Genomic DNA, 72,089 nt, shown 5'->3' on the forward strand with positions numbered 1-72,089 from the left:
CCATTAAAATCAATGGTGTATGTCCGGATTTGAAAGTAGCTATTTGGCTCTATTTTAAGCTACAGATATTACAATAGTCTGAACAGAGCCTAAGATGTAACTTCATATGAAACTACTGTGATACATTATAAATTACAAAATAGTTTTGAAGCTTTGTGTAGAAATATATCAGACAAAGAATATAAAACTACTAGACACTCTAAAAGGATAGTTAAACATAACCCCTGGACACGCTGAAAAATTATGCTGGCACTGGACAATTCAATTACCCATATTTATATAGAAAAGGTAAGAATCATAACTGAAGAAGACGCCGATAATACACGAACAAAAGTAGCATCAGGAAAATAAAATACTGTAACAATTATCACTGAACTACACTCACTGGCCACTTTATTAGGTACACCTGTCCAACTTCTTGTTAACACTTAATTTCTAATCAGCCAATCACATGGCGGCAACTCAGTGCATTTAGGCATGTAGACATGGTCAAGACAATCTCCTGCAGTTCAAACCGAGCATCAGTATGGGGAAGAAAGGTGATTTGAGTGCCTTTGAACGTGGCATGGTTGTTGGTGCCAGAAGGGCTGGTCTGAGTATTTCAGAAACTGCTGATCTACTGGGATTTTCACGCACAACCATCTCTAGGGTTTACAGAGAATGGTCCGAAAAAGAAAAAAAATCCAGTGAGCGGCAGTTCTGTGGGCGGAAATGCCTTGTTGATGCCAGAGGTCAGAGGAGAATGGGCAGACTGGTTCGAGCTGATAGAAAGGCAACAGTGACTCAAATCGCCACCCGTTACAACCAAGGTAGGCCTAAGAGCATCTCTGAACGCACAGTGCGTCGAACTTTGAGGCAGATGGGCTACAGCAGCAGAAGACCACACCGGGTACCACTCCTTTCAGCTAAGAACAGGAAACTGAGGCTACAATTTGCACAAGCTCATCGAAATTGGACAGTAGAAGATTGGAAAAACGTTGCTTGGTCTGATGAGTCTCGATTTCTGCTGCGACATTCGGATGGTAGGGTCAGAATTTGGCGTAAACAACATGAAAGCATGGATCCATCCTGCCTTGTATCAACGGTTCAGGCTGGTGGTGGTGATGTGCAGCCGACAAATCTGCGGCAACTGTGTGATGCCATCATGTCAATATGGACCAAAATCTCTGAGGAATGCTTCCAGCACCTTGTTGAATCTATGCCACGAAGAATTGAGGCAGTTCTGAAGGCAAAAGGGGGTCCAACCCGTTACTAGCATGGTGTACCTAATAAAGTGGCCAGTGAGTGTATATGCGATTTTAATTAATTATCTGCTGGTCAAATAAATATTATTGGGGCTATAGGTTTATGAAAATGTCAATAAAATTCTTCCACAATCTAATAAAATTAATACAAATGTACTTTTTCTAATATGCCAACAAACTCGCACAGATCAAGCTAAATCTTTCTGTGGTACGTGTGAAAAACTGATAAATGACTGACCAACACCTGACATTATCGCTGAACTATATGATTTAAATCAGATCAAACTAAAATCTTTCTGTGATACGTATGAAAAACTGATAAATGACTGCCCAACACCTGACATTATCGCTGAACTATATGATTTTAAATCAGATCAAACTAAAATCTTTCTGTAATACGTATGAAAAACTGATAAATGACTGACCAACACCTGACATTATCGCTGAACTATATGATTTAAATCAGATCAAACTAAAATCTTTCTGTAATACGTATGAAAAACTGATAAATGACTGTCCAACACCTGACATTATCGCTGAACTATATGATTTTAAATCAGATCAAGCTAAAATCTTTCTGTGGTACGTATGAAAAACTGATAAATGCCTGCCCAATTAACTAATAATTATACATAATACGTCCGTAAATCAGTCTGCTGTGTTATAAAGCTCATAAAATGAGAATCACAGTATGAAATAATGATGCATAAACACAGAATATACATATGTCCGCAAACTCGCACAGATCAAGCTAAAATCTTTCTGTGATACGTATGCAAAAAATTGATAAATATCTGTCCAACACCTGACATTATCGCTGAACTATATGCGATTTTAATTAATTATCTGCTGGTCAAATAAATATTATTGGGTCTATAGGTTTATGAAAATGTCAATACAATTCTTCCACAATCTAATAAAATTAATACAAATGTACTTTTTCTAATATGCCAACAAACTCGCACAGATCAAGCTAAATCTTTGTGATACGCATGAAAAACTGATAAATGATCAGCACATTAATCTAATATAAAACAATTACTGGGATAATAAACACTGTATCAAATACAGTGATAATAATATTAAACTATATCAAAAAGGGAGGGGGAGCAGCAGTTTATTATCAAATGGGCAGTCTGCAGCTTACAGCGATACTGAAGTCCGATAATTATACAGACTCTAAATCTCTGATAAAGCTTTCTGTGCTTTGATCATCTGTCTGGGTTCTCAGAAAGGGGGAGGGGGGGGACAGGCACACAGCTGCTGGCAGCAGCCATGAGATGTCATGTGCGTCTCGTATCAGTAATCAATTTAATACATTTTGATTCACTATGATTTTGGTGTGATGTCTATTTAACACACTTTATGCGATTTTAATTAATTATCTGCTGGTCAAACAAATATTATTGGGACTATAGGTTTATGAAAATGTCAATAAAAGAGAATAAATATTATTGGGACTATAAATAAAATAATACACTTTTGATATCATTATCAATTTGTTGGAAGAGTATCAGTAATCAATTTAATACATTTTGCTGACACTTTGATAACAATTTATTATCAAATGGGCAGTCTGCAGCTTACAGCGATACTGAAGTCCGATAATTATACAGACTCTAAATCTCTGATAAAGCTTTCTGTGTTTTGATCATCTGTCTGGGTTCTCAGAAAGGGGGAGGGGGGTCAGGCACACCAGGCACACAGCTGCTGACAGCAGCCATGAGATGTCGTGTGAGTCTCGTATCAGTAATCAATTTAATACATTTTGATTCACTATGATTTTGGTGTGATGTCTATTTAACACACTTTATGCGATTTTAATTAATTATCTGCTGGTCAAATAAATATTATTGGGACTATAGGTTTATGAAAATGTCAATAAAAGAGAATAAATATTACTGGGACTATAAATAAAATAATACACTTATGATATTATCAATTTGTTGGAAGCGTATCAGTAATCAATTTAATACATTTTGATTCACTGCGGTGTCCGTGCGCTGTCTATTTAACACGCTTTATGCGATTTTAATTAATTATCTGCTGGTCAAATAAATATTATTGGGACTATAGGTTTATGAAAATGTCAATAAAAGAGAATAAATATTATTGGGACTATAAATAAAATAATACACTTTTGATATCATTATCAATTTGTTGGAATCGTATCAGTAATCAATTTAATACATTTTATACTCACTACGGTATCCGTATTATGCCTATTTAACACTGCTTGTGTGGAATGTTTGTATCTCCAACACAGAAAGCCTGGCTGTCTGGTTAGTGATCAGTACAGATACATTTTAACAGCTGCTAGCTAGTGGAATGTTTGTATCTCCATCACAGAAACTCTTTTGCTGTCACTTTGATAACAATTTCGATAATCTAGCAATTGTTGTATCAGACTCATTCAACTCATAGCAGTTGCATTTAATATAAAAAATCTAATAGAATATAAAACAAACCAACACTATGATAATAATCACAACATCAAATTATTTCTGTGTGGCTTAAGGAGTGCTTGTGTGGAATGTTTGTATCTCCAACACAGAAAGTCTGGCTGTCTAGTTAGTGGTCAGTACAGATACATTTTAACAGATGCTAGCAAGTGGAATGTTTGTATCTCCATCACAGAAACTCTTAGCATCTGTTAGCAATTATAGTACTAGAATCATTCAAGCTCACAGCAGAATAATACTGTAGAAACACAGCCTCACTCTCCCTATCAGCGGATTATCAAATAAGACTACTCTTAATATAGCATATAATCAACTAATATAAAACAATTACTGGGATAATATTCACTGTATTAACAAATTAAACTATATCAAAAAGGGAGAGCCAGACAAGGAGGACAGCTGGCTGACAGGGAGGGGTTACACACTTTGATACACTTTGATAGGGGCGTGTCCACCTGTCAAATTGAGTTTGACGAAACCACCCGACGCTCTACTACTCACATGCTGCGGAAAAAAAGCGCGGAAACGCGGCGTTGTTTATTCTGCAGCATGTCAATTCTTTGTGCGGATTCCGCAGCGGTTTACACCTGCTCCTCAATAGGAATCCGCAGATGTAAAACCGCAGGTGGAATCCGCACAAAAACTGCGAAAAAAACGCGGTAAATCCACAGTGCGGATTTTCTGCGGATTTACCAAAATCAGTGAGGAAAAATACGCACACCTTTCCGCAACGTGTGCACGTGGCCTTAGAGCTACTGAACTCACGGATGTCGTTATGACACCAGCTATAAAGACAGGATGAGGGTGTATCCGTTTTCCCTTCATCCTGACCACGTCTAATATTCTTAGTAAGTCTCATAACAAAAGCTTAAAATGCGCATAGGGAGCAGAGTTCAGGCCGTTATATAGTGTACAGGTGGGAGAACTATATGTCCCAGCATGCACAGCCTGTGACTACAGAAGACATTACAGGGAGGTGGGCTAGGGAGTGAATTACACGTCTAAGCTGTTATTATGGGACATTAAAGTAAGGTGGTATCGGGGAGAGAACTACAAGTCCCTGCGGGTTCGGGCTCTTATTGATGGATTTCAAGTGATTACAAGGAGGGAGTAGAGGCGAAGAAACTAAGGCTCTGTGCACACGTTGCGGATTTGTGTGCGGCTTCTTCAGCGCAGATTCCTGCGGTTTTTGTGTGGATTTCGCCTGCGGTTTTACACCTGTGGATTCCTATTATGGAGCAGGCGTGAACCGCTGCGGAATCCGCACAAAGAATTGACATGCTGCGGAAAATAAACAACGCAGCGTTTCCGCACGGTATTTTCCGCACCATGGGCACAGCGGATTAGGTTTTCCCTGAATTTGCATGGTACTGTGAACCGCATGGAAAACTACTGCGATTCCGCAGGGCCAAATCCGCAACGTGTGCACATGCCCTAAAAGTCCCAGCATGTCCAGGCAAGTTATTATATGTTAATGGAAGTGGATATCCAAGAACTAAAAGTCCCAGCATATTCAGATAAGTTTTTATGAGTTAGCAAAGGACCATTAATGGAAGTAGCTATACAAGAACTAAAAGTCCCAGCATGTCCAGGTAAGTTATTAGGGGCTAACAAAGGACCATTATTGGAAGTGGATACACAAGAACTAAAAGTCCCAGCATGTCCAGGCAAGTTATATGTTAGCAAAGAACCATTATTGGAAGTGGCTATACAAGAACTAAAGGTCTCAGCATGTCTGACCAGTTATTACAGGCTATCAGAAGACATTATAGAAAGGGGAACATATGAGAACTAGAAGTAACACAGACAGGACTGACACGGAACAGCTGATATTACAGCTGCTATAAGGGAGAACTACAAGTCCCAATGAACCTAGCACTTTCATTCACAGCTGTTTCACGACCTCCTCCTTAGCTCCGCCCCCTCATATGCCTGGTCACATGGCGGTGACGTCATCACAGGTCCTATAGTCACTGGGACCGAGCAGCCCGAGTTCCTGGGCAGGGTATGTATGGAGGTGCAGCTACCTGCTGCCTTATGTGCCGAGCACAGCGCTGCCGGGCGTGTGTGCAGGGGCGGGCGGGGCCGTGTGCGGACGCCCCTCATATAACGCTGCTATACCGCCGCCTCTCTGCTCTGTGCAGGACCTGCTTGTCCTGTGGCCACAGCCAGCTCCGTCCTCTCATTAGTGCGACCTGTTGGCGGTGGCTGCTGAGGAGACTTCTCACCTGCTGTGAACTGTAGTGTGAATTGTCCATTTGTGACTATTCAGTGACTCCTGCCCGCACCCTCCGACTTGTGGAATAAGGCCGGGGTCACACTAGAGCGTAATACAGACGAATCATGTTATGCCACAAAAAGTCGCATAGCACTCGGCCCAATGTTAATCTATAGGGCAGCTCCCATCATCCGTTGTTTTCTCGGCCGCATTATACGTGCGAGAGAAATCACATCATGCTGCGATTGTCAGCGTATATCGGCCGAGGCTCACCAATGCAAGTCTATGGGTGCTAGAAAAAGTCGCACACCACACGGACCATCAGTGGGACTTGCGAGAAATACGTACCGGTGTCCTGTAGAAAAGCCGGCAATTCAGTGCAGTGTAATCAGGGCCGTATTTAGAGTTTCTGCTGCCCTAGGCACTTTTAGTGCTGCCTCCCCCTTTGGTGAGTATGACAATATCTGCAGTGACTTTGGCAAGAATCGCTGATGTGAAAGTCGCCTTTTGCAGCAGATCCGGCAGTTTTTCTGCATCTGCCGCGTAACGGATCACTTACAGCAACACTGCGTTCGGCCTCATTCATTCCCTATGGGATTTGCGGCACTTGCTGTGATCTGGCAAATGCGGTACCATACCTCCCAACTTTTGAAGGGAAAGAGGTATAATGTTTGCGGCGCGCGTAGTGCACCACGGCAAAATTTAGGCCACGCCTCTGACCACACCCATTTCACAACTAGTCACACCCATATCCACGTCCCAACCACACCCATTTAGCACTACTGATCACGCTGTTTCAAATACAATTATAAACAAAAAAAAATATGGCCACACAGTGCTCCATACTGTATAATGGCCACACATGATGCTCCATACTGTATAATGGCCACACATGATGCTCAATACTGTATAATGGCCACACAGTGCTCCATACTGTATACTGGCCACACATGATGCTCCATACTGTATAATGGCCACACATGATGCTCCATACTGTATAATGGCCACACATGATGCCTACATACTGTATAATGGCCACACAGTGCTCCATACTGTATACTGAGCTAAAGCCAAAAACAATACGGGAAGGATCCAACTCCAGATGGAAAAACCGAAGCAAGAATTATTATTAAAATATGCCTTTATTTATGGGTATGGCAGTGGCTACAGAATTTTTTTAAAAATATTTGTTTACAAATTAATACAAACATATAAAAAATATAGCGCGGCACCAGGATTATAAGGTATATCTAATATTCCTATTCCCCTTCTATATCAGGATAAATTATTATTTATTTAGTTTTTCCACGGATTTTTTGTTCACTAATGAATTTTACCACATAGATTGATTTATATGTAGCACAATTGAGATTATCCTGATATAGAAGGGGAATAGGAATATTAGATATACCTTATAATCCTGGTGCCGCGCTATATTTTTTATATGTTTGTATTAATTTGTAAACAAATATTTTTAAAAAAATTCTGTAGCCACTGCCATACCCATAAATAAAGGCATATTTTAATAATAATTCTTGCTTCGGTTTTTCCATCTGGAGTTGGATCCTTCCCGTATTGTTTTTGGTTTTAGCTCGGTCTATACTGTGGTTACCACAGAAAGTTGTCACACAGCGCACCCTGGTGGCTTATGGTGTCTGAATAATTAATATAAAAAATTTTTTCTTTATATACATATATAGATTGATATTAGAATATATTGCCACCAACAGGTGTACTGTGATATTTATATACTGTATACTGGCCACACATGATGCTCCATACTGTACAATGGCCACACATGATGCTCCATACTGTATAATGGCCACACATGATGCTCCGTACTGTATAATGGCCACACATGATGCTCAATGCTGTATAATGGCCACACAGTGCTCCATACTGTATAATGGCCACACAGTGCTCCATACTGTATACTGGCCACACATGATGCTCCATACTGTACAATGGCCACACATGATGCTCCATACTGTACAATGGCCACACATGATGCTCCGTACTGTATAATGGCCACACATGATGCTCCATACTGTATAATGGCCACACATGATGCTCCATACTGTATAATGGCCACACATAGTGCTCCATACTGTATAATGGCCACACATGATGCTCTATACTGTATAATGGCCACATGATGCTCCATACTGTATAATAGCCACACATGATGCTCTATACTGTATAATGGCCATTGGCCACACATGATGCTCCATACTGTGTAATGGCCACACATGATGCTTCATAATGTATAATGACCCCACATTATGCTCAATACTGTATAATGCCCCCCCATCCTGTATGCATGGCTCATATCCCCCCCATCCTGTATGCATGGCTCATATTCCCCCCCCCTCCTGTTTGCATGGCTCATATTCCTCCCCCCTCCTGTATGCATGGGTCATATTCCCCCCTCCTGTATGCATGGCTCATATCCCCCCTCCTGTATGCATGGCTCATAATCCCCCCCCCCCTGTATGCATGGCTCATAATTCCCCCCCCCCACCTCCTGTATGCATGGCTCATATTCCAACTCCCCTCCTGTATGCATGGCTCATATTCCAACTCCCCTCCTGTATGCATGGCTCATATCCCCCCCTCCTGTATGCATGGCTCATTTCTTGCCCCCTCCTGTATGCATGGCTCATATCCCCCCTCCTGTATGCATGGCTCATAATTCCCCCCTGTATGCATAGCTCATATCCCCCCCCCTTCCTGTATGCATGGCTCATATTCCCCCTCCTCCTGTATGCATGGCTCATATCCCCCCCCCCTCCTGTATGCATGGCTCATATCCCCATCCCCTTCTGTATGCATGGCTCATATCCCCCCCCCCCTCCTGTATGCATGGCTCATATCCCCCCCCTGTATGCATGGCTCATGCTCCCCCTCCTCCTGTATGCATGGCTCATAATTCCCCCCCATCTTGTATGCATGGCTCATATTCCCCCGTATGCATGGCTCATCTCTCCACCCCCCCCACTCCCGCTCCTTCTCCCATCTTGAATGGCGCGGCTTACCGTCCTCCTTCATCCCCCCATCCCCTGTCCCTCATACTCACCTGTCCCACACCGCATCAAAACTATGAATTAACACATGTGGAATTATATACTTAACAAAAAAGTGTGAAACAACTGAAATTATGTCTTATATTCTAGGTTCTTCAAAGTAGCCACCTTTTGCTTTGATGACTGCTTTGCACACTCTTGGCATTCTCTTGATGAGCTTCAAGAGGTAGTCACCGGGAATGGTTTTCACTTCACAGGTGTGCCCTGTCAGGTTTAATAAGTGGGATTTCTTGCCTTATAAATGGGGTTGTGACCATCAGTTGTGTTGTGCAGAAGTCTAGTGGATACACAGCTGACAGTACTACTGAATAGACTGTTAGACTTTGTATTATGGCAAGAAAAAAAGCAGCTAAGTAAAGAAAAACGAGTGGCCATCATTACTTTAAGGAATGAAGGTCAGTCAGTCCGAAAAATTGGGAAAACTTTGAAAGTGTCCCCAAGTGCAGTGGCAAAAGCCATCAAGCACTACAAAGAAACTGGCTCACATGAGGACCGCCCCAGGAAAGGAAGACCAAGAGTCACCTCTGCTCCTGAGGATAAGTTTATCCGAGTTACCAGCCTCAGAAATCGCAGGTTAACAGCAGCTCAGATTAGAGACCAGGTCAATGCCACACAGAGTTCTAGCAGCAGACACATCTCTACAACAACTGTTAAGAGACTTTGTGCAGCAGGCCTTCATGGTAAAATAGCTGCTAGGAAACCACTACTAAGGACAGGCAACAAGCAGAAGAGACTTGTTTGGGCTAAAGAACACAAGGAATGGACTTTAGACCAGTGGAAATTTGTGCTGTGGTCTGATGAGTCCAAATTTGAGATCTTTCGGTCCAACCACCGTGTCTTTGTGCGACGCAGAAAAGGTGAACAGGTGGACTCTACATAGGTCACATCCGTGCAAAATGTCCATTCTTTATTGTGACATCACGTCAAAATAGGGCATGACCGGGAGAAACAGTGGTTCCAAGAGACGACGGCCGTTTCGCGCTGCCACGCTTCTACGGGTCTTGATGATGAAGACCCGTAGAAGCGCGAAACAGCCATCGTCTCTTGGAACCACTGTTTCTCCCTGTCATGCCCTGCTATTTTGACGTGATGTCACAATAAAGAATGGACATTTTGCACGGATGGTGAGTGCTCTTCTTTCTTATAGACTTGACCTATGTTTGAACTTCCATTTTTTCGGAATGAGCACCCGTAATCTGTTGTGGCACATGAACGCATTTTCAACTGTGACAGGTTGGGGCAAGGTGATTTGAGCTGATTGTGCGAACCACTTTTTTCTTTTTTTTTTTTTCTTTTCTTCTTTTTTGGGATGGACTCTACATGCCTGGTTCCCACCGTGAAGCATGGAGGAGGAGGTGTGATGGTGTGGGGGTGCTTTGCTGGTGACACTGTTAGGGATTTATTCAAAATTGAAGGCATACTGAACCAGCATGGCTACCACAGCATCTTGCAGCGGCATGCTATTTCATCCGGTTTGCGTTTAGCTGGACCATCATTTATTTTTCAACAGGACAATGACCCCAAACACACCTCCAGGCTGTGTAAGGGCTATTTGACCAAGAAGGAGAGTGATGGGGTACTACGCCAGATGACCTGACCTCAACAGTCAACAGACCTGAACCCAATCGAGATGGTTTGAGGTGATCTGGACCGCAGAGTGATTGCAAAAGGGACAACAAGTGCTAAGCATCTCTGGGAACTCCTTCAAGATTGTTGGAAGATGATTCCCGGTGACTACCTCTTGAAGCTCATCAAGAGAATGCCAAGAGTGTGCAAAGCAGTCATCAAAGCAAAAGGTGGCTACTTTGAAGAACCTAGAATATAAGACATATTTTCAGTTGTTTCACACTCTTTTGTTAAATATATAATTCCACATGTGTTAATTCATAGTTTTGATGCCTTCAGTGTGAATGTACAATTTTCATAGTCATGAAAATACAGAAAAATCTTTAAATGAGGTGTGTCCAAACTTTTGGTCTGTACTGTGTAAGTATATATATATATATATATATATATATATGTATATGTATATATGTACATGTGTGTGTGTATTACCTTTATATTTCATGGAGAGGCAGCAGAATAGCCGATAATTCAATTGTCGGGTTCTGTAAAACCATTACCGAACCCGACAAGATATAAGACATGGTTTACATACAGTAAGCCATTTCATATCCGTTACATTTTTACATATTCCTCACTACTAATTTCAGTAGTGTGTGTGTGTAAATTTTTGAGTTGTATGTGTTAAAGGATTAATTCACAGAAAAAACTGTCGTGGGCTCCCGCGTCAGAGAGGGAAAGCCAGTGACTGAGGGCAGATATTAATAGCCCAGAGAAGGACCATGGTTATTGCCCCCCCACTAAAAACATCGGCCCCCAGCCACCCCAGAAAAGGCTATTCCGGCACTTAGCATCTCTCTTCCCACTGTCCTGTGGCATTGGCATGTGGGGTAATAAGGGGTTAATGTCACCTTGCTATTGTAAGGTGACATTAAGCCTGGTTAATAATGGAGAGGTGTCAATAAGACACCTATTCATTATTAATCCAATAGTATGAAAGGGTTAAAAAATACACACATATTAAGAATAAAGTCTTTTAATGAAATAAAGGGAACCTGTCACCCTCAAAATCGAAGATGAGCTAAGCCCACTGGCATCAGGGCTTTATCTACAGCATTCTGTAATGCTGTAGATAAGCCCCAGATGTATCCTGAAAGAAGAGAAAAAGGTTAGATTATACTCACCTGGGGGGCGGTCTGATCCGATGGGCGTCGCGGTCCGGGGCCTCCCATCTTCTTACTATGACGTCCTCTTCTTGTCTTCACGCTGCGGCTCCGGTGCAGGCTTACTTTGTCTGCCCTGTTGAGGGCAGAGCAAAGTACTGCAGTGTGCAGGTTCCGGGAAAGGTCAGAGAGGCCCTCCGCACCGCAGTACTTTGCTCTGCCCTCAACAGGGCAGACAAAGTGCGCCGGAGCCGCAGCGTGAAGGCAAGAAGAGGACATCATCCTATGAAGATAGGAGGCCCCAGACCACGACGCCCTTCGGACCGGACCGCAGCGGGAACGCCTCTGGGTGAGTATAATCTAACCTCTTTTTTCTCATCTTTCAGGATATATCGGGGGCTTATCTACAGCAATACAGAATGCTGTAGATAAGCCCCTGATGCCGGTGGGCTTGGCTCATCTTCGATTTTGGGGGTGACAGGTTCCCTTTAAACACACAGGTTTTCCATCTTTTTTACACTCTCAATCCAAGCGAAGCCCTCATTCTTCTGTAAAAAATCCAAAATAAAAAAGCAGCAATATCCCAAACCAGTCCGCCGTACAGTCAAGTCCCACGCTGCAATCCATCTCAGGGGGTTAAATAGTTTACAGCCAGGCGCGGTGCTAATGCTACCTGCCGCTCCCGGCTGTAAACCACAGACGAATGAATGAAAAGCTGCCTGCACAGCCTCCCCGCCTGACCGCATATGAACTCATTAATGGGGAAAAGTTTCTGAACATTTTCCCACGCTGTCAAGTTCACTGCGTCAGGTGGGGAGTCTGTGCATGCTCAGTGATGTCAGCAGTAATCGGCCCAGCCTGACCCGCAGTGAACTGACAGTGTGGGAAAATTATCAGAAACTTTCCCACCCTACAGAGTTCATGTCCGGTCAGGCGGGGAGGCTGCGCAGGCAGCTTTTTATTCATTCCTCCGTAGTTTACAGCCCGGCTGGTAGCATTAGCACCGCTCCGGGTTGTAAACTAAAGGGAACCTGTCACCCCCAAAATCGAAGGTGAGCTAAGCCCACCAGCATCAGGGGCTTATCTACAGCATTCTGGAATGGTGTAGATAAGCCCCCGATGTATCCTAAAAGATGAGAAAAAGAGGTTAGATTATACTCACCCAGGGGCGGTCCCGGTCCGGTCCGATGGGTGTCGCGGTCTGGACCGGCGCCTACTATCTTCATCAGATGACGTCCTCTTCTTGTCTTCACGCTGCGGCTGTTGAGGGCAGAGCAAAGTACTGCAGTGCGCAGGCGCTGGGCCTTTCTGACCTTTACCGGCGCCTGCGCACCTCAGTACTTTGTTCTGCCCTCAATAGGGCAGACAAAGTACGCCTGCATCGGAGCTGCAGCGTGAAGACAAGAAGAGGACGTCATCGTAAGAAGATGGGAGGCCCCGGACCGGACCGCGATGCCCATCGTAGCGGGACCGCCCCTGGGTGAGTATAATCTAACCTCTTTATCTCATCATTTAGGATACATCGGGGGCTTATCTACAGCATTCCAGAATGCTGTAGATAAGCCCCTGATTCTGGTGGGCTTAGCTCACCTTCGATTTTGGGGGTGACATGTTCCCTTTAACCCCCTGAGATAGATTGCAGTGTGGGACTTGACTGTACGGCGGACAGGTATGGGATACTGTTGATTATAATTTGGGATTTTTTTTCGAGAAGAACGAGAGCTTCGCTTGGATTGACAGTGTAATAAAGATGGTAAACCAGTGTGTTTCATTATTTCATTAAAAGACTTTATTCTTAATGTGTGTGTGTATTTTTTTTAACCCATTCATACTTATTGACACCTCTCCATTATTAACCTGGCTTAATGTCACCTTACAATGGCAAGTTGACATTAACCCCTTATCCCATATGCCAATGCTACAGGGCAGTGGGAAGAGAGAGGCTAAGTGCCGGAATAGGTGCATTTTAGAGATGCGCCTTTTCTGTGGTGGCTTGGGGCAGATGTTTTTAGCTGGGGGGGCAATAACCATGGTCCCTGTCAAGGCTATCAATATCTGCCCTCAGTCACTGGCTTTCCCTCTGTGGCGGAGAAAATTGCACGGGAGCCCACGCCAGTTTTTTCAGTGAATTAACCCTTTAATTTAACACCTACAGCTCAAAAATTTTACACACACACACACACACACACACACACACACACACACACACACACACACACACACACACACACACACACACACACACTACTAACATTATTAGTGAGGGACATATAAAAATCTAACTGGTATGCTAATGCCGGTGTCTTCCAGGCTTTCTTTACTGCTTGGAATCTCTCTCAGACGATCTGTTCTTGAAGCAGAGCCACCAATTCAGGGAGGATCATGTCTCTGGAAATGATTGTTAGCTCATCCAGAAATTTCAGGTCTTTGTCCCACTTCTGCACTATCTCCTGCTATAGGGGATGCATAAAACCTCTGCATTTTGCGAAGAGATATTGGTTTTGGGTTGTTTAAGAAGTCTGGCAGCACTTAGAACAACATGTGATCACTTCTTTGGTGATCAAAATAAATCCTAACATTTGTTTCTTACGGGATGGGGAAATATGGGACTTCTCTTAATTGATGACCCATCCTAGTGTATGGCTGTGACTGAAAGTTGTATGCAAGAATCTGCCATTTCTCAGTTTTAATTGCTATTTCTCTGAAACTGGCCATCTCTAGTGATGAGAGGAAGTGCTCACTGCTCGAGTTTGTATCAGGTGCTCGGGTGCACACCAAGTATCGTGAGTGCTTGAACTATATGCTTGAGTCACCGTCCCTCATGTTTCGCAGCTGTTACAGCCAAAAAAACGTGGGGCCTGGAGCATGTACCTTGAGTACCCACAATACTCGTTGCATACCAGGGCACCTGATGTAAATTTGAGTAGCAAACACTTTCGCTGATCACTAGCCACCACATCTGCAATTATCTTTGTAAAATTATGAGGGGCAGAATAAATCTCTATGAAATTTGTAATTATTCACATGGATTGGGATATGCAAATATGCTTGAGGTTGATGGTCTTAAAAAATCTTCTTCTAGGAGAAGGACAGGTTTGATTGATTCTATACAAAACCTCCTCTTCATAATGACCCAGTTCTGCTAGCAGTGCAGGGGTTAAATTTGTTCAGTTGAGGGTCTCTGAAGCTTTCCTGCTTTAACTGTTCAGTGTTGGTCACTCCCCTCTGCTATATATACTCGCTTCGGACAATCTGAATTGCGAGCGTTAGTTTTATACTGCCTGATGTGGAGTTGGATGTGATTTTTGCTGAGGTGTTTGTTCTAAAGACTGTTGCTTGGTGAATTGTTTGTGTGCATATCCTCATCCTCTCCTATTTGGTTGTTACTTTTTAATTCCGCTCTGTTGTTTGTGAATGCATAATTGTATGATTGGTATTTTCATTTATCCATGTATGTCTTCCTTTGTTACTCTGGTTTATGTATTGTATACAACTACTCTTCACTTCCCCGGTTGGGGGAAGGACAGATAAGGGATGATTCAGGAGCTCAGCAAAGTACGTGGCACTAGCATCTTCATCATTAGAAGTAATCCTGGGAGCCCTTAACTTTAGGAATAGGGATTGAGCCCCTAGCCCCAGGATATCAAACTGCAGTCACGTGACACATGCATTGGAGGATGTCTGAGAGTTGTGACCTCTTTCAACGAAGTACCGTATATTCTCGACTATAAGTCGACCTGAGTATAAGCCGAGGCACCTAATTTTGGCACGAAAAACTGGGTAAACTTATTGACTCGAGCATAAGCCAGGTATGCATGGTTCCCCCGTTCCTGTCCTTGTATGCATGGCTCCCCCGTCCCTGTCCTTGTATGCATGGCTCCCCCGTCCCTGTTTTTGTATGCATGTCTCCTTATTCCCTATCCTTGTATGCATGGTTCCTATAAAAAAAAACACATCCTACTTACCTTCTCAGCGTGCCTTTGCTGCATCTCGATGGTTCTGGCGCCAGCAGCTCTTCCGGCTGAGCGATCATGTGGCCCCGCTCATTAAGGTAATGAATATTCACTCCACGTCTATGGGAGTGGAGAGGCGTGCACCAACGAGATGCAGCAAGGGTGCGCTGGGAAGGTAAGTAGGATGTGTGCTGGAAGCCGGCGGCTGCGCTGTAACAATGCGAGCCATAATAGAAATTAATATTCACTGTCAGCTAAGTAAATATTCATTTCTCTTTAGCATTGGGCACAGTTAGAGTTACAGCCACCGGCTCCGGCCTGCTGCTCTGCTGCTCCCCCGCCATCTTTTTGGGACAATGACTCGTGTATAAGCCGATGGGGGCGTTTTCAGCATTAAAACAATGTGCTGAAAAACTCTGCTTATATACGAATATATACAGTAAAGGCCCCGTCACACATAGCGAGATCGCTAGCGAGATCGCTGCTGAGTCACAAGTTTTGTGACGCAACAGCGACCTCAGTAGCGATCTCGCTATGTGTGACACGTACCAGCGATCAGGCCCCTGCTGCGAGATCGCTGGTCGTGTCGGAATGGCCTGGACCGTTTTTTGGTCGTTGAGGTCCCGCTGACATCGCTGAATCGGTGTGTGTGACACCGATCCAGCGATGTCTTCACTGGTAACCAGGGTAAACATCGGGTTACTAAGCGCAGGGCCACGCTTAGTAACCCGATGTTTACCCTGGTTACCAGCGTAAATTTAAAAAACAACAAACAGTACATACTCACCATCTGATGTCCGTCAGGTCCCTTGCCGTCTGCTTCCCACACTGACTGAGCGCCGCAAAGTGAAAGTGAAAGTACAGTACAGCAGTGACGTCACCGCTGCGCTCTGCTCTCACTGTACGGCGGCACTCAGTCAGAGCAGGAAGCAGACGGCAAGGGACCTGACGGACATCAGATGGTGAGTATGTACTGTTTGTTTTTTTTTGGTAACCAGGGTAAACATCGGGTTACTAAGCGCGGCCCTGCGCTTAGTAACCCGATGTTTACCCTGGTTACCCGGGTGTTGCAGGGGACTTCGGCATCGTTGAAGACAGTTTCAACGATGCCGAAGTCGTTCCCCTGATCGTTGGTCGCTGGAGAGAGCTGTCTGTGTGACAGCTCCCCAGCGACCACACAGCGACTTACCAACGATCACGGCCAGGTCGTATCGCTGGTCGTGATCGTTGGTAAATCGCTATGTGTGACGGGGCCTTTACTCTCCCATCAGTCTTGCCTGTTAGATCTACAGTCTCTATTTGAGGCAAAAAAGGAAGAATCCCACCTGAGTCTTTATGGCTTTAAGGAGATTAACCCCTTCTTATCAGATACATTGTTCAACAAAGAATCAAGCTCAGACCCAAATAGTCAGACTAATGGACTCCTAGGCAGCCATCTCTCATTTCACTGAAACAGATACCACATAACATCAGATACCTAGTGCAGTCCATGCTCTGAATGGTTTGAGAGGTTTCATCAGTATGACATCCAATTACAGTTACCTATCCAAAGATAAGCAAATAATGTCATGGCTGATCAGTAAACATTACAGTCCTATAAATGATCAGATTTGTTACACAATTCTGTATGTCAGTTAGTGATTGAGTCCATCTTATCCAATCAGTTTGCCTATTTTTTATTTTGCTATTATTTTATTCAATATTACTCCAGATTGATTTACATCACATGACATGGGTTAGTTTGTTGTTTTTCTAAAGAAAAATCAAAGAAATAAGTCAAAACATAAGTTTGTATACATGCAACGTATAAGAGCATGTTCCAACTGTGGTCATTTAACAGACAAAACCTAAGATAGAAACAAAATGAACATGTACTCTACATAAATAACATAGGGTACCGGTGACTCACACATGAGTAAGCTCCACCCTACTAACTGCGGTCACTGCTTTGTTCTCCCCAGTCACAGGGTGTTTCGCTGAGCTACCTCTTGTAGCAGTTCCAATACTACATCTTGGTAAGTTTCCACATGGCTGTAGGGAAGCGCAGCTGCTTTTTGCAGGCATTTAACCCAGTCATGTCCTGCAGAGGTACTATTTTCTGGCCTATCCCCAAGCAGCAGGGGGTTTATTAGGCAGCTCCTCCCACCGCTTCTTGCATGACCTAGGTGCAAGATCATGTCTTGTCTAGTTTCCTGCAAGGTGCTTTCTCGTATTGGTTCTGTGTTCTGATTTGGCTTGCCTACTCGTTTATCCTGATCTATCCTCTCCTGACCTTGGCTGCGTATATTGATTCTGTGGTGCCTGCCCTGACCTCTGATTGACTGATCACTTCTTTGTCAGCTGCTGCAGACCCAGGGACTGCCCTGGAGTGGTACCTGGAGACTTCCAGCGGCCAAGCCTGTCCTACCATTAGATGGTCTAGTGAATCCCTGGTAGTCACATAGTTACGGCCCACCAGGGATTTCCTGGCTCGTGGGTCAACCCTCACCATAGCTACAGGTACTTAGTAAACACTGTTCTTGATCAAAAAAGCATAAAAGCCATCTCACCACTACAAGGTGTACCCCATTGTGATGGTTCTATCCTCCAGTATTAAAACCTCACTTTATGTCACAACCTCAGTGTAGATGGGCGTAGAGCAGGACTGAGTTCTGACTGTTCAGACACCTGGCCATGGAAAGCTATATAAATTAAATGCCTACCTCAAAAAAGCTGACAACACCCCTATTTGTACTAAGTACAGGAAACTACAGCAAAACCAAATAAATAAGTCAGATCATAAGTTGCACTCACATCTAAAGCCCCCCGTCACACTAAGTGAGGTCGCTAGCGAGATCGCAGCTGAGTCACAAGTTTTGTGACGCAACAGCGACCTCAGTAGCGATCTCGCTATGTTTGACACGTAGCAGCGACCAGGCCCCTGCTGTGAGATCGCTGGTCATGTCGGAATGGCCTGGACCTTTTTTTGATCGTTGAGGTCCCGCTGACATCGCTGAATCGGTGTGTGTGACACGGATTCAGCGATGTCTTCACTGGTAACCAGGGTAAACATCGGGTTACTAAGCGCAGGGCCGCACTTAGTAACCCGATGTTTACCCTGGTTACCATCGTAAATGTAAAAAAAAACAAACACTACATACTCACATTCCGGTGTCCGTCAGGTCCCTTGCCGTCTGCTTCCCGCACTGACTGACTGCCGGCCGTAAAGTGAAAGTACAGCACAGCGGTGATGTCACCGCTCTGCTGTTAGGGCCGGCGCTCAGTCAGTGCAGGAAGCGGACGCCGGGGGACGCGAAGGTGAGTATGTACTGTTTGTTTTTTTACATTTTACACTGGTAACCAGGGTAAACATTGGGTTACTAAGCATGGCCCTGCGCTTAGCAACCCGATATTTACCCTGGTTACCCGGGGACCTCGGCATCGTTGGTCGCTGGAGAGCTGTCTGTGTGACAGCTCCCCAGCGACTAAACAGCGACGCTGCAGCGATCGGCATCGTTGTCTATATCGCTGCAGCGTCGCTAAGTGTGACGGGGCCTTAACTCTCTGGCCCAGACGTCACCTCTCTGCTGTCCAGAATCCCAGAGTGTCTATCAGCTGTATCCTCCTTTTCCTCTCGCTTCCTCAAACTCAATGCAGGACAAACCTGATTAAATCTGAAATCTTTCCTCCATCTCATAGATTTTCCTTAACTGACCTATCTATCGCAATTAACGACATCATTCTTTCCCCGTACCGGAAGTCCGCTACCTCGGAGTAACCCTTGACTGTGCCCTGTCCTTCAAACCGCACATCCAGGCTCTTTCCACCTCCTGCCGCCTCCAGATCAAAAATATCTCCAGAATCCATCCTTTCCTCAACCGTCAATCTACTAAAATGCTTGTGCATGCCCTCATCATATCCTGCCTCGACTACTGCAACATCCTTTTCTGTGGCCTCTCTGCTAACACCCTTGCACCTCTCCAGTCCATCCTTAACTCTGCTGCCCGACTAATTCATCTCTTTCCTCGCTACTCCTCCGCTCCCCCCTCTGAAAATCTTTTCACTGGCTCCCACTCCCTCAGCGTATCCAGTTCAAATTACTAATACTAACCTACAAAGCCATCCATAACCTGTCTCCTCCATATATCTCTGAACTAATCTCCAGATATCTTTCCTCACGTAATCTCCTGTCCTCCCAAGACCTCCTTTTTGCCTCTACACTTATTCGCTCCTCACCCAACCGCCTCCAAGACTTCTCCCGAATATCCCCCATTCTCTGGAATTCTTTGCCTCAACATGTCCGACTATCAACCACATTCGAATCCTTCAGGCGGAAACTGAAAACCCACCTCTTCAGGAAAGCCTACAGGCTGCACTGACCCCGCTGCCTCCTCACCACGACCGGAGCTACCGTTTCACCAACACCGGAGCTCCTGCAACCCTCGACCTACTGTCTCCTTCCCCACCATCCTTTAGAATATAAGCCCGCAAGGGCATTTTTATTGCCCCTCTGTATCAGTCTGTAATTGTTAGTTTGCTTACTGTAAGTGATATCTGTAATTTGTATGTAACCCCCTTCTCATGTACAGCACCATGGAATCAATGGTGCTATATAAATAATAATAATAGGTTAATGTATATGCAGCGTATAAAGGCCCCGTCTCACACAGCGACGCTGCAGCGATACAGACAACGATGCTGATCGCTGCAGCGTCGCTGTTTTGTCGCTGTGTGGTCGCTGGGGAGCTGTCACACAGACAGCTCTCTCCAGCGACCAACGATCAGGGGAACGACTTCGGCATCGTTGAAACTGTCTTCAACGATGCCGAAGTCCCCCTGCAGCACCCGGGTAACCAGGGTAAACATCGGGTTACTAAGCGCAGGGCTGCGCTTAGTAACCCGATGTTTACCCTGGTTACCAAAAAAAACAAACACTACATACTCACCATCTGTTGCCCGTCAGGTCCCTTGCCGTCTGCTTCCCGCTCTGACTGTGTGCCGCCGTACACTGAGAGCAGAGCGCAGCGGTGACGTCACTGCTGTGCTCTCACTTTACGGCGGCAGTCAGAGCAGGAAGCAGACGCCAAGGGACCTGACGGGCAACAGATGGTGAGTATGTACTGTTTGGTTTTTTTTACATTTACGCTGGTAACCAGGGTAAACATCGGGTTACTAAGCGCGGCCCTGCGCTTAGTAACCCGATGTTTACCCTGGTTACCAGTGAAGACATCGCTGGATCGGTGTCACACACACCGATTCAGCGATGTCAGCGGGACCTCAACGACCAAAAAAAGGTCCAGGCCATTCCGACATGACCAGCGATCTCACAGCAGGGGCCTGATCGCTGGTACGTGTCACACATAGCGAGATCGCTACTGAGGTCGCTGTTGCGTCACAAAACTTGTGACTCAGCAGCGATCTCGCTAGCGATCTCGCTATGTGAGACGGGGCCTTAAGAGAATGTTCACACTGTGACCATTTTGCAGACAAAACCTAAGATAGAAACAACGTGAACGTATACCATGCTGTAAGTAAATATTAATAGTACTTTATGTACTATATTATTTATATGTACTTAGTAAACATTGTTTTTGATCAAAGCCAGAATAGCTGTCGAAACGCACTTTGGGTCATATTCCTGACCAAGTTTTATGGAGAGTCATAATTGGTCGCACACATGCTAAGTGTGACCAGCACAAGGACAGTCAGGGACACTCCTTAACTCTAGCAGCCATGGCATGCTGCAATTAAATACCAGCTCACAAACCACAGTGACAGGAGCGCACGTTAATTGTATCACCTGCAGCATGGTAAAGTTACAGTCAGCAGTGACTATTACAGAAGCGCACGTTGCTCTGATTGGCAAGCATAGGTACCGACACCAGCCAACCTCCATTCTGTTAGCTGCAGTGTACTTGTTATTCACCAGTAACACCTAGGGCAATCCTCAGATTGAGGTCAATTACGATAGGACAGTATATGGTGAGTGTATGAACTGGTTCACTACCCAGGCAATATACTAGCACATATACACTGCTCAAAAAAATAAAGGGAACACTTAAACAGAATATAACTCCAAGTAAATCAAACTGTCCACTTAGGAAGCAACACTGTTTGACAATCAATTTCACATACTGTTGTGCAAATGGAATAGACAGCAGATGGAAATTATTGGCAATTATCAAGACACACTCAATAAAGGAGTGGTTCTGCGAGTGGGGACCACAGACCACATCTCAGTACCAATGCTTTCTGGCTGATGTTTTGGTCACTTTTGAATGTTGGTTGTGCTTTCACACTCGTGGTAGCATGAGACGGACTCTACAACCCACACAAGTGGCTCAGGTAGTGCAACTCATCCAGGATGGCACATCAATGCGAGCTGTGGCAAGAAGTTTTGCTGTGTCTGTCAGCGTAGTGTCCAGAGGCTGAAGGCGCTACCAGGAGACAGGCCAGTACACCAGGAGACGTGGAGAGGGTTGTAGGAGGGCAACAACCCAGCAGCAGGACCGCTACCTCAGCCTTAGTGCAAGGAGGAACAGAGCCCTGCAAAATGACCTCCAGCATGCCACAAATGTGCATGTGTCTGCACAAACGGTTAGAAACCAACTCCATGAGGATGGTCTGAGTGCCCGACTTCCACAGATTGGGGTTGGGCTTACATTTTCCACTTTGATTTTGAGCATCATTGCAACTACAGACCTCCATGGGATATTAGTTGTGATTTACGTTGATCATTTATAGGTTTTATTGTTCTCAGCACATTCCGCTATGTAATGAATAAAGATTTACAACTGAAATATTTCATTCAGTGATATCTAGGATGTGGGATTTTAGTGTTCCCTTTATTTTTTTGAGCAGTGTGTGAGCACTTTCTATATAGTTTCAGTTCTCCTACCACATATTATATATACATTCCATATGTTGCAAAGCAGTCATAAATAGCTCTTAGTTCTAAATATTGTTGCCATACACTTGCTCTTATAAACAATGGTAATTCTTATTTCATTAATATTCATGGCTCACATTGCCCCCCCGTCATACTCACCCTCCTCGCGCCTGCATCTCCGTCCCTACATCTCCGTTGTCCGGCGGCTCTCCTCTCCTCTGCTCAGCGGTCACACTTATTAAGGTAATGAATATGCACTCTACGCCTATGGGAGTGGAAACGCATCCATATTCATTACCTTAAGAACCAAAGGTGGTTTGCACGTTAATGACCGGGCCAATTTTTACAATTCTGACCACTGTCACTTTATGAGGTTATAACTCTGGAATTTTTCAACGGATCCTGATGATTCTGACAATGTTTTCTTGTGACATATTTTACTTCATGACAGTAGTAAAATTTCTTCGATAAGATTTGCGTTTACTTGTGAACAAAATGGAAATTTGGCAAAAATTTAGAAAATTTCACAATTTTCCAACTTTGAATTTTTCTGCCCTTAAATCACAGAGATATGTCACACAAAATACTTAATAAGTAACATTTCCCACATGTCTACTTTGCATCAGCACAATTTTGGAACCAAATTTTTTTTTTTGTTGGGGAGTTATAAGGGTTAAAAGTTGACCAGCAATTTCTCATTTTTACACCACCATTTTTTTTAGGGACCACATCTCATTTAAAGTCATTTTGAGGGGGTCTACTTACCAAAATGGTGTCACTTTTGGGGGGTTTCAATGTATAGGCACATCAGTGGCTCTCCAAACGCAACATGGTGTCCCATCTCAATTCCAGTCAATTTTGCATTAAAAAGTCAAACGGCGCTCCTTCCCTTCCGAGCTCTGCCATGCGCCCAAACAGTGGTTTACCCCCACATATGGGGTATCAGCGTACTCAGAACAAATAGCACAACAACTTTTCGGGTCCAATTTCTTCCCTTACCCTTGGGAAAATAAAAAATTGGGGGCGAAAAGTTCATCAATGTGATAAAATGATTTTTTATTTTTACGGCTCTGCATTATAAACTTCTGTGAAGCACTTGGTGGGTCAAAGTGCTCACCACACATCTAGATAAGTTCCTTAGGGGGTCTACTTTGCAAAATGGTGTCACTTGTGGGGGGTTTCAATGTTTAGGCAAATCAGGGGCTCTCCAAACACAACATGGCGTCCCATCTCAATTCCAGTCAACTTTTGGGGTCCATTTTCTCCTGTTACCCTTGTAAATAAATCAAATTGGAGCTGAAATAAATTTTGTGTGAAAAAAAGTTAAATGTTCATTTTTTATTTAAACATTCCAAAAATTCCTGTGAAGCACCTGAAGGGTTAATAAACTTCTTGAATGTGGTTTTGAGCACCTTGAGGGGTGCAGTTTTTAGAATGGTGTCACACTTGGTTATTTTCTATTATATAGACCCCTGTCATGATCTCTGCAGGCAGAGATCATAGCAAGCCTATAGAGGGACAAGCTCTCGGAAGATGGAACTATACTGACCATGAACTAAGCCTGCCGCGCAACTAGAAATAGCCAGGTAGCATTTCCTATTTATCGCTAGATGCCCAGCTCTGGCCTAAGACCTAAATAGCTAGCAGAGGGAAATATAAGACCTGGCTCACCTCTAGAGAAATATTCCAAAGAAGACAGTAGCCCCCCACATATAATGACTGTGAGTTCAGATGAAACAACAAACGCAGCAGGAAAATAGTCTTAGCAAATTTGAGGTCCGCTTACTAGATAGCAGAAGACAGATAGTATACTTTCATGGCCAGCAGAAAAACACTAACAAAACACCATCCAGAGATTACCTTAAACTCTGGCATTAACTCATAACGCCAGAGTAGCAATCCCTGATCAACGAGAGCTTTCCAGACACAGTAACAAAACTTCAGCTGTGAACTGGAACAAATAGGCAAAACAAAACATGGACAAAAGTCCAACTTATCTAGTAGTTGTCTAGAAGCAGGAACAAGCACTGAGAGGCATCAGATAACATTGTTGACCGGCAAGAAACCACCAGAGAAATGAGCTTAAATAGCGACACCCACTACTGATGGAACCAGGTGAAACAGGAAAGAGGATGACAAGTCCAATTCCACAAGCGGCCACCGGGGGAGCCCAGAATCCAAATTCACAACAGACCCCTAAGGATCTTATCTAGATGTGTTGTGAGAGCTTTGAACCCCCAAGTGTTTCACTACAGTTTATAACGCAGAGCCGTGAAAATCAAAATAATTTTTTTTCCCACAAAAATTATTTTTTAGCCCTCAGTTTTGTATTTTTCCAAGGGTAACAGGAGAAATTGGACCCCAAAAGTTGCAATTTGTCCTGAGTATGCTGATACCCCATATGTGGTGGGGGGACCACCGTTTGGGCTCATGGCAGAGTTCAGAAGGGAACGAGCGCCATTTGGAATGCAGACTTAGATGGAATGGTCTGCAGGCGTCACATTGAGCTTGCAGAGCCCCTAATGTACCTAACAGTAGAAACCCCCCACAAGTGACCCCATATTTTAAACTAGACCCCCCAAGGAACTTATCTAAATGTGTTGTGAGAACTTTGAACCCCCAAGTGTTTCACTACAGTTTATAACGCAGAGCCGTGAAAATAAAAAATCATTTTTTTTCCACAAAAATTATATTTAGCCCCCAGTTTTGTATTTTCCCAAGGGTAACAGGAGAAATTGGACCCCAAAAGTTGTTGTGCAATTTGTCCTTAGTACGCTGATACCCCATATGTGGGGAGGAACCACCTTTTGGGCGCATGGCAGAGCTCAGAAGGGAAGGATCGCCATTTGGAATGCAGACTTAGATGGATTGGTCTGCAGGCGTCATGTTGCATTTGCAGAGCCCCTGATGTACCCAAACAGTAGAAACCCCCAAAAGTGACCCCATATTGGAAACTAGACCTCCCAAGGAACTTATCTAGATGTGTTGTGAGAACTTTGAATCCCCAAGTGTTTCACTACGGTTTATAATGCAGAGCCGTGAAAATAAAAAATCTTTTTTTCCCACAAAAATGGTTTTTAGCCCCCCAAATTTTTATTTTCCCAAGGGTAACAAGAGAAATTGGTGCCCAAAAGCTGTTGTCCAATTTGTGTACACTGAGTACGCTGATACCCCATATGTTGAGGTAAGCCCCTGTTTGGGTGCACGGGAGAGCTTGGAAGGGAAGGTGCACTGTTTTACTTTTCAACACAGAATTGGCTGGAATTGAGATCGGACGCCATGTAGCGTTTGGAGAGTCCCTGATGTGCCTAAACAGTGGAAACCCCCAATTCTGACTGAAACCCTAGCCCCAACATTAACCCTAGCCCCAACCCTAGCCCTAACCCTAATGGGAAAATGGAAATAAATACATTTTTTTTATTTTTTTATTTTTCCCTAACTAAGGGGGTGATGAAGGAGAGTTTGATTTACTTTTATAGCGTTTTTTTAGTGGATTTTTATGATTGACAGCCGTCACAGACTAAAAGATGCTTTTTATGGTAAAAAATAGTTTTTGCGTCTCCACATAGTTTTCCATATTTTGGTCCACAGAGTCATGTGAGGTCTTGTTTTTTGCTAGACGAGTTGACGTTTTTATTGGTAACATTTTCGGGCACGTGACATTTTTTGATCGCTTTTTATTCCGATTTTTGTGAGGCAGAATGGCCAAAAACCAGCTATTCATGAATTTGTTTTTGAGGGGGCGTTTATACTATTTGGTAAAATTGATAAAGCAGTTTTATTCTTTGGTTCAGTACGATTACAGCAATACCTCATTTATATCATTTTTTTATGTTTTGGCGCTTTTATATGATAAAAACTATTTTATAGAAAAAATTATTATTTTTGCATCGCTTTATTCTGAAGACTATAACTTTTTTAGTTTTTCGCTGATGATGCTGTATAGTGGCTCGTTTTTTGCGGGACAAGATGACGTTTTCAGCGGTACCATGGTTATTTATATCCGTATTTTTGATCGTGTGTTATTCCACTTTTTGTTCGGCGGTATGATAATAAAGTGTTGTTTTTTGCCTCGTTTTTTTTACCGCGTTCACTGAAGGGGTTAACTAGCGGGACAGTTTTATAGGTGGGATCGTTACGGACGCGGTGATACTAAATATGTGTACTTTTATTGTTTTTTTATTATTATTTAGATAAAGAAATGTATTTATGGGAACAATATATATATTTTTTTCTTTATTTAGGAATTTTTTATTTTTTTTTACACATGTAAATATATATTTTTTTTTTGCACAGCACTGTGTCAGATCAGCGATCTGACATGCAGGGCTGCAGACTTACCAGCGCTTGCTCTGAGCAGGAGCTGGTAAGCCACCAGACCCGGAGACCCGGATGCAGCCCCGCGGCCATTTTGGATCCGGGGCCTGCAGGGAGAAGAAGGTAGGAGACCCTTGGAAAAAACGCTATCACATCGCGTTGCTCCGAGGGTCTCAGGAAAGCACGCAGGGAGCCCCCTCCCTGCGCGATGCTTCCCTATACCGCCGGAACACTGCAATCATGTTTGATCGCAGTGTGCCGGGGGTTAATGTGCCAGGGCACTCCGGGCACATAGTGGCAGATGTCAGCTGCGATAGTCAGCTGACACTCGGCCGCGCTCCCCCCGTGAGCGCGGCCGATCGCATATGACGTACCATCCCGTCACTGGGAATTAAGTCCCAGGTCACCTTGACGGGATAGTACGTAAACTTGCTGCGATGTAGGCCCCCATATTCATGAGTTCTATATAACTCCACCTCCACTGGCAGCTTTCTGCCTATGCACAGTGTTCACAGGAAGCTGCCAAGCAGTGGTGGAGGAGGGATTATACAGAGCTCAGCATTCAGAGAACTGGTAGATATGCAGCAGATAAAACGGGTTTTATGAAAGATGCAGCAAGCTGTACATTGTGCATTGCAGGAACTGGGATTTTTGCCCCTACATCATGATCCATGCAAACACCTGGTCACATACTCCCTTTCAATACATGTAAAGGGTAAATGGAGCTTCAAAAACTATTGACATGTTGTTCTAGATTCAGACTATTTGTTTCATTTGCCAGGACATATTTTCAGCCTATACAATGTTAGAAATGCTGTCTCTACTTTCCATGTCTCTGAAGTACAGGATCCTCATAGGTATAGTTTCTTCAACCTCCACAAGACAATGGTACTTTTATTGACCAACCAACCCAGAATGGAAAAGGACAAGAATGAGAAGACCAAGGTGTTATTAAACCTGACCCTGGAGATAATCTTCCAGCTTACTGGAGAGGTGAGGGATCCTGGTATTAAGGGTGTACTGGCATTACTCTTATATGGCATCGCCAGAGAAGCTGTGAGAGATTTTGGAAATGTAAATTATCATGTAATCCTATTTTCCAGGATTTTACAATAGTGAAAAAAACATCAAGTAAACGTGTAACATCCAGAAGCCATACCATTTCATCAGAGGAAAGAAACAAAATTCCTAGAATGCATGATAGAACCAATGATCAGAAGATCCTGGACCTCACCAACAAGATGATTGAGCTGCTGACTGGAGAGGTGAGCGCTGCTGGGAATACTGGGGCATTATACAGTAACACAAGGGATGATGTGTCTGGACGATGACTGTATCATTGTGTGTCAGGTTCCTATAAGGTGTCAGGATGTCACTGTCCATTTCTCCATGGAGCAGTGGGAGTATATAGAAGGACACAAGGATCGGTACAAGGACATCATGATGGAGGACCACCAGCCTCCAACATCACCGGGTAGGTGGAGATTATTTATGACTGTTAAGTAGACATGTTTTGAAGGATGCTTAAAAATCATTGTACCCAACAAACGAGCATTATGCTCAGTCATTAGGCTACAAGCAGCCTGTTTAGACAGGCTGGTTATCAGGAAACAAGCGTTCCTAGGCATGCTCATTCCTGATTATCAGCCAGTGAAAATGCACCTTTGGATAACTGTATTATCTGATTATCGCATAAAATGTATTGATTATCATTGAGCCATTGTGTGTATACAGATGGATCCAGTAAGATAAATCCACCAGGAAGGTGTCTTGGCCTCCTGTATTCCCAGGATTGTCAAGAAGAAAATCAGAGTGTCCCACAGTATCATCAGGTATATTGTATATAACATGGATAAAAGCCTTAAACACATCCAATTGTGGAAAATATTATTATTCCAAGATCCATTGATTAAAATGTACTTTTGTTTGTAGGAAACTCTCTTTAAGGACCTCGTGTTCTAGAACATTTCTGTAGATACAACACTTGTTAATTTCACTAAATAATAGCATTGGAAAACCTCAAATGATATAACTAAAGCAATGATATCTCATTTTAGTTTGCTATGTGCTAATCAGTTGTACTTATTTTACAAGTCTTTGCTGACTTGTACATCATTTCTCCTATAAGCCGAATCCGGATGAAGACTTGATCGATATTAAAATTGAAGTTATAGATGGTGACGAAGAAGTGTATGACAAAGCAGATCAGCAATGTAAGGAAGAAAAAATTCCTGTAGATATCAATCCAGGTGAGCAATATTCATGAAATCAATATACCCGAGTAATTTTAATTCATATTCCAAGCAGGGCTGTGGATTGGAGTCGGTGTCCATTTTGGTGGAGTCAGTATAAAATGGACCGACTCCTAAAATAAATAATAAATTGGGAACAGTAGTACAATGCAAGATGTGCTGTACATTTTTTCATAATAATTTGGGAAAGTTATGAAATGTCCTATAAATGTCTGTTCTATTCCTGATCAAGGATCTCGGCTTTTAGTTGAGATAAATCTGTGCTGCACTTTATGCACATGCTCAGTAGTGAGGCAGTGCTGTGGAGTCGGAGTATTTACATGCTCCTTAGTGATGCACTGCTGTGGAGTCAGGGTATGTACATGCTCAGTAGTGAGGCAGTGCTGAATGCAGCTTTTAGCGTAAGCTTGTGGACCACTGCAATAGAGAGATGTTGAATTTACAAATCCAGATGGAAACCCCTAAATGCATATCTGAACATTAGACTAATGCTGAACCAATATCCTATAAAGCGTAATCACTAGGGTTGATCAAATAGGTTTGGATAAGTGCTTATCCGAATAGCTGCATCAGTAACCTGGATACCTGGAGAGCTCCTGATAATCAGCTGATCGGCGTCACAGCTGCATGGGTCGCGGCTGTGTGACAGTCACAACACTAGCGTGAAGAGCCCAACAAACAGGTTCTCCATACATATGTTGTAACAGTCGCGATATATGCAGTTGCGGCGCCGAACAGCTAATCAACCCTAGTAATCACTTTATGCTTTTGAGATTATAGCCTATGGCCGGACGCTCCAAAGGCTTTCTCAGTAATTCTGCATTGTGTTACCATGGTTATTTTGTATATATAATTTTGTTTTGTTGATATTTAGAATTGTATTGAAAAAGTTTCTGCCTCTTATAATAGAGTAGAATCATTTTGGCCAGCTAGTACCAATTCTGTGGAATACTTTTCATGCTCTTTGTAGACATTAATTGACTATAAGAGTAACGTTGAGTGTCATCTCCTTTTTATCTACAGACTTAGAGGAAAGTAATGGTGTCACGCAAGGTACTTCGATAGAAAACTCTACTTGCTCCAATATCCATCCACAACTTCTCAGCAATGATACACCACCTTATCTTTCTAATATCAAGAGAATGTTTCCTGATCAATCATCAACTGATACACAAAGTACCAGTTATGAAGAACATAATATATTCCAGTTCCCTGAGCCAGAGGACCATTTCACTCAGAAATCAGATAGTGATGAAAGCGGCCAACCCTCTCCTTGGGAATCTTATATTGTAGAACATCAAAGACGTTACACCGGAGAAAAGCCTATTTCTTATACAGATGATGGAAGAAGTTTAACACAAAGGCCATGTCTTCTGAATCAGCAGAGAACAAACACAGGTCCTCCTCAGTTTCTTTGTTTGGAATGTGGAAAATGGTTTACACAAGAATCGGATCTTTTAAAACATCAGAAAATTCATACTGGGGAGAAGCCGTTTTCATGTGCAGAATGTGGGAAATCCTATGCCCAGAAATCAGGCCTGTTTGAACATCAAAAACTTCACACTGGCAAGAAACCGTTTTCATGTTCAGATTGTGGAAGGTGTTTTACCCGAAAATCGAGCCTTGTTGAACATGGAAGAATTCACACAGGGGAGAAGCCTTTTGTATGTTTAGAATGTGGGAAATGCTTTACCTATAAATCAGGCCTTAGTGAACATGAGAAAATTCACACAGGGGAGCGACCATTTTCATGTTCTGTATGTGGGAAATGTTTTAATAAGAGAGCAGTTCTGGTTAATCACCTGAGAACTCACACTGGCGAGAGGCCGTTTCCATGTCCTGAATGTGGCAAATGTTTTACTGACAAATCTGTTCTGGTTAAACATCAGAGGATTCACACTGGAGAGAAGCCATTTTCATGTTCAGAATGTGGAAGATGTTTTACTCAGAAATCTGTTCTTGATAAACATCAGCGAATTCACAAAGGAGAGAAGCCATTTTCATGTTCAGAGTGTGGAAGGTGTTTCACCCAGAAATCTGTTCTCATGAAACATCAGAGGATTCACACAGGAGATAGACCATTTTTATATCGCAATATGTGAAATATTTGAAGTATAGAACACATTATTTTTTTAATAAGTCACAGGGTTCATCCCACATAAGGCTCACCATACCTAGGATTCCAAAATGGACAAGAAGCGCGTGGTGTAGGCATATGTAGCCTTTTTAACAGGGCTGTGGAGTCGGTGTCCATTTTGGTATTTTGGTGGAGTCGGAGTTGGTATAAAATGGACTAACTCCGACTCCTAAGATATATAATAAACTGGGTTCAGTAGTTCAGTGCAGGATGTGCTGTACATGCTTCCATAATAAATTGGGAGAGTTGTGAAATGTCCTATAAATGTCTGTTCTGTTCCTGATCTAAGGATCTCGGCATTTAGTGGAGATGAACCTGTGCTGCACTGTACATGCTCAGTAGTGAGGCAGTGCTGTGGGGTCAGGAGTCAGATTGAGTTGGTGGTTTGGGATACCGACTCCACAGCCATGCTTTTTAAGCAGTAAACCAAGTTATCCATCGCCTTAAACCTTCCTGCCTGTTACTGTAGTCTACAACTGAGAGTTATCTTGGTGTGATGAGTCCCTTAGGGTCCGTTTACATGGACCAAAATGGTGGCACAATATGACTGCTGATCAGTAAACTTTGAGGCTATGTGCACACGTTCAGGATTTCTTGCAGAAATTTCCTGAGCAAAACCGGACATTTTCTGCAAGGAATCCGCATGCGGTTTTTTTTGCTTTTTGATGGGTTTTTTGACACTTTTTTTTTCTGGAGCTTCCCAATGCCTTAAATAGCGGGAAAAACACGAAAAATCTGCAAAATTAATGAACATGCTGCGTTTTTTACCGCGAAAAAAAAACGCATCATGTGCACAAAAATTGCGGAATGCATTCTAAATGATGGGATGCATAATGTGTGCGTTTTTATAGCAAAACAACGTGAAAAAAGCGCAACGTGTGCACACAGCCTTACTGATCTGTGGTCTTTTTAAATGCCTGGTTACACAGGCAGACACAAGTAAACGACGCACACTGAATGATCTATACTAGATTGATCAGGGCACATATACTGTCATATTTCTCTTCAGTACGAGTTCTGTTTACACAGCAATGCACTGACGAGAATGATGATTTTTTGCACTGCACAAAGGATCATTTTATCTGATTATTGCTCGCTCATCAGGTGATCGGCAGACTGTTTATATAGTAAGATAATCGTGAAACGAGTATTTTTTAACAACATTGTCTTGCAGTGTAAATGCAGCTTTTTGTCAGGACTAAACAGAAATTCGAAATGTAGCACAAAACAAATCAAGCAGTGAGTATAATATAAGAAAAAGATGTTATTTATGATAGAATCCACCCACAGAACTGATCTGGCTCTATATGGATCTCGCTTGATCTTTGATGTGCAAGAGAGGACCGCCCATTCTTCCGTCGTTATATTATTGCATATTCTATGATAATATTATTTCCTTTCCATATGTGTGATGTTTATCATAATATATTGGAAGTGCTTGGTGAATAATATTTTAATAATATGTTAGTTCATTTGTAACATATATGTATTCTGTAGTCATGGCATGAAATTAATAAAAAATATTTAACTATGCAATGATTTTACATCAAAATTACAAACAAGATATAATGCAGGAACATTTTGAGATTTACGCATGGGATGTTGGTGAAGTGAGTGATATTTCCAGAGGCCTAAGAGGAGTATTTACCACATTTTTCATGTTCATCTGGACACATGGAATAATGGATACAGAGCAGAATAAAATGTTGTAGAGATATTAGCAATCAAATATTTGGTCCCTGATGAGTTAGCTTTTGTTAAGTCCAAGTGTGTGGTATTGGATCGTTTTCATCAGGAGCATGTATTTCTGCCTGTATGATGCTGACTAGTGATGATCGAACATGCTAACGTGTTATCTTGAGTACCTTGGGCATGCTCTGATAATATGTTTGAGTCCCTGCGGTTGCATGTTTTGTGGCGGCAGACAACCGCAACACAAGCGGGGATTGCCTGTTTGTTAGAGAATCCCCACATGTGTTGTGGCTGTCTAGCAGCCGAAAAACATGCAGCCCCAGGGACTCATTCATATTATCTAAGAACGCCCAAAATACTTGGATAACACCCGAGCATGCTAGGATAACACGTTATCTGAGCACGTTCGCTCATCACTAATGCTGACCAATCATAAGCAGGCAACAGCACACTGGAGAAAGAACACGACCCCTACCATAGCACAGAGAAGGTTTCTCAGTTTATGATATGTTGACAGATAGCCCTGATCTCTTGGTCTAACCTTTTGCATGGTTAGAAGGTGCTGAGAAGTAGGGCACAGATGACTAAGGGTACTGTCACACAGTCACACTTTGGACGCTACGACGGCACGATCCGTGACGTCGCAGCGTCGTATGAGTATCGCTCCAGCGTCGTAGACTGCGGTCACACGTTGCAATCACGGCGCTGGAGCGATGCCGAAGTCCCCGGGTAACCAGGGTAAACATCGGGTTACTAAGCGCAGGGCCGCGCTTAGTAACCCGATGTTTACCCTGGTTACCAGCGTAAACGTAAAAAAAACAAACCGTACATACTCACATTCCGGTGTCTGTCCCCCGGCGTTCTGCTTCTCTCCACTGTGTAAGCACCACAGCCGGAAAGCAGAGCGGTGACGTCAGACGTCACCGCTGTGCTCGCTTTCCGGCTGGCAGGCGCTCACAGTGCAGAGAAGCTGAGACGCCGGAGGACAGACACCGGAATGTGAGTATGTACTGTTTGTTTTTTTTTACTTTTACGCTGGTAACCACGGTAAACATCGGGTTACTAAGCGCGGCCCTGCGCTTAGTTACCCGATGTTTACCCTGGTTACAAGCGAACACATCGCTGGATCGCTGTCACACACAACGATCCAGCGATGTCAGCGGGAGATCCAGCGACGAAAGAAAGTTCCATACGATCTGCTACGACGTACGATTCTCAGCAGGATCCCTGATCGCTGCTGCGTGTCAGACACAGCGATATCGTAACGATATCGCTAGAACGTCACGGATCGTACGGTCGTAGCGATCAAAGTGTGACTGTGTGACAGTACCCTAATACCTTTTGGGGAAAGGGCAGCACAGTGAGTTCTGCAGTGTCACATTACAAACCCTTCTATCAGCTCTCATCCTCTCTCACCACTACAAACTTCTCTGTACTGCCTCTCCCCCACGCTACTCCTGTGTGAACGGGTCCCTACCTGTTCCTCCATACTTCATATCCGTTCCTGCACTTCTTGTGTGAACAGGTCCCTATCTGTTCCTTCATAAACCACATCAACCAGCCGTGTTCTGCCATGTCTCTGCCAGCCCTGTGTTCTCTGCCGTGCCTGCCAGCCCTGTGTTCTCTGCTGTGTCTCAGCCAGCCCTGTGTCTCAGCCGTGCCAGCCTACTCATCTGAGTTTCAGCCGTGCTCTTCTGCCAGTCCTGCCTGATGCCCGCACCAATCCTGGTGTTCCTGTCTCCCAACTGGGATCAGCAGCCACAGCCAGACACCACCCTGGAGTAGCACCTGGCAGCTGCCTGCTGCACAAGCCTGACCTCACCATCAGAGGCTCCAGTGAAAACCCAGGCAGCTGTCATAGTCACACCCCTTCCAGGGTAGTCTAGTTTGTGGCACAGTGGGGCCACAAACCCCCCGAGCTCACGCCCACCAGTCAGGGCGTGAGCGTGACACAGACATAAGTGTGATTACCTCTCACATACAATACTTCTATCGCTAATACTATTAGCTAATACTTCTATCGCTAATATCTACACAATGGGGATGTAAAATATAAAAAAAATGAATGTTTAATTCCACTCTGCAGCCAGTATTATATTTTACGTGATGGGCTTTTCCTAATACACTTGTATTGATAGAAGTCAGGCACTTCTAGTTGGTATGTTACCAGAAGTAAGCAAATCAAAAACTTTCGGTCATGCAACAATCTGCCCTTACCTGCAATACTGGTGAATCCAAACATTGTGCACACTGCAGACTATCAGGATTCAAATGTTTGCTGTCACATAGAGTATCTGCAAACTTTTATCAGAAGACCTGACAAGCTCTTTAATAGTTTGCCCCTGACCTGTAGTGTGTTTCTCATATACCACTCCCCTCGTTTCATGCTTTACTTGGGCAACTCTCCCCCTAATTGCAGACAAGAGCATAAAAATTAGATCTTAAGGCGCCCGACCTCTCTCTTAATTATTTTTTTTTTTCATTTAGTTTTATTAAAAAGAAATACAAAAATGGTGATCTTCCTCCTTTGAAGGGCCTTTTTCAAGCTAAAACCCCCCAAAACAGGAACATGGATTGCTACTGAGTAATGGGCAGTTCATGTTGCTTCTATAATAACCAGAACAAAGCCTGAGTGACCCCATTAATCAGCATATTCTGTGTTCTGGAGGGACCGCACTTAGGGTACCGTCACACATTGAAATTTCCATCGCTACGACGTTACGATTCGTGACGTTCTAGCGATATCGTTACGATATCGCTGTGTCTGACACGCTACTGCGATCAGACACCCTGCTGAGAATCGTACGTCGTAGCAGATCGTTTGGAACTTTCTTTCGTCGCTTGATCACCTGCTGACATCGCTGGATCGTTGTGTGTGACAGCGATCCAGCGATGTCTTCGCTTGTAACCAGGGTAAACATCGGGTAACTAAGCGCAGGGCCGCGCTTAGTAACCCGATGTTTACCCTGGTTACAAGCGGTGCTGCGCTCTGCTCTCACTGTACGGCTGCACTCAGCAGGAAAGCAGACGGCAAGGGACCTGAAGGACACCGACGGGTGAGTATGTACTGTTTGTTTTTTTACGTTTACGCTGGTAACCAGGGTAAACATCGGGTTACTAAGCGCGGCCCTGCGCTTAGTTACCCGATGTTTACCCTGGTTACCCGGGGACTTCGGCATCGCTCCAGCGCCGTGATTGCAACGTGTGACCGCAGTCTACGACGCTGGAGCGATGATTATACGACGCTGCGACGTCACGAATCGTGCCGTCGCAGCGATGAAAATTTCAATGTGTGACGGTACCCTAAGAGTTAGGTTGGAGTCTATAGGACAGAAGAAAACAAGTTAGCGGGGACTTGTCACCAGATTTTTTCCATATAACCTACAGTCACCAACTATCAGCCGTCTGTTAAAGCATTCTGGAATTCTGTATATAAGTCTCCAAGCCGCCCTGCAAAACAAAAACAAGACCTTTTATTATACTTTCCTATGGGGCGTTCCAGTCCGATGGGTCTCGCTGGTCTTGATACGGCTCCTCCTCTCTTCCTGCGATGCTGTCCTGCTTCTCTGCTTCGTGTGGATGACGCGTCCTAAGTCTTTCAACACAGTGTTCTCCATTGTGCTCCTGCACAGGTCCACTTCTCTCTGCCCTGCTTTTCCCTGTGCGTGCTCAGAACTGTACTTTGATCTGCCCTCAGGAGGGTAGATAGAAATATACCTCCAAGGTGGCTTGTAGACATACACTCACCGGCCACTTTATTAGGTACACCATGCTAGTAACGGGTTGGACCCCCTTTTGCCTTCAGAACTGCCTCAATTCTTCGTGGCATAGATTCAACAAGGTGCTGGAAGCATTCCTCAGAGATTTTGGTCCATATTGACATGATGGCATCACACAGTTGCCGCAGATTTGTCGGCTGCACATCCCAAAGATGCTCCATACAAGGCAGGATGGATCCATGCTTTCATGTTGTTTACGCCAAATTCTGACCCTACCATCCGAATGTCGCAGCAGAAATCGAGACTCATCAGACCAAGCAACGTTTTTCCAATCTTCTACTGTCCAATTTCGATGAGCTTGTACAAATTGTAGCCTCAGTTTCCTGTTCTTAGCTGAAAGGAGTGGTACCCGGTGTGGTCTTCTGCTGCTGTAGCCCATCTGCCTCAAAGTTCGACGCACTGTGCGTTCAGAGATGCTCTTAGGCCTACCTTGGTTGTAACGGGTGGCGATTTGAGTCACTGTTGCCTTTCTATCAGCTCGAACCAGTCTGCCCATTCTCCTCTGACCTCTGGCATCAACAAGGCATTTCCGCCCACAGAACTGCCGCTCACTGGATTTTTTTTCTTTTTCGGACCATTCTCTGTAAACCCTAGAGATGGTTGTGCGTGAAAATCCCAGTAGATCAGCAGTTTCTGAAATACTCAGACCAGCCCTTCTGGCACCAACAACCATGCCACGTTCAAAGGCACTCAAATCACCTTTCTTCCCCATACTGATGCTCGGTTTGAACTGCAGGAGATTGTCTTGACCATGTCTACATGCCTAAATGCACTGAGTTGCCGCCATGTGATTGGCTGATTAGAAATTAAGTGTTAACAAGAAGTTGGACAGGTGTACCTAATAAAGTGGCCGGTGAGTGTATATACAGCTTTTCAGAATGCTGTAATACAGGCCTGAAAGGTTTTTCATGGGAAAAATCTGGTGACAGGTTCCCTTTAATAAACTACAGGGAATTATGTCAAACTCATTACTTCCAACTCTGTTGTGTTCGGCAAAGACAACAAACAATACGCAGCAAAAAAAAAATTATATTGAAGTATTGTGCTGCCATCTTACTACAGTAACTGGATGTTAGATAAGGATATTTTAGTCTTCCTGCACACCTTCAAGTACTATGTGAAGTCTCTCCTAAAGCCCATGCACAAAAAAAGCCCATCTACAGTTTTCTAGGGCACATGCTGAAAAAATATGTTTTTGGTACTAATGGTTTCAAAACTGGATGATGCCACAAAGGTGAGGAATACAAAGAAAAATGCATGGTGCCTACAGAAAAACATGGTGTCCTTATGTGGGACTGCATGAGTCCTGCTGAAGCTGGGGAGTTACATTTCAATGATGGTATCATGAATTCACAGTTGTACTGCACTATATTGAAAGAGAAGATGTTACCATCATTTCGTGACTTTGGTAGACGTGCAGTTCTCTAACATGAGAATGTGTCAGGACTCTGAAAGTTTTTGGTTACCTTTTGGGCATGCCTGCCCTTTTCCAAGATGGCATCTTTTGTTTCATGTGCCCCTTGTCTTCCTGCCTTATAACACCACCCCATACTATAGTCTGTGCTAGAGTATTCTGCTGAAGTGTCTTGCTCCTAGGGCTTCCTGGCTGATCCTGCAAACCTGTGTGAATATTCTGCTCCTCGCTCTCTGAGATCTTGCTGCATTCATCTGTGCCATAGCACCTCCTGCTCCTGACTGCTCGTGATATTTCTTCTATGCCGCTAACCTACACCTGCAATTGCTAAACACGTAAGCTGGTTGCTGCTCTGGTTGAGCCTCTTTTAATAAGCTGCAAAGCTCTGGACTGCTCTGCTTCATCTAAGACTTCTACCCAGACCTTCCTGGATAATTTAACACCTTGCTTATCCGTGCATGGACTAGACACGGACTTATTTGCTCCAGCGTTCTCAAGTATAGACTGTGCTTTAGGCCGGAGTCACACACAACGTATAAAAATACGGTCCGTTTTTGATGGCCAAGATACGCAGAAAACTTCCTGAACAGTGATCCGTATTCAATGCAAGGATGCGATTTTTTTGTCTGTTTGTTTTTCTTTCCTCCAAAAATTATTCGAATGGCATCAGTAGGGCGATATTTTCTCGCCGGCTTGCAAAATGGACACAGAATGGATCCATGGCCTCAAATATTCGTAAAATCATATATACAGTCTATATATATATATATATATATATATATATATATATATATATATATATATATATATAATTTATATTTATATTTCATATAGCGCTAGATAGCAGAAAAGCCGATAATTCAATTGCCGGCTTTTGTTATCTCCTCCCCAAACCCGACAGGATATGAGACATGGTTTACATACAGTAAACCATTTTATATCCTTTATTTTTTTACATATTCCGCACTACTAATGTTAGAAGTGTCTGTGTGCAAAATTTGGGGGCTCTAGCTGTTAAAATAAAGGGTTAAATCACGGAAAAAAACTGGCGTGGAAACCCGCGCAATTTTCTCCGCCAGAGTGGGAAAGCCAGTGACCGAGGGCAGATGTGGGTGGGAGATGGGAGTTCAAAGGGTGGGAGGGAGGGGTTAGACAGCTCAGGTTAAGCAGTAAGATTTCCTGGATGACTGTTCCGCGACACGATGGGGGACCGTATTAAAATACTGAGTTGGAACATTAGAGGCCTAGCGGATAAGACCAGACGAGCGGCAGTGCTGCAATACGCACGAGACCAAAAGGCCTCATTGATATGTCTGCTAGAGACACACTTGGTTCGTGAAAAGGTGGACGTCTTACGTAGGCACTGGTTGCAAAAAACTTATTCTACCTTCTCTACATACTCAAGGGGAGTATCGGTATTGGTCCCAGCAGGTGTGCGCTATGAGGAGATGAAGGTGTATGTTGATGTGGATGGACAATATGTGGTAGTGAAATGCAGATTGCTTGGTGTTTTGATGTGTGTGGTGGCTATGTACATTCCCTCCCCCTTATTTGAGTAAAAAACGTAGAAAAGTGTTGGAATTGATTGGACAGGGAGATCCGATGCCGCTTTTAATTATTGGAGACCTCAATAACATATGTGATGATTTCTGGGATAGAAATAAAAATTATTATTAATTATTATTATAGCACCATTTATTCCATGGCGCTTTACATGTGAGGAGGGGAATACATAATAAAAACAAGTACAATAATCTTGAACAATACAAGTCACAACTGGTACAGGAGGAGATAGGACCCTGCCCGCGAGGGCTCACAATCTACAAGGGATGGGTGAGGATACAGTAGGTGAGGGTAGAGCTGGTCGTGCAGTGGTTTGGTCGATCGGTGGTTACTGCAGGTTGTAGGCTTGCCGGAAGAGGTAGGTCTTCAGGTTCTTTTTGAAGGTTTCGATGGTAGGTGAAAGTCTGATATGTTGTGGTAGAGAGTTCCAGAGTAGGGGTGATGCGCAGAACATGCACAGAACAGGTCGGAAAGCCATACTACGGCGTTCAGTCATACCAATCTCTCGACTATATGTTCCGATTTGTGGAGAGTGCGACACATTGGGGAGATGAGATATTCTTGCTACTCACCGGCTCATGATACTTTATCCATGGCGCTTGGAAACAATATGTTTGATTCTTTGGTGGGAGAAGTGAGGTACTTGCCATGGGCGTTCAACGATCATAATCCAATAGAGGTAGAGCTACGGCCAATGGGGACACAAACACGGCATAGGGGAAAGTGGAAAATTCAACCTAAGTGGCTGCATAATGTGAGTTTGGAGAACATACAGCGGGAGGTAGAGGAGCTCTTTGAGATTAACGAGGGCAGTGCGGATATACCCACTATGTGGGAGACTATGAAGGCATATTTGAGAGGTTTGTTGTTCAGGGATATCAGTAGATGTAAGCAGCGATCAAAGCAGGCGGAGAATGCTGCGAGGGAAAGGCTGAGAATTGCTGAAGATGAGTTGGCCATACTGGGTACCCATGAGGCTGGAAAAAGGGTTAAGAGAAGCTCAGAATAATATGGATAAAATTCTTTTGGAGAAGGCAGGGAGGAAGAGAGAGTTCCAACGACTGGCCTTTTACCAGGAGTGGGAGGTAGTAGGGCATATGCTCTCAATGGTGGCTTCTGCACAGAGGGGTACATCATTCGTCCATACACTGGAAGTTGACAATGGTATGAAAGTGTCAGAGACCTCTGAGATCTTAAGGGTCTTTATGGACTTTTACGCGAATCTGTACTCCTCTGGTGTGGTCCCATTGGGGGGCGACAACGTGGCATTTTTAGAAGGTATTGTCTTACCTAGGTTGAGTGGAGAGGATAGGGAAAGTTTGGAGGGACCTATCACGGACGAAGAACTAAGGCCTCTTTCACACTTGCGTTGGTACGGGGCCATCGCAAACCGTCTGCCCGAAGTACCGACGCACGTTGTGAAATTGCGGCACAACGTGGGCAGCGGATGCAGTTTTTCAATGCATCCGCTGCCCATTCTATAGTCCGGGGAGGAGGGGGCGGAGTTCTGGCCGCTCATGCGCTGTCGGAAATGGCGGTTCCGACGTACGAAAAAACATTCCCTTGAACGTTTTTTCGTGCTGACGGTCCACCAAAACACGGCGGATCCAGTGCACGACGGACGCGACGAATATCCATAGTCACGATCCGTCGGCAATACTAGTCTATGGGCAAAAAAATGCAACCTGCGAGCACATTTGCTGGATCCGTTTTTTGCCCCAAACGATGGATTGCGACGGAGGCTAGTGTGAAAGTAGCCTTAGTCGCGCTTTAAGGGCTGTGGCAAAAGGTAAGGCGCCAGGAGCAGATGGACTACCAGCTGAAATTTATAAGGAGATGGAGGAAGTGTTGATACCCAGATTACGAGCAGTCTTGGAGGAGGATAAAAATAAGAGGATTCTCACAGCCTCCATGAGGGAGGCTGTAATAGTTGTAATCCCAAAGGAAGATAAAGATCTACGACTGCCTGAATTGTATTGCCTGATTTCTTTGCTCACCACGGACGCTAAACTTCTGGCTGGAGTGTTAGCGACCCGATTGACGGGTGTTATTTCTAAGTTAATTCATCCAGATCAGTCTGGCTTTATGCCTGACGGGTCCACGGCAGTTAATCTTAGAAGGCTTTTTTTAAATCTAAAACTGGCGGCTGAAAACGAGGGGCATAGAGTTGTTGCTTCCTTAGATGCCCATAAGGCATTTGATAGTGTGGAATGGGGGTACTTGTGGCATGTATTACAATGCTTTGGCTTGGGTCCACAATTTGTATCTTGGGTTCAGTTACTGTATGCACAACCATCAGCAAGAGTGAGAGTGAATGGGGAGCTTTCTCACACGATAAGGCTACATAGAGGGACAAGACAGGGGTGTCCGCTCTCCCCTCTTTTGTTTGCTTTAGCCGTGGAGCCGTTGGCCGCCAAGATTCGACAATCTGCTGAGGTCTCTGGGTTTAAATATGGATCGATAGAGGAAAAGAGAGCGCTTTACGCGGATGATATACTGCTGTTCTTGAGTGACCCACATGATTCATTGAGTAATGCAATTCGGCTCATCGAGGGATTTGGTGCTTTATCGGGGCTTAAGATAAATTGGAATAAATCAACTTTGCTCATGGTGGATGATGCAGGGGATAAGCTGGGAGATTCCACAGAAGGGGATATACTTAAAGTAGTAGAGCAATTCAAATATTTGGGGATACTAATCTCTTTGCCGATCACGAATTATTTGCATATGAATCTTACACCGGTGTTGCGAACTCTTAAGGCAAAGGTAGGGGCTTGGTCTAAATTGCATTTATCTGTTGTAGGCCGAGTTAATCTTATTAAGATGATTCTGATGGAAAGTATTTAGACCCCTTTGCTCAGTATTGAGTAGAAGCACCCTTTTGAGCTTGTATAGCCATGAGTCCTCTTGGGAATGGTGCAACCAGTTTTTCACACCTTGATTTGGGGATCCTTTGCCATTCTTCCTTGCAGATACTTTCCGGTTCCATCAGGTTGGATGGTGAATGTTGGTGGACAGCCATTTTCAGGTCTCTCCAAAGATGCTCAATTGGGTTTAGGTCAGGGCTGTGGCTGAGCCAGTCAAGAATAGTCACAGAGTTGTTCTGAAGCCACTGCTTTGTTATTTTAGCTGTGTGCTTAGGGTCAATGTCTTGTTTTGAAAGTGAACCTTCGGCCAAGTCTGAGGTCCAGAGCACTTTGCAAGAGGTTTTCCTCCAGAATATCTCTGTACTTGGCCGCATTCATGTTTCGTTCAATTACAACCAGTCATCCTGTCCCTGCAGCTGAAAAACACCCCCATAGCATGATGCTGCCACCACCATGCTTCACTCTTGGAATAGTATTGGGCAGATGATGTGCAGTGCCTTGTTTTTTCCACACATACCGCTTACAATTATCACCAAAATGGTCTATCCTTGTCAGACCAGAGAATTCACTTCTCATAGTCTGGAAGACCTTCATATGTTTTTCAGCAAATTCTATGTGGGCTTTCCTATGTTTTGCACTGAGGAGAGGCTTCCGTTGGGCCACTTTGCCATTAAGACCTGACTGGTGGAGGGCTGCAGTGATAGTTGACTTTGTGGGACTTTCTTCCATCACCCTACTGCATCCCTGGAGCTCAGCCACAGTGATCTTTGGGTTCTTCTTTAGCTCTCTCACCAAGTCTCTTCTCCCATGATTGCTCACTTTGGCAGGATGATCAGATCTAGGAAGACTTCTGGTGGTCCCAAACTTTTTAGATTTAAGGATTAAGGAGGCAACTGTGCTCTTTGGAACCTTGAATACTGCAGAAATTCTTTTGTAACCTTAGCCTGGTCTGTGTATTGCCACAATTCTGTCTCTGAGCTACTTGGCTAAAACCTTTGACCTCATGATTCTCATTTGGTCTGACATGCACTGTGAGCTGTGAGGTCTTATATAGACAGGTGTGTGCCTTTCCAAATCAAGTCCTATCAGTTTAATTAAACACAGCTGGACTCCAATGAAGGAGTAGAACCATATCAAGGAGGATCACAAGGAAATGGACAGCATGTGACTTAAATATGAGTGTCTAAGCAAAAGGTCTGAATACTTATGACCATGTGATTTTTCAGCTTTTCTTTTTTAATAAATATGCAAAAAATGTCTAGATTTCTGGGGGGGGTTTTCAGTCAAGATGGGGCGCAGAGTGTACATTAATGAGAAAAAAAAATACCTTTTTTGAATTTACCAAATGGCTGCAATAAAACAAAGAGTGAAAAATTTTACGGGGTCTGAATACTTTCCGTACCCACTGTAAATTATCAGTGATTAGAAGGGCATGCTTGATCTTGCCCTATCCTGTCCAAGCTACACTTTGGTCACAAAAGTCACAAATTGTTTGAGCAACTTCCAGTTGTGCAAACATTTGAAGGTGTTTTTACCTCTACATTATGGTGAAAACTCATTTATGAATCAGGCCCTAATTTTTTTATTATTATAATTCAACATTTTTTTGTTTGTCCGAGAGCAGTGTATTACATTTATTATCCACACTACTCCCTCACTTCAGTTATCACTTCATTCTTCTGCCTCTGACAGTACAATTATATATCCATGCCTCTATTAATTGCTTGTAACATTAATGCATGAAATATCACAGTAAAGCAAAAAAATGACAGCTCTTTATGAAAGATAGAGCAGAAGAAATTACTACATGATTAAATATTAAAGACTAAGGGTACCGTCACACAGTGCAATTTTGATCGCTACAACGGCACGATTCGTGACGTTCCAGCGATGCATTTACGATATCGCTGTGTCTGACACGCTACTGCGATCCGGATCCCCGCTGAGAATCGTACGTCGTAGCAGATCGTTTGAAACTTTCTTTCGTCGTCTAGTGTCCCGCTGTGGCGGCATGATTGCATTGTGTGACACAGGTTGTATACGATGTGCGCACAGTAACCAACGGCTTCTACATCGCAAATACGTCATGAAATTATCGCTCCAGCGCCGTGTATTGCAACGTGTGACCGCAGTATACGACGCTGGAGCGATACTTATACGACGCTGCAACGTCACGAATCGTGCCGTCGTAGCGATGAAAATGGCACTGTGTGACGGTACCCTAAGATACTGTATGTTCTCCATAACTCACCTATCTGGATACCGCGTAGGAAATTCAAACTGATTAACTCTTTATTTAGAAGTCTGGTATGGGGGAAGCAACACCCACGAATCAGGTTGGAAACGCTTCAACACCCTAAGGATGCTGGAGGTTTGGCTCTACCTAACCCTGAATTATATTTCTTAGCGGCCCAATGTCAGCATTTAAAGGGCTGGGAGCATGAGTCGTCTGCCAAAGTAGTACAACTTTTGATAGAAAGGGTGACAAAAAGAAGTCTGGCGGTACAGTGTTTAGAAGATGGGTCCCTAGGGATACTTGGGAAAAAATACCCAACATTATTTCTGATATATAAAATATGGGGGAGAGTTAAACAAATTTGCAGAGTTACTTGTCTGACCAGGTTTTCTCCGCTGTGGTTTAATAATAATCTACCGAAGTTTTTGGCTATGGGACATACCAGAATGACAAGCCAGGGGGATTGGGTAGGCCTATCACATTTTAGAGTGGCCGGAGTTGAAACCCTTTTCCCATGTAATCCTTAATGTCAAATGTTTTATTGGAATCTTATATTTAATAAAAAATATTTGAGTTAAAAAAAAATTACTATGCCTTTAACCAATTCTGGATTGCCCATATGATGTTACAAGTAAAGAAAAACGAGCAGCATCCAGTCAAGGTGAAAAAGTAAAGCTTCTTTATTCTGCCATCAAAGTCATATAACGTTTCGACCAAGCATGGTCTTTGTCATGCTTGGTCGAAATGTTGTATGACTTTGATGGCAGAATAAAGAAGCTTTACTTTTCCACCTGGACTGGATGCTGCTCGCTTTTCTTTACTTGTGAATACTTATCCAATTGGGACAATCAGGGCCGGACTGGGACTAAAATTTAGCCCTGGTATTTGAAGTTACACAGGCTCACTTGTCACATGGTGACTGTATAATACCTTTGTACACTTGTAGGTAGTGCCGGTTTTAGGCAAAGTGGGGCCCTAGGCAAAGTTTAAAATGGGGCCCCAAATGTTAACATATTGCACATCACACAAAAGCATTTTGGTTGTATTTACAAGCGCTGAGTTCAGGTCGCTAAATGAGTTTGATCGACAATACTGAAGCTGTTCAACGCTTGTTTCCCGGCCTCTTTCCACCAGCTGAGGAATAATGATGGGACAGAACGATCACTAATAGACCACTAACAGATCACCATACAGTATCATGTTATCAGCAGCACATCTACAGTTTACACCGGCGATGTGCTGTTGAGAACAATGATTTTTGTTCCAGCAAAAACAATCTGAATATGTAGCATTTTACTTGTTTAGTAAAATACACCCCATAGTCCTCCATATATTATAGTGTGCACCACAGTCCTCCATATACTATAATACACTCCCTATAGTTCTCCATATATTAAAATGCACTGCTCAGTCCTCCATAAAGCATAATACACTCATCATAGTGCTCCATATAGTATAATGCACCGCCATAGTCATCCATGTAGTACAATTCACTTCCCATAGTATAATGCACCCTATGGTTCTTCATATAGTATAACGTATTCCCCATAGTCCTCGATACAGTATAATGCAGCCCACATATAGTATAATGCAGCCACCACCCTACAGAATATAATGCAGCCCCCTCATAGTTTAATGCAGCCCCCTCAGAGTATGATGCAATCACCCCTCAAAGAATATAAATATAATACAGCCCCCCATAGAATATAATGTAGCCCCGAATAGAATATAATACAGCCCACTTCCCCACAGAATATAATGCAGCCCCATCAGAGTATGATGCAATCATCCCTCATAAAATCTAATACAGCCCCCATAGAATATAATACAGCCCACCTCCCCATAATATATAATGTAGCCCCCATAGAATATAATGCAGCCCCCCATAGTATATAACACAGCCTCCCCCATAGAATAGAATAGAATATACCCCCCTTAGTATATAGCACAACCCGCATAGAATATAGCACAACCCGCATAGCAGATAACACAGCCCACATAGTAATATACAGCACAGCCCACACAGTAGTATACAGCACAGCCCGCGTAGCAGTATACAGCACAGCCCACGTAGCAGTATACAGCACAGCCCGCATCTCTCCTTCCCCCCCCCCCCCCGAGAATAGCCCCACAGTCCAGTAAAAAAAAACAAAAAAACACACTCCTCCCCTCTCTTCGTGCCCGCGTTGCTCCCTGCTCCAGTCTCGGCGGCTGCTGCTGCACTGCCTGGCACACAGTGAGTGCGCGCGCACCCACAGTGTCAGAGGCAGAGCAGGGAATGATGGGAGAGGGGTCGTCAGCAGATGCTCTCTCCTCCATCATTGCATTCAACTGTACCGGCATCATAGACAGGTATATAGCAGGGGTGTACATATGTACTGTATACATACATTATAGGGTTATACAGCAGGGTGTGTATATATTATCCAGGTGTATAGCAGGGGTATATATATATATATATATATATATATATATATATATATATATATATACTGTACATTATATGGGTATACAGCAGGGTGTGTATACAGTTATATGAAAAAGTTTGGGCACCCCTATTAATCTTAAGCTTAATGTTTTATAAAAATTGTTTTTTTTGCAACAGCTATTTCAGTTTCATATATCTAATAACTGTTGGACACAGTAATGTTTCTGCCTTGAAATGAGGTTTATTGTACTAACAGAAAATCTGCATTCAAACAAAATTTGACAGGTGCATAAGTATGGGCACCCTTATCATTTTCTTGTTTTAAATACTCCTACCTACGCCACTCTTCAGAGGAGATTCAAACAGGAGAACAACTTGCAAGTGGCCACTTTAAGTAGCTTTTCTCATGATTGCATACACCTGGCTATGAAGTTCAAAGCTCAATGAGGTTACAAAACCAAAAAAGTGCTTTAGTAAGTCAGTAAAAAGTAGGTAGGAGTATTTAAAACAAGAAAATGATAAGGGTGCCCATACTTATGCACCTATCAAATTTTGTTTGAATGCAGATTGCAGATTTTCTGTTAGTACAATAAACCTCATTTCAAGGCAGAAACATTACTGTGTCCAACAGTTATTAGATATATGAAACTGAAATAGCTGTTGCAAAAAAACACAATTTTTATAAAACATTAAGCTTAAGATTAATAGGGGTGCCCAAACTTTTTCATATAACTGTATATTATACAGGTATATGGCAGGGGTGTACATACTGCACAGCAGCTGGTGGATGGAACCCCGCCCACCACACGGTATGATGTCACGTGATTGTGATGTCACAATAGACTCAAGAGACCGGAACTCAGAGATAAGGTGACGTAACATCACAGGAAGTCAGAACACAGAGACCAAGTGACCAGGACAGCAGCTCAGGTAACAGAGGGAGGAGAGAGAGAAAGGTAAGTCCACAAGAGCTTCTCTGGGGCAGGTGGTTCTCATGACAGGGACTTGTGAAGTATTGGACAACTAGTGATGGGCAGTGTGGATTTCTTGCAGTCAGTTTCATCATCTGCCGGCAACAGCCATTTTAATCCCCATGAGACTGCAAGCGGCTCTTACCGGGTCGCTGACACCCATCGTTCATATATATATTTAGAGGGATATACAGCAGAGTGTGTATGTATTACACAGGAGTAAAGCATGGGACGTACATATATACACACACATTATAGGGGTATACAGCAGGATGTGTAATATATTACACATATATACAGCAGGAGGTGTACATATATATACATTATAGAGTTATACAGCAGGGTATGTATATATTACTCAGGTATATAGCAGGGGTGTACATATATATACTGTACATTATAGGGGTATACAGCAGGGTGTGTATATATTACTCAGGTATATAGCAGGGGTGTACATATATATACTGTACAATATAGGGGTATACGACAGGGTCTGTATATATTACTCAGGTACAGTATACAGCAGGGGTGTACATATATATGTATATATTATAGCGGTATACAGCAGCGTGTGTATATATTACATAGGTATATAGCAGGGGTGTACATATATATACATTCTAGGGGTATACAGCAGGGTCTGTGTATATTACTCAGGTATATAGCAGTGGTGTACATATATATACTGTACATTATATGGGAATACAGCAGGGTGTGTATATATTACACAGGTATATGGCAGGGGTGTACATACTGCACAGCAGCTGCTGGATGGAACCCCGCACACCACATGGTATGATGTCACGTGATTGTGATGTCACAATAGACTCAAGAGACCGGAACTCAGAGATAAGGTGACGTAACATCACTGGAAGTCAGAACACAGAGACCAAGTGACCAGGACAGCAGCTCAGGTAACAGAGGGATGAGAGAAAGAAAGGTAAGTCCACAAGAGCTTCTCTGGAGCAGGTGGTTCTCATGACAGGGACTTGTGAAGTATTGGACAACTAGTAATGGGCCGTCCGGCCATTTTTGGAGAGATGGATCATTTAAATTCAAAACAGGGTGTGTATATATTACACAGGTGTATAGCAGGGGTGTACATATGTATACTGTACATTATAGGGGTATACAGCAGGATGTGTATATATTGCTCAGGTATATAGCAGGGGTGTACATATATACACATAGGGGTATACAGCAGGGTGTGTATATATTACACAGGTATATAGCAGGGGTGTACATATATATACTGTACCTTTTAGGGGTATACGGCAGGGTCTGTATATGTTACTCAGGTATATAGCAGGGGTGTACATATACACATTATAGGGGTATACAGCAGGATGTGCATATATTGCTCAGGTATATAGCAGGGGTGTACATATACACATTATAGGGTTATACAGCAGGGTGTGTATATATTAGTAATATATACACACCCTGCTGTATACCCAGGGGCGTAACAACAGTCCTGCGGGCCCCGGTGCGAACTTTTGAATGGGGCCCCCCCCCCCCCCCCATTATGGCACCATGCAGGGCCCCCCCCCCAGCTGAATAGCACCATGCAGGGCCCCCCACCATGCAGGGCCCCCCCCAGCTGACCAATAGCACCATGCAGGGCCCCCCACCTGACCAATAGCACCATGCAGGGCACCCCCCCCCCCTAGCTGACCAATAGCACTATGCAGGGCACCCCCCCCCAGCTAAACGATAATGGCACCGGCTCCTGCCGCCCGGACATACCTGGGCCGGGGGCCCGGCGATCGGCATCGCCAGGCAGCCCGGGACCTGGGAAGAGCATGGCGCACCCACATGTCGCACCCCCCACATGTCCCACATGTTGCTGCTGCACGTACCTTGGCTTCACCGCTCGAAGTCCCCCAGGCAGCGCGCGCGCGCCTGGCAGCCCCGCGAAAAGGAGGAGGAGGAGCCGAAGAACGTGACGCCGCACGGCCTGCCCCCACAGTGACCGGCCGCTCAGCCTGCAATTCATCCTGGCGGCGGCCCGGTAAGCTGCGCCCACGGCGGACTACCGAGGTCGCAGAGGTCGCGGCGGCACCGGGCCCTCTTTTGGGCCCGGGCCCTGGTGCAGCCGCGACCTCTGCGACCCCGGTAGTTCCGCCCCTGGTCTCCAGCATTCTGCCCCAGTGTGTGTCTCCAGCATTCTGCCCCAGTGTGTGTCTCCAGCATTCTGCCCCAGTGTGTGTCTCCAGCATTCTGCCCCAGTGTGTGTCTCCAGCATTCTGCCCCAGTGTGTGTCTCCAGCATTCTGCCCCAGTGTGTGTCTCCAGCATTCTGCCCCAGTGTGTGTCTCCAGCATTCTGCCCCAGTGTGTGTCTCCACTCCAGCATTCTGCCCCAGTGTGTGTCTCCAGCATTCTGCCCCAGTGTGTGTCTCCAGCATTCTGCCCCCCCCCCCCCAGTGTCCCCCACTGCTCCAGGGGCACCCGCCGCTCCGGGGGCCCCCCGGCCGCCACCCTCCTTGAAGACGATACTCACCCTGCTGCCTGCTCCAGCGATGGTCTCGGCATCTGCTCTGCACTGCATCTTCTTCCTGCTTGTGCTTGTGCGGTCATGTGATACTGATTAAAGTCATGAATATGCGCATATTCATGGCCTTAATGAAGCGGTACCACGTGACCGCACAAGCAGGAAGAAGATGCAGTGCAGAGCAGACGCCGAGACCATCGCTGGAGCAGGCAGCAGGGTGAGTATCGTCTTCAAGGAGGGTGGGTGGGGGGCGGCCAGGGGGGCCCCCGGAGCAGTGGGGGCCCTCCCCGGTGGGCCAGTCCGAGCCTGCCGGGGCCCCTGACCTGCGGGGCCCGGTCGCAATGGCGACCGCTGCGACCGCGGTAGTTACGCCCCTGTGTATACCCATATAATGTACAGTATATATATGTACACCCCTGCTATACACCTGTGTAATATTAAATATTACACAGGTGTATAGCAGGGGTGTACATATATATACTGTACATTATATGGGTATACAGCAGGGGGTGTGTATATTACACAGGTATATAGCAGGGGTGTACATACTGCACAGCAGCTGCTGGATGGAACCCCGCACACCACATGGTATGATGTCACGTGATTGTGATGTCACAATAGACTCCAGAGACCGGAACTCAGAGATAAGGTGACGTAACATCACAGGAAGTCAGAACACAGAGACCAAGTGACCAGGACAGCAGCTCAGGTAACAGAGGGATGAGAGAGAGAAAGGTAAGTCCACGAGAGCTTCTCTGGGGCAGGTGGTTCTCATGACAGGGACTTGTGAAGTATTGGACAATTAGTAATGGGCCGTCCGGCCATTTTTGGAGAGATGGATCATTTGAATTCAAAACAGATCCCAATTTATTATATGCTAACCTGTGTATACAATTTATGGTAAAATCAATGGAATGAAATGTGGAAGAAACTCCGTCCACCGACAGCCAGCCAATAGCAGCATTATTGAGGGTGGATGTCCAACATTCAGTTTCATCAGTCACCGACAACAGCTATTTTTATCCCCATGAGACTGCAAGCAGCTCTCACTGGGTCGCTGGCAGCCATCACTAAGGCCGACTCCTTTAAGTTTGAGAAAAATGTGACTATATTGACTGTAATATGGACGGATGTGTCCTGGTAATGAAGTAGTGTGCCCGATACCAGACGCACAGGAGTCACTCAGGTCTGTGCACTCAGTATAAAGAATTCCTCCATTATTGGTGAACCCTGTGCAGGATCCAGGTTACAAAGTGTGAACTGAAAGACGTCACTGCTATTCTGCTCCAGACGCCAAGAAGGTCTTCTCAGAAGCTGAAGTTTTCTCTGCAAGATTAAAGGGTTTTTCCATGAACAAAGTACATTTTAATTAATAGATCTTGGGATAATAATAATTTCCACAATTGGATTTGTTAAAAAAAAACGTTCCTGTGCTGAGATAATCTTATACATGTGGCCCTGCTGTGTACTGTGTAATGTGTCTGACTGTGCACGAACCATTCCACACCATACCACAGCTCCTGGGCAGGGGAGGAAGCAAAAAAGTATACAGGTATTACAGCATGGAAGAACAGCTGAGGGGCTTGATCGGTGACCCCGTGGCATGACGCGGGGTCCCGATCGCTCCCATGGTAACCCAATGTTGTCATGACGACATCCGGGTTACCAGAGCTGTGAGACTTTCTGTCATGCGCAGTGCATGTCAGGAAGTCTCTGAGGTCAGTGTGCACAGAGTGCAGCGCTGGCAGCTTATATGGCATGCAGATGTGTGTGCCATATAAGCGATCAGCCTGCACAAAATGAGTGTCCCTTTTAAAAACTAAAAAATAATAATTGTAAAAATATTTTAAAAATAATTTAAAAATAATAATAAAAAAAATCAATATTTATTCTATCAAAAAATAAATATTTGAATAAAAAAAAATCTAACCAATAAAAGTACACATATTTAGTATCACCGCATCCGTAACGACCCGACCTATAAAACTGTCCCACTAGATAACCCCTTTATTGAACACCATTAAAAAAAAAGGAAAAGAACAATGCTTTATTATCATACCACCGAACAAAAAGTGGAATAACACGCGATCAAAAAGACGGATATTAATAAAAGTGGTACCACTGAAAGCGTCATCTTGTACTGCAAGAAACAAGCTATGATATGGCTCCATCACCGGAAAAATAAAAAAGTTATAGCTCTCAGAATAAAGTGATGCAAATGTAAATAGTTTTTATTATATAAAAGCACCAAAATAAAAAAAAATGATAAAAATTAGGAATTGCTGTTATCGTACTGACCCAAAGAATAAAACTGCTTTATCAATTTTACCACACATGGAACAGTATAAACACCCCCCACAAAAGAAATTCATGAATTGCTGGTTTTTGTTCATTCTGCCTCACAAAAATCTGAATAAAATGAGATCAAAAAATGTCATGTGCCTGAATATGGTACCAATAAAAACGTCAACTCGTCCCACAAAAAACAAGACCCCACATGACACTATGGACCAAAATGTGGAAAATTATAGCTCTCAAAATGTGGTGATGCAAAAACTATTTTTTGCAATAAAAAGCGTCTTTTAGTTTGTGAGAGCTGCCAAACACAAAAACCCGCTAAAAACCCCCGCTATAAATAGCAAATCAAACCCCCCTTTATCACCTCCTTAGTTAGGAAAAAATAATAAAATAAAAAAATGTATTTATTTCCATTTTCCCTTTAGGGTTAGGTTAGGGCTAAAGTTAGGGTTGGGACTAAAGTTAGGGTTAGGGTTGGGGCTAAAGTTGGGGTTAGGGTTGGGGCTAGAATTGGGGATAGGGTTTGGATTACATTTATGGTTGGGGTTAGGGTTGGAATTAGGATTAGGGGTGTGTCAGGATTAGGGGTGTGGTTAGGGTTATGGATAGGGTTGGGATTAGGTTTACAGGTGTGTTGGGGTTAGGGGTGTGGTTGAGGTTGGGATTAGGGTTACGGCTGTGTTTGGGTTAGGGGTGTGGCTAGGGTTATGGTTAAGGTTGGGATTAGGGTTAGGAGTGTGTTGGGGTTAGGGTTGGAGTTAGAATTGGGGGGTTTCCACTGTTTAGGCACATCAGGGGCTCTCCAAACGCGACATGGCTTCCGAAAACGGTGCGTCTTCCCTTCCAAGCTCTGCTGTGTGCCCAAACAGTGGTTTACTCCCACATATGGGGTATCAGCGTACTCAGGACAAATTGAACAACAACTTGTGCAATTCAATTTCTCCTGTTACCCTTGTGAAAATAAAAATTTGAGGGCTAAAAAAATAATTTTATGATATTTTATTTTCACGGCTCTGCGTTATAAACTTTAGTGAAACACTTAGGGGTTCGAAGTAATCACAACACATCTCTGAAAGTTCCTTGGGGGGGGGTCTAGTTTCCAAAACGGGGTCACTTGTGGGGGGTTTCTACTGTTTAGGCACATCAGTAGCTCTGCAGATGCAGCATGATGCCTGCAGACCATTCCATCAAAGGCTGCATTACAAAACGCCACTACTTCGCTTCCGAGCCCCGACGTGTGCCCAAACAGTAGTTTTATCCCACATATTATGGGGTATCAGCGTACTCAGGACAAATTGGACAACAACTTTTGGCGGCCAATTTCTCCTGTTACCCTTGGGAAATGCCAAACTGGGGGCTAAAAATAATTTTTGTGGAAAAAAAATGATTTTTTATTTTCACTGCTCTGTGTTATAAACTTTAGTGAAGCACTTGGGGGTTCAAAGTTCTCACTGTTCATCTAGATAAGTTCCTTGGGTGGTCTATTTTCCAAACTGTGGTCACTTGTTGGGGTTTCCACTGTTTAGGCACATCAGGGGCTCTCCAAACGCAACATGTCTTCTGATCTCAATTCCAGCCAATTCTGCATTGAAAATGAGAAATGGTGTTCCTTCCCTTCCGAGCTCTGCCATGCGCCCAAACAGTGGGTTGCTTCCACATATGGGGCATCAGCGTACTCAGGACAAATTGCACAACAACTTTTGGGGTCCAATTTCTCCTGTTACCCTTGGGAAAATACAAAATTGGGGGCAAAAAAGGGGAAAAAATATGATTTTTTATTTTTGCAGCTCTGCATTATAAACTTCTGTAAAGTAGTTGGTGTTTCAAAGTGCTCACCACACATCTAGATAAGTTCCTTAGGGGGTCTAGGTTTCAAAATGGTGTCAACTGTTGGGGTTTCCACTGTTTATGTACATCAGGGGCTCTCCAAATGCAACATGTGTCCTATCTCAATTCCAGCCAATTTTGCATTGAAAAGTCAAACGACGCTCCTTTCCTTCCGAGCTCTGCCATGTGGCCAAACAGTGGTTTACCCCCACATATGGGGTATCAGCATACTCAGGACAAATTGCACAACTTTTGGGGTCCAATTTCTCCTGTTAACCTTGGTAAATAATAAAATAAATTGGATCTGAAGTACATTTTTTGTGAAAAAAAGCTGAATGTTCATTTTTTTTAAACATTCCAAAAATTCCAGTGAAGCACCTGAAGGGTTAATAAACTTATTGAATGTGGTTTTGAGCACATTGAGGGATGCAGTTTTTAGAATGGTCTCACTTTTGTGTATTTTCTATCATATAGGCCCCTCAAAGTGACTTCAAATGTGATGTAGTCCCTAAACAAAAATGGTGTTGTAAAAATGATGAATCGCTGGTCAACTTTTAACCCTTATAATTTCCTAACAAAAAAAATGCGGGTTCCAAAATTGTGCTGATGTAGTAGACATGTGGGAAATGGTACTTATTAGGTATTTTGTGTGACATATCTCTGTGATATAAGGGCATGAAAATTCAAAGTTGGAAAATTTCCGTTTTTTTCACAAATAAATGCAAGTCATATCAAAGACATTTTACCACTATTATGAAGTACAATATGTCACGAGAAAACAATGTCAGAATCACTGGGATCCGCTGAAGCGTTCCGCAGTCATAACCTCATAAAGGGACAGTGGTCAGCATTGTAAAAATTGGCCTGGTCTTTAACATGCAAACCACTCTTGAGGGTAAAGGAGTTAAATTATTCCTGGAGTGGAAAACAATACAGCTCAGCTCAGGGGGGACCGAAGGCCGCACCATAGCTCAGAGGGGACCAGAGACCGCACCCCAGCGAAGAAGGGACAGGAGGCCACACCCCAGCTCGGAGGAGACCAGAGGCCATACCCCAGCTCAGAGGGGACTGGAGGCTGCACCCCAACTCGTAGGGGACCGGAGGCTGCACTGCAGCTCGGAGTGGACCGGAGGCCGCACCACAGCTCGAAGGGGACCGGAGCCCACACCCCAGCTCGGAGGGGACCGGAGGACACACACCATCTCGGGGGGACTGGAGGCCACACCCCAGCTCGGAGGGGACCGGAAGCAGCACAGCAGCTCACAGTTGACCCAGCTCCGAAGGGACCAGAGGCCGCACCCCAGTTCGGAGGGGATCGGAGGTCACACCCCAGCTTGGAGGGGCCAGAGGCCACACCCGAGCTCAGGGGGAATGGAGGCCACACCCCAGCTTGGAGGGGACCCCAGCTCGGTGGAGACCGGAGGCCACACCCCAGCTTGGAGGGGACCCCAGCTCTAAGGGATCGGAGGCCACACCCCAGCTCAGAGGGGACTGAAGGCCATGCCCCCAGCTCAGAGGAGACCGGAGGCCACACCACAACTCAGAGGGCATCCCAGCTCAGAGGGGACCGGAGGCCGCAACCCAGCTCGGAGGGGACTGAAGGCCAAACCTCAGCTTAGAGGGGACCCCTGCTCGGAAGGGAACGGAGGCCACATCCCATCTCGAGGGGACTGGAGGCCACACCCCAGCTCGGAGGGGACCATATGCCACACTCCAGCTCTGAGGGGACCAGAGGCCGCACCCCAGCTCAGAGGGTCCGGAGACCAAACCCTAGCTCGGAGGGGACCGGAAGCCGCACCCCAGCTCAGAGTTGACCGGAGGCCGCACCCCAGCTCGGAAAGGGAATGGAGGCTGCACCCCAGCTCAGAGGCGATCAAAGGCCGCACCCCAGTTTGGAGGGGAACGATCGGAGGCCACACCCCAGCTTGGAGGTGACCGGAGGCCACACCTCAGCTCGGAGGGAACCAGAGGCCAGACCCCAGCTAGGGAGGAATGGAGGCCTCAGCCCAGCTCTGAGGGGACCCCAGCTAGGAGGAGACCAGAGGACACACCCCAGCTCAAGGGGACCGGAGGCCACACCCCATCTTGGAGGGTACCAGAGGCCACATCCCAGCTCAGAAAGCACTCCACCCCAGCTCGGGGGGACCAGAGGCTACACCCCAGCTTGGAGAGGACCGGAGGCCACACTCCAGCTCTGATGGGACTGGAGGCCGCACCCCAGCTCAGAGGGTAAGGTGGCCAAACCCCAGCTTGGAGGGTACCGGAAGCCTCGCCCAGCTCACAGTTGACCGAATGCCGCACCCCAGCTCAGAAGGGAATGGAGGGACCCCAGCTCGGTGGGGACCGGAGGCCACACCCCATTTTAGAGGGGACTGATCGGAGGCCACACCCCGCTCGGGGGAGGTCCTGAGGTCACATTACAGCTCGAAAGGGACCAGAGGCCACACCCCAGCTTGGAGGGGATCAAAGGCCACACCCCAGCTCGGGGGCAATGGAGGCCACACCCCAGCTCGGATGGGGTCGTAGGGCACACCCCAGCTCAAGGGGACTGGAGGCCACAGCCCAGCTCAGAGGGTACCGGAGGCCACACCCCAGCTCGGAAAGCACTCCACCCCAGCTCGGAGGGTACCCCAGCTCAGAGGGGACTGGAGCCCACACCCCATCTTGGAGGGGACCGGAGGCCACACTCCAGCTCTGAGGGGATCGGAAGCTGCACTCCAGCTCAGGGGGGACTGGAGGCCAAACCCCAAATCGGAGGGGACCTGAAGCCGCACCCCAGCTCAGAGTTGACCGGAGGCCAAACCCCAGCTCAGAGGGGACCTGAAGCCGCACCCCAGCTCAGAGTTGACCGAAGGCCACACCCCAGCTCAAAAGGATCGGAGGTCATATCCCAGCTTGAAGAGTACTGGAGGCCACACCCCAGCTCAGAGGGCACCCCGGCTTAGAGGGGACTGGAGGCCACACCCCAGGTGGAAGGGGACCGGAGGCCACACTCCAGCTATGAGAGGACTGAAGGCCACACCCCTAGCTCAGAGGAGACCGGAGGCCACATCCCAAGTCAGAGGACATCCCAGCTTGGAAAGGACCGGAGGCTGCACCCCACCTCGGAGGGGACTGTAGGCCATACCTCAGCTTGGAGGGGACCCCAGCTCGGAGGGGAATGGAGGCCACACCCCATCTCGAGGGGACTGGAGGTCACACCCCGGCTCAGAGGGAATCATACACCAACTCCAGCTCTGAGGGGACCGGAGACCAAACCCCAGCTCGGAGGGGACTGGAAGCCGCACCCCATGTCAGAGTTGACCGGAGGCCGCACTCCAGCTCGGAAGGGAATGGAGGCCGCAGCTTGGAGGGGGAGCGAATGCCGCACCCCAGTTCGGAGGGGGCTAATCGGAGGCCAAACCCCAGCTCGGAGGTGACCAGAGGCCACACCCCAGCTCAGAGGGTCCGGAGGCCAAACCCCAGCTCGAAGGGGACCGGAAGCCTCACCTCAGCTCACAGTTGACCGAATGCCGCACCCCAGCTCAGAAGGGAATGGAGGGACCCCAGCTCGGTGGGGACCGGAGGCCGCACCCCATTTTGGAGGGGACTGATCGGAGGCCACACCCCACTAGGTGGAGGTCCTGAGGTCACATTACAGCTCAAAAGGGACTGGAGGCCACACCCCAGCTCGGAGGCAATGGAGGCCACACCCCAGCTCGGAGGGGGTTGTAGGGCACATCCCAGCTCAAGGGGACTGGAGGCCACACCCCAGCTCAGAAAGTACCGGAGGTCACACCCCAGCTCGGAAAGCACTCCACCCCAGCTCGGAGTGCACCCCAGCTCAAAGGGGACTGGAGCTCACACCCCATCTTGGAGGGGACCGGAGGTCACACTCTAGCTCTGAGGGGACCGGAGGCTGCACTCCAGCTCAGTAGAGACTGGAGGCCAAACCCCAGATCGGAGGGGACCTGAAGCCACACCCCAGCTCAGAGTTGACCGGAGTCCAAACCCCAGCTCGAAGGGGACCTGAAGCCGCACCCCAGCTCAGAGTTGACCGGAGGCCACACCCCAGTTTGGAGGTGACCAATCGGAGGCCACACCCCAGCTAGAAGAGTACTGGAGGCCACACCCCAGCTCAGAGGCCACCCCAGGTCAGAGGGGACTGGAGGCCACACCCCAGGTGGAAGGGGACCGGAGGCCACACTCGAGCTTATGAGAGAACTGTAGGCCACGCCCCCAGCTCAGAGGAGACCGGAGGCCACACCCCAACTCAGAGGGCATCCCTGCTCGGAGGGGACCGGAGGCCGCACCCCAGCTCAGTGGGGACTGAAGGCCACACCCCAGCTCAGAGGGGACCATACACCAACTCCAGGTCTGAGGTGACCAGAGGCCAAACCCCAGCTCGGAAGGGACCGGAAGCCGCACCCCAGCTCAGAGTTGACCAGAGGCTGCACCCCAGTTCAGAGGGGGCTAATCGGAGGCCACACCCCAGCTCAATGGGAATGCAGGCCACACCCCGGCTCGGAGGGCACCCCAGCTAGGAGGGGACCGGAGTAAAAACCCCAACTCGAGGGGACCGGAGGCCACACCCCAGCTCGGAGGGTATCGGAGGCCACACCCCAGCTCGGAAAGCACTCCACTCCTGCTCAGAGGGGACTGCAGCCAACACCCCCAGCTCAGAGGAGACCAGAGGCCACACCGCAACTCAGAGGGCATCCCAGCTCGGAGGGGTCCAGAGGCCACACCCCAGCTCGGGTCAAATGGAGGCCACACTCCAGCTTGGAGGGGACCGGAGGACATACCCCAGCTCGAGGGGACTGGAGACCACACCCCAGCTCGTAGGGTACCGGAGGCTACACAGCTCGGAAAGCACTCCACCCCAGCTCGGAGGGCATCCCAGCACGGAGGGCACAGTAACCCACACCCCTGCTTGGAGGGGACTGGAGGCCACACTTCAGCTCTGAGGGGACCAGACGCTGCACTCCGGCTCAGAGGGGACCAGAGGCCAAACCCCAGCTCGGAGAGGACCAGAGGCCACACCCCAGCTTGGAGGGCACAGCTCAGAGGGGACAGGAGGCCGCACCCCAGCTTGGAGGGGACCGGAGGCCACATCCCAGTTTGGAGGGGAATAGAGTCCACACCTCAGCTCTGGGACCTACTTCCACACCCCAGCGCAGAGGGGACAGGAGGCCACACACCAACTCAGACGGGACCGGAGGTCACACACACCTCAGCTCGTTGGGAACCAGAGTCCACATCCCAACTCGGAGGGGACCCCAGCTCGGAGAGGACCAGAGGCCACAGCCCAGCTCGGAGGGGAACCCAACCCAGAGGTGACCGGAGGCCACACCCCAGCTTGGAGGGGACCTGAGGTCACATCATAGCTCGAAAGGGACCGGAGGCCACACTCCAGTCTGATGGGGACAGGAGGCCACACTCCAGTCTGAAGGGGACAGGAGGCCACACCCCAGCTCGGAGGGGACCAGAAGCCACACCCCAGCCCAGAGGGGAATGAAGGCCACACCCCGGCTCGTAGGGAACCCCAAGTAGGAGGGGACCGAAGGACACACCCCAGCTTGAGTGGACCAGAGACCACACCCCAGCTCAGAGGGTACCAGAGGCCACACCGCAGCTCGGAGGGGACCGGAGGCCGCACGCCAGTTCATTGGAGACCAATCGGAGGCCATACCCCAGCTCTAGGAGAATACTGGAGGCCACACCCCAGCTTGGAAAACACTCCACCCCAGCTCGGAGGGCACCTCAGCTCGGAGGGGACTGGAGGCCAAACCCCAGCATTGAGGGGACCGGAGGCCACACTCCAGCTCTGAGGGGACCTGAGGCCACACCCCAGCTTAGAGAGGACTGGAGGCCAAACCCCAGCTCGGAGGGGACCGGAAGCCACACCCCTGCTCAGAGTTGTCCAGAGACTGCACCCCAGCTTGAAAGGGAATGGATGCCACACCCCAGCTCGGAGCAAACCGGAGTCCACACTCCAGTTCGAAGGGGACAGATTAGAGGCCACAACCTGCTCATAGGTGATTGGAGGCCACACCCCAGCTTGGAGTGGACCTGAGGTCACAACACAGCTCGAAGGGGAACGGAGGCTGCACCCCAGCTCGGAGGAGAACGGAGGCTGCACCCCAGCTTGAAGGGGACCGGAGACTGCACCCCAGATCGTAGGGAAATGATCGGAGGCCTCACCTCTAGCTCGAAGGGTACCGGATGTTGCACCATAGTTAGGAGGGGAACTGAGGCCACACCACAGCTGGGAGGGGACCAAAGGCCGAATTCCAGCTTGGAGGTGACCGGAGGCCACATCCCAGCTCGTAAGGGTATGGAGGCCACACCGCAGCTCAGAGTTGACCAGAGGACGCACCCCAGCTCGGAGGGGACCGGAGGCCGCATGCCAGTTCATTGGAGACCAATCGGAGGCCATACCCCAGCTCTAGGAGAATACTGGAGGCCATACCCCAGCTTGGAAAACACTCCACCCCAGCTCAGAGGGCACCCCAGCTCGGAGGGGACTGGAGGCCACATCACAGCTCGAAAGGGACCAGAGGCCACACCCCAGCTCGGAGGAGACCAGAGGCCACACCGCAGCTCAAGGGTAATAAAGGCCACACCCCAGCTCGGAGGGGATCATAGGACACACCCCAGCTCGAGGGCAATAAAGGCCACACCCCAGCTCGGAAAGTACTCCACCTCAGCTCGGAGGGCACCCCAGCTCAGAGGGGACTGGAGCCCACACCCCACCTTGTAGGGGACCGGAGGCCACACTCCAGCTCTGAGGGGACCGGAGGCTGCACCCCAGCTGAGAGTTGACCGGAGGCCACACCCCAGTTTGGGGGCGACCAATCGGAGGCCACACCCCAGCTCAAAAGGACCAGAGGCCATACCCCAGCTAGGAGAGTACTGGAAGCCACATCCCAGGTCGGAAAGCACTCCAAAGCACTCCACCCCAGCTCAAAGTTCACCCTAGCTCGGAGGGGACCGGAGGCCGCACCCCAGCTTGAAAGGGAATGGAGGCCGCACCCCAGCTTGGAAGGTATCGGAGGACACACCTCAGTTTGAAGGAGACCGATCGGAGGCCACACCTCAGCTCAGAGGTGACCAGAGACCACACCTCAGCTTGGAGGGGACCTGAGGTCACACCCTAGCTTGAAAGGGACCGGAGGCCACAGCCCAGTCCGGAGTGGATTGGAGACCACACCTTAGCTCAGAGGGGACTGGAGGCCACACTCCAGCTCGAAGGGGTCCAGGGGCCACACCCCAGCTCGGGGGAAGTGGAGGCCACACCCCAGCTCAGAGGGTACCGGAGGCCACACCCCAGCTCGGAAAGCACTCCACCCCAGCTCGGAGGGCACCCCAGCTCAGAGGGGACTGGAGCTCACACCTCATCTTGGAGGGGACCGGAGGCCACACTCCAGCTCTGAGGGGACAGGAGGCTGCACTCCAGCTCAGAAGGGACTGGAGGCCAAACCCCAGATAGGAGGGGACCTGAAGCCGCACACCAGCTCAGAGTTGACCGGAGTCCAAACACCAGCTCGAAGGGGACCTGAAGCCACACCCCAGCTCAGAGTTGACCGGAGGCCACACCCCAGTTTGAAGGTGACGAATCGGAGGCCACACCCCAGCTAGAAGAGTACTGGAGGCCACATCCCAGCTCAGAGGCCACTCCACTTCGGAGGGGACTTCAGGCCACACCCCAGGTGGAAGGGGACCTGAGTCCACACTCCAGCTATGAGAGGACTGAAGGCCACGCCCCCAGCTCAGAGGAGACTGGAGGCCACATCCCAACTCAGAGGGCATCCCTGCTCGGAGGGGACCGGAGGCCACACCCCAGCTCGGTGGGGACTAAAGGCCACACCCCAGCTCAGAGGGGACCATACACCAACTTCAGCTCTGAGGTGACCGGAGGCCAAACCCCAGCTCGGAAGGGACCGGAAGCCGCACCCCAGCTCAGAGTTGACCAGAGGCCACACCCCAGCTCGTAAGGGTATGGAGGCCACACCGCAGCTCAGAGTTGACCAGAGGCCGCACCCCAGCTCGGAGGGGACCGGAGGCCGCACGCCAGTTCATTGGAGACCAATCGGAGGCCATACCCCAGCTCTAGGAGAATACTGTAGGCCACACCCCAGCTTGGAAAACACTCCACCCCAGCTCAGAGGGCACCCCAGCTCGGAGGGGACTGGAGGCCACATCACAGCTCGAAAGGGACCAGAGGCCACACCCTAGCTCGGAGGAGACCAGAGGCCACACCGCAGCTCAAGTGTAATAAAGGCCACACCCCAGCTCGGAGGGGATCATAGGACACACCCCAGCTCGAGGGGAATAAAGGCCACACCCCAGCTCGGAAAGTACTCCACCTCAGCTCGGAGGGCACCCCAGCTCAGAGGGGACTGGAGCCCACACCCCACCTTGTAGGGGACCGGAGGCCACACTCCAGCTCTGAGGGGACCGGAGGCTGCACCCCAGCTGAGAGTTGACCGGAGGCCACACCCCAGTTTGGGGGCGACGAATCGGAGGCCACACCCCAGCTCAAAAGGACCAGAGGCCGTACCCCAGCTAGGTGAGTACTGAAAGCCACATCCCAGGTCGGAAAGCACTCCACCCCAGCTCAAAGTTCACCCTAGCTCGAAGGGGACCGGAGGCCATACTCCAGCTCAGAGGGGACTGGAGGCCGCACCCCAACTCAGAGGGGACCGGAGGCCAAACCCTAGCTCAGAGGGGACCGGAATCCATTCCCCAGCTCAGAGTTGACCGGCGGCCGCACCCCAGCTTGAAAAGGAATGGAGGCCGCACCCCAGCTTGGAAGGGATCGGAGGACACACCTCAGTTTGAAGGAGACCGATCGGAGGCCACACCTCAGCTCAGAGGTGACCAGAGACCACACCTCAGCTTGGAGGGGACCTGAGGTCACACCCTAGCTTGAAATGGACCGGAGGCCACAGCCCAGTCCGGAGTGGATTGGAGACCACACCCCAGCTCAGAGGGTACCGGAGGCCACACCCCAGCTCGGAAAGCACTCCACCCCAGCACGGAGGGCACCCCAGCTCAGAGGGGACTGGAGCTCACACCTCATCTTGGAGGGGACCGGAGGCCACACTCCAGCTCTGAGGGGACAGGAGGCTGCACTCCAGCTCAGAAGGGACTGGAGGCCAAACCCCAGATAGGAGGGGACCTGAAGCCGCACCCCAGCTCAGAGTTGACCGGAGTCCAAACGCCAGCTCGAAGGGGACCTGAAGCCACACCCAAGCTCAGAGTTGACCGGAGGCCACACCCCAGTTTGGAGGTGACAAATCGGAGGCCACACCCCAGCTAGAAGAGTACTGGAGGCCACATCCCAGCTCAGAGGCCACTCCACTTCGGAGGGGACTTCAGGCCACACCCCAGGTGGAAGGGGACCTGAGGCCACACTCCAGCTATGAGAGGACTGGAGGCCACGCCCCCAGCTCAGAGGAGACAGGAGGCCACATCCCAATTCAGAGGGCATCCCTGCTCGGAGGGGACCGGAGGCCACACCCCAGCTCGGTGCGGATTGAAGGCCACACCCCAGCTCAGAGGGGACCATACACCAACTCCAGCTCTGAGGTGACCGGAGGCCAAACCCCAGCTCGGAAGGGACCGGAAGCCGCACCCCAGCTCAGAGTTGACCAGAGGCCACACCCCAGCTCGTAAGGGTATGGAGGCCACACCGCAGCTCAGAGTTGACCAGAGGCCGCACCCCAGCTCTGAGGGGACCGGAGGCCACACGCCAGTTCATTGGAGACCAATCGGAGGCCATACCCCAGCTCTAGGAGAATACTGTAGGCCACACCCCAGCTTGGAAAACACTCCACCCCAGCTCAGAGGGCACCCCAGCTCGGAGGGGACTGGAGGCCACATCACAGCTCGAAAGGGACCAGAGGCCACACCCCAGCTCGGAGGAGACCAGAGGCCACACCGCAGCTCAAGTGTAATAAAGGCCACACCCCAGCTCGGAGGGGATCATAGGACACACCCCAACTCGAGGGGAATAAAGGCCACACCCCAGCTCGGAAAGTACTCCACCTCAGCTCGGAGGGCACCCCAGCTCAGAGGGGACTGGAGCCCACACCCCACCTTGTAGGGGACCGGAGGCCACACTCCATCTCCGAGGGGACCGGAGGCTGCACCCCAGCTGAGAGGGCACCCCAGCTCGGAGGGGACTGGAGGCCACATCACAGCTCGAAAGGGACCAGAGGCCACACCCCAGCTCGGAGGAGACCAGAGGCCACACCGCAGCTCAAGTGGTAATAAAGGCCACACCCCAGCTCGGAGGGGATCATAGGACACACCCCAGCTCGAGGGGAATAAAGGCCACACCCCAGCTCGGAAAGTACTCCACCTCAGCCCGGAGGGCACCCCAGCTCAAAGGGGACTGGAGCCCACACCCCACCTTGTAGGGGACCGGAGGCCACACTCCAGCTCTGAGGGGACCGGAGGCTGCACCCCAGCTGAGAGTTGACCGGAGGCCACACCCCAGTTTGGGGGTGACCAATCGGAGGCCACACCAGATCAAAAGGACCAGAGGCCATACCCCAGCTAGGTGAGTACTGGAAGCCACATCCCAGGTCGGAAAGCAGTCCACCCCAGCTCAAAGTTCACCCTAGCTCGGAGGGGACCGGAGACCATACTCCAGCTCAGAGGGGACTGGAGGCCGCACCCCAACTCAGAGGGGACCGGAGGCCAAACCCTAGCTCAGAGGGGACCGGAATCCATTCCCCAGCTCAGAGTTGACCGGAGGCCGCACCCCAGCTTGAAAGGGAATGGAGGCCGCACCCCAGCTTGGAAAGGATCGGAAGACACACCTCAGTTTGAAGGAGACCAATCGGAGGCCACACCTCAGCTCAGAGGTGACCAGAGACCACACCTCAGCTTGGAGGGGACCTGAGGTCACACCCTAGCTTGAAAGGGACCGGAGGCCACAGCCCAGTCCGGAGTGGATTGGAGACCACACCCCAGCTCAGAGGGGACTGGAGGCCACACTCCAGCTCGGAGGGGTCCAGGGGCCACACCCCAGCTCGGGGGAAATGGAGGCCACACTCCAGCTTGGAGGGGACCGGAGGACATACCCCAGCTCGAGGGGACTGGAGGCCACACCCCAGCTCGTAGGGTACCGGAGGCTACACCTCAGCTCGGAAAGCACTCCACCCCAGCTCGGAGGGCACCCCATCATGGAGGGGACAGTAACCCACACCCCAGCTTGGAGGGGACCGGAGGCCACACTTCAGCTCTGAGGGGACCAGACGCTGCACTCCAGTTCAGAGGGGACCAGAGGCCAAACCCCAGCTTGGAGAGGACCAGAAGCCACACCCCAGCTTGGAGGGCGCAGCTCAGAGGGGACAGGAGGCCGCACCCCAGCTCGGAGGGGACCGGAGGCCACACCCCAACTCAGACGGGACCGGAGGTCACGCACACCTCAGCTCGTTGGGAACCAGAGTCCACACCCCAGCTCGGAGAGGACCAGAGGCCACAGCCCAGCTCGGAGGGGAACCCAACCCAGAGGTGACCAGAGGCCACACCCCAGCTTGGAGGGGACCTGAGGTCACATCATAGCTCGAAAGGGACAGGAGGCCACACTCCAGTCTGAAGGGGACAGGAGGCCACACTCCAGTCTGAAGGGGTCAGGAGGCCACACCCCAGCTCGGAGGGGGCCAAAAGCCACACCCCAGCCCTGAGGGGAATGAAGGCCACACACCGGCTCGTAGGGAACCCCAACTAGGATGGGACCGAAGGACACACCCCAGCTTGAGTAGACCAGAGACCACACCCCAGCTTAGAGGGTACCAGAGGCCACACCCCAGCTCGAAGGGGACCGGAGGCCGCACGCCAGTTCATTGGAGACCAATCGGATGCCATACCCCAGCTCTAGGAGAATACTGGAGGCCACACCCCAGCTTGGAAAACACTGCACCCCAGCTCGGAGGGCACCTCAGCTCGGAGGGGACTGGAGGCCACACCCCAGCATGGAGGGGACCGGAGGCCACACTCCAGCTCTGAGGGGACCTGAGGCCACACCCCAGCTTAGAGAGGACCGGAGGCCAAACCCCAGCTCGGAGGGGACCGGAAGCCACACCCCTGCTCAGAGTTGACCAGAGACTGCACCCCAGCTTTGAAGGGAATGGATGCCGCACCCCAGCTCGGAGCGAACCGGAGGCCACACTCCAGTTCGAAGGGGACCGATTAGAGGCCATAACCTGCTCGGAGGTGATCGGAGGCCACACCCCAGCTCAGAGTGGACCTGAGGTCACAACACAGCTCGAAGGGGACCAGAGGCTGCACCCCAGCTCGGAGGAGAATGGAGGCTGCACCCCAGCTTGAAGGGGACCGGAGACTGCACTTCAGATCGTAGGGAAATGATCGGAGGCCTCACCTCTAGCTCGAAGGGTACCGGATGTTGCACCATAGTTAGGAGGGGAACGGAGGCCACACCACAGCTGGGAGGGGACCAAAGGCCGAATTCCAGCTTGGAGGTGACCGGAGGCCACATCCCAGCTCGCCCCATATCGGAGGGGACCAGAGGCCACATCCCATCTCAGAGGGGACCGGAGGCCACATTCCATCTCGGAGGGGACCGGAGGCCACACCCAAGCTCGGAGGGGAGCCCAGCTCGGAGGGGACCGGAGGCCACACCCCAGCTCAGAGGGCACCCCACCCCAGCTCAGAGTTGACCAGAGGCTGCACCCCAGCTTGGAAGGGAATGGAGGCCGCAGCTCAGAGGGGGATCGGATGCCGTACCCTAGTTCGGAGGGGGCTAATCGGAGGCCACACCCCAGCTCGGAGGTGACCGGAGGCCACACCCCAGCTCGAGGGGAATGCAGGCCACACCCCAGCTCGGAGGGGACTGGAGGACACACCCCAACTCGAGGGGACCGGAGGCCACACCCCAGCTCGGAGGGTATTGAAGGCCACACCCCAGCTCGGAAAGCACTCCACTCCTGCTCAGAGGGGACTGGAGCCCACACCCCCAGCTCAGAGGAGACCGGAGGCCACACCCCAGCTCAGAGGGCACCCCAGCTCAGAGGGGATAGGCCACACCCCCAGCTCAGAGGAGACCGGAGGCCGCACTCCAGCTCGGAGGGGACTGAAGGCCACACCGCAGCTTGGAGAAAACCCCAGCTCAGAGGGGACTGGAGGCCACACCCCAGCTCGGAGGGGACCATAGGCCACACACCACCTTGTAGGGGACCGGTGGCCACACCCTAGCTTGTAGGAGACTGGAGGCCACACCCCAGTTCAGAGGGAACCCCAGCTAGGAGGAGACCGGAGGACACACCCCAGCCCGAGGGGACCGAAGGCCACACCCCATCTTGGAGGGTATCAGAGGCCACATCCCAGCTCGGAAAGCACTCCACCCCAGCTCGGAGGGCACCCCAGCTCGGAGGGGACTGGAGCTCACACCTCATCTTGGAGGGGACCGGAGTCCACACTCCAGCTCTGAGGGGACAGGAGGCTGCACTCCAGCTCAGAAGGGACTGGAGGCCAAACCCCAGATAGGAGGGGACCTGAAGCCGCACCCCAGCTCAGAGTTGACCAGAGTCCAAACGCCAGCTCGAAGGGGTCCTGAAGCCGCACCCCAGCTCAGAGTTGACCGGAGGCCACACCCCAGTTTGGAGGTGACCAATCGGAGGCCACACCCCAGCTAGAAGAGTACTGGAGGCCACACCCAAGCTCAGAGGCCACCCCAGTTCGGAGGGGACTTCAGGTCACACCCCAGGTGGAAGGGGACCTGAGGCCACACTCCAGCTATGAGAGGACTGAAGGCCACGCCCCCAGCTCAGAGGAGACCGGAGGCCACATCCCAACTCAGAGGGCATCCCTGTTATGACCCCAATGGCGAGGGTCTCAGAGGAACAAGTAAGTCTGCGACGTACAAAAATCCAGCTCATAGGGCAGTGGTAACTGGGTTGACCATATAACTACTCCTAACGCCAACACTAGAAGTAGCCGGGGAACATGCCTACGTTGGTCGCTAGATGTCTCGCACCAGCCGGAGGACTAACTACCCCTAGAAGAGGAAAACAAAGACCTCTCTTGCCTCCAGAGAATAGACCCCAAAAGTCGGATACAAGCCCCCCACAAATAATAACGGTGAGGTAAGAGGAAATGACAAACACAGAGATGAACTAGGTTTAGCAAAGAGAGGCCCACTTACTAATAGCAGAATGTAGTAAGATAACTTATATGGTCAACAAAAACCCTAACAAAATTCCACACTGGAGATACAAGAACCCCCGAACCGTCTAACGGCCCGGGGGGAGAACTCCAGCCTCCCTAGAGCTTCCAGCAAGGTTAGGATACAGATTATGTACAAGCTGGACAAAAATGCAAACAAAAACAAATAGCAAAAAGCAAGAAAGCAGACTTAGCTTAATTTAGCAGGAACCAGGATCAGTAGACAAGAGCACAACAGATTAGCTCTGATTACAACGTTGCCAGGCATTGAACTGAAGGTCCAGGGAGCTTATATAGCAACACCCCTGACCTAACGACCCAGGTGAGCATACAAGGGATGAATGACATACCCAGAGTCAAATCACTAGTAACCACTAGAGGGAGCCAAAAGGTAAATTCACAACAGTACCCCCCCCCCTTAGTGAGGGGTCACCGAACCCTCACCAAGACCACCAGGGCGATCAGGATGAGCGGCGTGAAAGGCACGAACTAAATCGGCCGCATGCACATCAGAGGCGACCACCCAGGAATTATCCTCCTGACCATAGCCCTTCCACTTGACCAGGTACTGAAGCCTCCGCCTGGAGAGACGAGAATCTAAGATCTTCTCCACCACGTACTCCAACTCGCCCTCAACCAACACCGGAGCAGGAGGCTCAGCAGAAGGAACCACAGGCACAACGTACCGCCGCAACAAGGACCTATGAAATACGTTGTGAATGGCAAACGACACCGGAAGATCCAGGCGAAAGGATACAGGATTAATGATTTCCAATATCTTGTAAGGACCAATGAAGCGAGGCTTAAATTTTGGAGAGGAGACCTTCATAGGAACAAATCGAGAAGACAGCCATACCAAATCCCCAACGCGAAGTCGGGGACCCACACCGCGGCGGCGGTTGGCAAAACGCTGAGCCTTCTCCTGTGACAACTTCAAGTTGTCCACCACATGACTCCAGATCCGCTGCAACCTATCCACCACGGAATCCACCCCAGGACAGTCAGAAGGCTCCACATGTCCCGAGGAAAAACGAGGATGGAAACCAGAGTTGCAGAAAAATGGCGAAACCAAGGTGGCGGAACTAGCCCGATTATTAAGGGCAAATTCAGCCAACGGCAAGAAGGTCACCCAATCATCCTGATCAGAAGAGACAAAACACCTCAAATAAGCCTCCAGAGTCTGATTAGTTCGCTCCGTTTGTCCGTTAGTCTGGGGATGGAAAGCGGACGAAAACGACAAATCAATACCCATCCTACCACAAAAGGATCGCCAGAACCTGGAAACAAACTGGGATCCTCTGTCCGACACAATATTCTCAGGAATGCCGTGCAAACGAACTACGTTCTGGAAGAACACAGGAACCAGATCAGAAGAGGAAGGCAGCTTAGGCAAAGGAACCAGATGGACCATCTTGGAGAAACGATCACATATCACCCAGATGACAGACATGCCCTGAGACACCGGAAGATCCGAAATGAAATCCATAGAGATGTGTGTCCAAGGTCTCTTCGGGACAGGCAAGGGCAAGAGCAACCCGCTGGCACGAGAGCAACAAGGCTTAGCTCGGGCACAAGTACCACAGGACTGCACAAATGACCGCACATCCCTTGACAAGGAAGGCCACCAAAAGGACCTGGCCACTAGATCTCTGGTGCCAAAAATTCCCGGGTGCCCTGCCAACACCGAGGAATGAACCTCGGAAATGACTCTGCTGGTCCATCTAGCAGGCACAAACAATCTGTCAGGTGGACAAGAGTCAGGCCTACCAGCCTGAAATCTCTGCAACACACGTCGCAGATCTGGAGAAATAGCAGACACGATAACTCCTTCCTTAAGAATACCCACAGGTTCAGCGACTCCAGGAGCATCAGGCACAAAGCTCCTAGACAGAGCATCGGCCTTCACATTCTTAGAACCTGGTAAATACGAGACCACAAAGTCAAAACGGGAGAAAAACAATGACCAGCGGGCCTGTCTAGGATTCAGGCGTTTAGCAGACTCGAGATACATCAGATTTTTGTGATCAGTCAAGACCACCACACGATGCTTAGCACCCTCGAGCCAATGACGCCACTCCTCAAATGCCCACTTCATGGCCAACAACTCCCGATTGCCCACATCATAATTTCGCTCTGCCGGCGAAAACTTCCTAGAGAAAAAGGCACAAGGCCTCATAGTAGAGCAACCAGGGCCTCTCTGCGACAAAACGGCCCCTGCCCCAATCTCCGAAGCATCCACCTCAACCTGAAAGGGAAGTGAGACGTCAGGCTGGCACAAAACAGGCGCCGAAGTAAATCGGCGTTTCAACTCCTGGAAAGCCTCCATGGCAGCAGGAGTCCAGTTAGCTACATCAGAGCCTTTCTTGGTCATATCCGTCAGCGGTTTAACAACGCTAGAGAAATTTGCGATAAAACAACGGTAGAAGTTAGCAAAACCCAAGAACTTCTGAAGACTCTTAACTGACGAGGGTTGAGTCCAATCATGAATAGCTCGGACCTTGACTGGATCCATCTCCACAGCAGAAGGGGAAAAAATGAACCCCAAAAAGGGAACCTTCTGTACACCAAAGAGACACTTTGAGCCTTTTACAAACAAAGAATTTTCACGCAGAATCTCAAAAACCATCCTGACCTGCTCCACATGCGAGTCCCAATCATCAGAAAAAAACAGAATATCATCCAGATAAACAATCAAAAATTTATCCAGATACTTCCGGAAAATGTCATGCATGAAGGACTGAAAAACTGAAGGGGCATTAGAGAGCCCAAATGGCATCACCAAGTACTCAAAATGACCTTCGGGCGTATTGAATGCGGTTTTCCATTCATCGCCCTGCCTAATGCGCACAAGGTTGTACGCACCACGAAGGTCTATCTTGGTGAACCACTTGGCACCTTTAATCCGGGCAAACAAATCTGACAACAGCGGCAAAGGATACTGAAATTTGACAGTGATCTTATTTAAAAGCCGATAGTCAATACAAGGCCTCAAAGATCCGTCCTTTTTGGCCACAAAAAAGAATCCCGCACCAAGAGGGGAAGAAGAAGGACGGATATGCCCCTTCTCAAGAGACTCCTTGATAT

General features: G+C 47.8%; 1 protein-coding gene across 1 annotated transcript; it reads left to right on the forward strand.

Annotated features, from left to right (window-relative positions):
- Positions 1–5,598: 5,598 nt before the first annotated feature.
- LOC143765010 (uncharacterized) lies at positions 5,599–32,793 on the forward strand. Its single transcript, XM_077251216.1, has 7 exons — positions 5,599–5,711; positions 27,718–27,864; positions 27,975–28,136; positions 28,222–28,345; positions 28,606–28,703; positions 29,000–29,120; positions 30,147–32,793. The coding sequence occupies exons 2-7, from the start codon at positions 27,757–27,759 to the stop codon at positions 31,223–31,225; spliced, it is 1,692 nt and encodes a 563-aa protein (XP_077107331.1). The 5' UTR covers positions 5,599–5,711; positions 27,718–27,756; the 3' UTR covers positions 31,226–32,793.
- The last annotated feature ends 39,296 nt before the right edge of the window (positions 32,794–72,089 follow it).

The sequence above is a fragment of the Ranitomeya variabilis genome, chromosome 4, assembly GCF_051348905.1.
Source record: "Ranitomeya variabilis isolate aRanVar5 chromosome 4, aRanVar5.hap1, whole genome shotgun sequence".
Lineage (NCBI taxonomy): Eukaryota > Metazoa > Chordata > Amphibia > Anura > Dendrobatidae > Ranitomeya > Ranitomeya variabilis.

Excerpts from the sequence above, each read along its gene's own strand:
- LOC143765010 (XM_077251216.1), top strand. The coding sequence starts at position 27,757 with ATGGTACTTTTATTGACCAACCAACCCAGAATGGAAAAGGACAAGAAT. Across the intron at positions 28,137-28,221 it reads TTGAGCTGCTGACTGGAGAG|GTTCCTATAAGGTGTCAGGA; the intron begins GTGAGCGCTGCT and ends ATTGTGTGTCAG. Across the intron at positions 29,121-30,146 it reads TCCTGTAGATATCAATCCAG|ACTTAGAGGAAAGTAATGGT; the intron begins GTGAGCAATATT and ends TTTTATCTACAG.